The sequence below is a fragment of the Rattus rattus genome, chromosome 6 (genome assembly GCF_011064425.1).
Source record: "Rattus rattus isolate New Zealand chromosome 6, Rrattus_CSIRO_v1, whole genome shotgun sequence".
NCBI classification, from domain to species: Eukaryota; Metazoa; Chordata; class Mammalia; order Rodentia; family Muridae; genus Rattus; species Rattus rattus.
In genome coordinates this window covers 46,717,271-46,789,359 of record NC_046159.1, presented here as the reverse complement: position 1 = coordinate 46,789,359, position 72,089 = coordinate 46,717,271, and the positions used below count along the sequence as shown (strand labels likewise).

General features: G+C 43.2%; 1 protein-coding gene across 1 annotated transcript; it reads right to left on the bottom strand.

The window, feature by feature from the left end:
- Positions 1–17,709: 17,709 nt before the first annotated feature.
- Rybp (RING1 and YY1 binding protein) lies at positions 17,710–68,645 on the bottom strand. The gene is made up of 5 exons (XM_032906016.1): positions 68,509–68,645; positions 67,746–67,871; positions 22,085–22,261; positions 21,879–21,977; positions 17,710–21,571 (listed from the first exon to the last, which is right to left on the bottom strand). The coding sequence occupies exons 1-5, from the start codon at positions 68,538–68,540 to the stop codon at positions 21,319–21,321; spliced, it is 687 nt and encodes a 228-aa protein (XP_032761907.1). The 5' UTR covers positions 68,541–68,645; the 3' UTR covers positions 17,710–21,318.
- Between the last annotated feature and the right edge of the window lie 3,444 nt (positions 68,646–72,089).

Below are 72,089 nucleotides of genomic sequence, written 5' to 3'. Positions count from 1 at the left end.
GGATGTGGGCTCTGTAGGGGAGCTTGCTTTTTCTCCACAATTGGCATTATGAGACCGACCCTTTCTTTCTTCCTTCCTTCCTTCCTACCTTCCTTCCTTCCTTCCTTCCTTCCTTCCTTCCTTCCTTTCTGTCTGTCTTCCTTTCATTGGTGTGTGTGTGTGTGTGTGTGTGTGTGTCTTGATTTTTGGGGGTTTGGGGATGTTTGTTTGTTTGAGATGCTAGCATAGCCCAGGCTAGCCTAGGACCGACACGTGGGAGTTTTTTGTATTCAGGTTTGTGTTGTGTGCTCTAGTGTCACTGGTGACCAACAGGTGTGGACACTGTTTCACAACTTGAACACTAGAAATCATCCTTTCCTCTTTGTAAAAATCTGGTTTTCTTCATTTGGTTAAATTTATTCTTCCTCCTGACAATGTGATTCAAACATTAAAAAAAAAAGCTAAATACCCAGCCGCTTCCTCATCTTGTGTGAGTGATGCCTGCTCCCCCTCCTCCACTCACTTCCTCACACCCTTTCCAGATTTCCTGAGCTCTTCCCAAATAAGCTGTTTGTTATCACACATTTACCTCAGGCACTTCTGAGGACTCCCGTCTAACATATCCAGGCTACCTCTTTGTTATCCACTCCTTCCTTCTATGGTCAGGTTCTCCTTGCAAGTTGCAAAGTAGTTCCCCTGGGTCTCAGCTTCCATCTCTAGCAGACAGAAGTCTCAGTCAGCAGTCACCAGCTACGTCTCAGGGGTCAAAGGCTGTAGATATGAAAAACCCTGGACACCTCTATGCAGGGTTCACAATGGCCCAGTCCCATACAAATGCCTTCGTAGGCATAACTTTAGCACAGCTGACATCCTCAGCTGCCTCCTCCTGACAGAGATCAGCACCCTCAAGGAGGTGAAGTCCTTTTGCATGAAGACACAAGATCCCAAGCCAGGACTGCAGGAATTAAGTCTGCTAACTCTTTACCTACCCTCAGCCACACAGCAGCCCTTGCCAGCTGGTGAAGCGCTAAGAAGGAACCTGCCCCTCCCAGTCAGGAGACTCTTGTCATTATTTCTTCCATGACAGAACAGCCCCAGTGAATGAAGAGCTAAGAGGAAACAGGGCTTGTCACAGAAGCCTGTCCCTGTGACCTGGGGTAAAACAGTTCACCTCCTTTACCCTCAGACTCTTCTTCATTACTGAACTAGGTCATGGAGAGGACTAATGCTTGTATTCTATGACCTGATTTCCCATGACTGCCAGAATCAGGACCTAGACTCAATCTCTCAGAGTGTAGATCCGCCTAACATACCACAACACAGTTACAACAATATAATCCTGCAGATGACATCACTGACACCAGCAATTTACAATTGCATTTCTAGAAGTTTCCAGATGTGTCTAGAAAGCAGTCAAGCCGGATCTGGATACTTTTGCCAAGGAATCAGCTTTCCTGGCTTACCAATCAAGGTCCAGAGTTCTAACTCTCACCACTACCTTCTTTTAGAGATGAATGAGGAGTCTAGTTCTAACTGATTCGGAGAGGTTAAGTGATTGCCCTGGGGTCACTAAGCTGGGAGGCAGCCAAGCCAGATCAAACTCTTGGCAATCCCGCTCCCTTTCACAATCCACATATGACAGACAAGGAACAAAAGGTTCTATGATTTTAAGTGCTGCAAGGTCAAGAATGTGAGTGCTATGGATTGGATTGTGTTTCTTCATAAAATCTACACCCAGGTCTTAACTGCCAGTACCCCGGAACATGACCTTATTAGAGAAAGCACCTTCACAGAGGGAATCAAATCAACATAAGGTCTGAAGGATGGACCCCCATTCAGTATGACTAGGTGTCCTTATAAAAAGGGCAGAGAGTAAAAAAAGATGTGCACGCAGAAGAAACCCCGCCCCTTTGTCCCAGCCAGGGACCCGCTGAGATCATCAGACCCTCTCAACCTCTAGAGACCAGTTGCTCAGCTGAAACCTTACTTCTTGGTGTCCAGCCTCTAAACTGAAAGGCAACATAGGGTCAAAGAGGCAGCAATGGGATATAGTAGTTCCTTCTAGAAGCCTGGTAATAGAAACGCAGGTAGCTGGGTGTGCTGGTGCATGCCTTTAATCTGATCCCAGCACTCTGGAAGCAGAGGCAGGTGGAACTCTGTGAATTTGAGGCCAACCTGGTCTACATAGAGAGTCCAGGACAGCATAATGAGAACTACATAATGAGAACCTGGTTCAAAAAAAAAAAAAACAAAAAACAAAAAAAAAAAACAAAATCCACAGGTGGCAAGTGAGGTTCTAACCTTTCTTGGTTATGTTCTCCCTGGCATCCTGGTGCATTCTGGGAAGGCTTCTTGGAAAAAGGCCATCCTGAGGGTGTAAAGTACAGCGGAAAGATGACAAGGGGGTGTGCTCCACAGAAGGGCACAGTAGGGGGCTAGACCTGCCCAGAGGACCCAGCAACTTAGGTGTCTGGACCGACTCACAGAGGCCAAGGCCTGGCCTGAAGCTGGGGCAGGGCAGAGCAGAGAAGACTTGAGGGTGGCCTCTTCTCAATGCAGCTCAGAGGCCTTTGGATGTCATCCTGGGGGCAGTGGGGAGCCTGCTGCTTTCGGCTCTGATCCCCGTCACCTCAGCAGGAGATCTCTAAGAACGTTTCACACAGTGGCTGGGCCCTCCTCTGCAGGAACCGGGAAGTGCGGAAATGGTGGGTTTGTGCTCAGCAGGAGAGCAACTGTCTTTACAAAGCCCCCTCAGGCCTGTGAATGAAGGGCTTCTGCTGTGACTCCCACCCAGCAGCCCTTAGAAAGTGCCTTTGCTGCCTAGCGCCAAGTATTTTCAAATAAAGACAGGTCCACAGGGCTGGGGACAGGAGGCTGCACACTGGTCCTCCCATGAGCCTCATTCCCATTGGCAGCCTGCATCGCTGGGCCCTCTGACCTGTGTGGGAGGCTCAAGGGAGGCCTCCCTTCAGCCCCTGGTTTATATTTCTAGGTGAGGCAGAGGCTAGAAGGAGTTACTGTTGGCAGGGGAGATGGGGACAAGAATACCCAGAAGTCTTTCCACTTCTACCTCTGCCCTCTCCTCAGAAGAAAGCCAGCTGTTACCTCTGGTTGTGTTGAGGAAAAGTCTCATGCCATGTAGCCCAGGCTTTGAGCTCATCTTGCCTTTGTCCTGTGAGTGCTAGAACTGCAGACATAGCCACTATGCCAGCCCAGAAAGTCTTTGCTACTTTCCTACTGGATTCAAAGCTGTAGTCGCACCACACTTTTTTGCAGAGTCACTGTCCACCCCTATACACACGAAGCCACCCCAACCATCACGCTCCTCTGGAGCGTCTCCCCTGATAGTCACTCACCTACACAAACCAGCCCCAAACCAACAAAGGCCAACAACTCTCACATCAGGAGACCTGTCAAGGAGGGTGACAGGTAAGGGGGGAACACCCCTCTCTGCTCCCCTTTCTCTCCCTTCCCCCTCCACTCCCCTGCTCCAAGACCTGACTGGCTCTTTCTTGGGAGCTTAAACCCTAAGACTCTGCAAGTGCAGGCTGTGGTGAGAGGAGCCCAAGCAGGAAGCCTGGAAGCCTGGGTGACTGTCAGGACAGGAAGGGGCTTGGCTTGTTAGAGGGACCCCCTCAGTCTACAGTGTGCCATCTGGGGACTGACAGAGCAGACCTGCTCAGAAGAGAAAAGGCACATGATGATGCAAGGTAGAGGTTTGTAAGACCAGAAAAGGGAGGGAGTATTTGTGTATTTTGAGAGTGGGACTCTCTCTCACCTCTCTCTCTCTCTCTCTCTCTCTCTCTCTCTCTCTCTCTCTCTCTCTCTCTCTCTCTGTGTGTGTGTGTGTGTGTGTGTGTGTTCAGACAGCTGATTCGAAGAAGAATAATCAGGGAAGCCGTTGGTCGCTGGGTGAGGTATGCCCTTGAGGGGAGCAAAGTCCTTGGGGGTCCTGCCAGAGTCCGAGACAGCCTATCTCAGATACTGTGAAATCTAGATGAGGCTGCTGAGGCTGGGCCTCTAGAGGAAAGCGGCGGATTCCAGAAATGAGCCAGGCCTGAAGGTAAGCAGGACTCCCCTAGGAGATGACTGCTCCATAGTGTCTCTGAGGTGAGGAGGCTCCAGTCCCTGATATCACACACCTGGCTTAGAAGAGAGCCCCTGGGCGACTTAAAAGACGGGTGTTGTCCTCTGAGGCAACTCTCAAGAGGAAGTGCTCTCTGGAAGAGGCTGGAGTCCATCCCACCCTGAGCATGCGTGGACTAAACCGTCTCAGACCCTGTCTCTCCTGGTCAGCAGGCTGAAAACCTGCAGAGTAGCCTGACCCTGACAGACCTGGATTTAGGTCAGCACATTGATAAGGGGAGGAAGAAAGGAAGGAACCCAGTGATAGGAAGCCAGGGACAGAGGGAGAGACAGACAGGCTACCGGAGGGAGAGAGGTGAGGGCAGATGGACCCAAGGGGGAGAGAAAGGAGAGGAAGAGGTGCTGCCTGTGGTGAAAAACAAAAGAAGGTGGCGAGGAGAGGGAGGGGGAGGGGCAGGAGAGGACTGAGCACAGTAGGTGAGCGGACAGGGAGAGAGGGAAGGAATCTGCTAAGGACATTGGTCTGTTCACAGAGTAGGTCTGCAGTCTGAGGCAGAGGCTCCCGCCAGGTTGCAGCTGGCAGCCCGTGGGTGGCCCTGCAGCCTGAAGTACAGGGATTGGCTCTGTGGGGGAAGGGCAGACCCCCATCACTCACTCACTTCTGACAGGGCTGCACCCTTCTCTCTGGAATGCCATTTCCAATGAGCACCGTCCTGCCAGTGAGCTGTACTAGGCCAGATGTGGGCCCGAGAGAAGCAATCGCTGTGTGGAGAATTCTGGCAAACGTTAGAGAGGCTCCAGTTTCACACCCCACCACAGAGGGGAAGGAAGAGGGAGAGGGGTGGGGTGGGTGAGGGTGGCAACCCCGCAACTCCAGCTATTTGGAATTTCATCTCTAAGGAAAAAAGAAAGGTTGAGTGTGAAGTCAGAGCAGAGCCCCAGGCAGCCATGAAGTGAGAGAAGGGACCAGGCAGAAAGAAAGCCATGCGCAGGGCTAGGTATAGGAGCAAGAGGCACTTGGGCCTGTTGTGCCCTACACCACTCTAAGACCAGGAGCCAGTCAGCCCTGGCTTGGCCATCACTGCTTCAACTCCCAGAGCTGTGAGAGAGGAGGTGCTGACTCCAGGAAGATGAAAGGTGACAGTGTCTGAGGCCCTGTGTGGCCAGGGAGATCAAACAGGAAAGGAGGTTAAAGGGCCTTTTGGCCTGAGCCACCAGTGAACACAGGTGTTACAAATTCACCCCAGGTCAGCTGCCATCGATTCTAGGAGCCCCTGCCATAGCCTCTGTTGGTGGGCTCTTCACCTCAACCCCCTCTTCCCCTCCTCCCCACTGGGCATGGAGCAGGTAGCTGTCAGCCTATTGAGGTTGAAGAGGAAGCTTGGAGCTACAGGACTTCTCATACACAGGAGAGAGACACAGTGAGGCGCTCTGCCCTAGTCCAGTAGAAGGAAGGCAGCCCCCATCTCTGAGAGATGGACAGCTGTCCCCTGGGGTGTAGCAGTTCTGGCTTGCATTTGCCCTTCTGACTGGGTGTCAGCCAGGGTTTGGAGAACTAGAACTGAAGACTACCAGCCTTAGGCACAGGAAGGGAGCGAGCAGGGCTCCTCCCAGTCTTCCATGTGATCTTCTGAGAAACTGGAGGATGGAGGAGAGCCTCCAGGAAAACTCAAATGCACAGTGGCTATCGAGGCCAGCCTTCACAGTTGGAGAGTGGAGGAGACTGGGCAGCTTCTAGGGAACAGGTCTTTCTGCCAGGAGGAGACCATCCAAGAAGCAAGGCATGTATGTGTGTGTGTCCGTGTATGTTGCATACACACAGAGTGTGGGTCTGAGGTGAGCATATATGTATGTGGTGTGATGGTTGGGAGGTGTGGAGTAGAAGTACATACAGGAGAGTGGGCCTGTGGGAAGGCAGGCAAGGAAGAAGGCTGAGGAAGAAGGGCCGGAGCTGGGGAGTGGAGCACAGGAAGCAGGAAAGGGAAAGCTACTCGCTACAAGGCCAACGGAGTCCTCACAGAGCTTCCGGGTGGTCTGAGAAAACTGCCCAGGTTTCCCCTGCTCCTTAATGTGGGCATCTGCCTGTGTGGCCCTCTGCCTAATAACAGGCTCCATAGGACTCCAGCGTGCACGTCCTGGCCTCCCCTGCCCTGACTATCCGGATGACTCAGACACAGGGGGCTGGACTGGGACCACTGGTTCTCGATATGTTGAAGGTTCCGGTAAGCCATGTCCTTTTCCGGTTTTATGTTTCTGCCAGAGGTTTGTTCCTGCTTCATATGAATACTGTAAGGAGGTGTCTCAGGGTGACCAGGAGAGATGACAGACGGTGATAGTCAACTGGCAGGTATGTTATGGTGACTACCGGTTAGCTGTGAGTGGGACTAACCCGGCCACTGATAGGGGAAGCTTCTTGAAAATGAGCAAAGCTTGAATGAACCCTCTGGCTTCGCCTAACATCTACGCTTTTATCACAGATGTTGGAGGTGGTGTAGCTGACCAATGTGTTCCTGTCACCATGACACCCTCTGACCCAGATCACAGGGTTACTCTTGGGGGCTGCATAAGTTGCTTTTCAAGAACTCGGAGGCAACTTAAGCTGGCTGCAGCTGGGGGCCTTCCTTTTTGCCTATGCCAGTGGCTGACGAACCTTTCACATCAAAGGTCCAAAAGTCTACTACTTTCAAGCATGTGAATGCCTCTGTTTCTGAACACACATCCTGTTGTTGTGTGTTCACACATCCAGCCACGAAACTCCCGAGCCCAGGTGCCCAGAACTTCACTTTCCTGTCAAGACCTTCCCTACACCTCAGACCTCCCTCCTCTCTGTTCTGCAAATCCAGGGAGACAGTTTAAACCCCATGCTCCTGTTTCCAGACACCAGTCAGCCTCGAGAGTAGATGGCTTTGGGCTGGCAAGGTGGCTCAGAGGGTAAAGGTGTCTATACACAGGCAATAAACAATTTCAAAATGAGACTCAAAAAACAGCTCCATTTTATACCAGACTTAAAAAAAATGAATAAAATGGGCGTCAAGATGTCTCAGCAGGTTACGGTACCAGCTGCCAAGGCTGACCACCCAGGTTATCCTATGACCTCCACATGCATGATGTGGCGTTCATGTACACACACACACACACACACACACACACACACACACACACACACACACAAAACATAATAAAAATTTAAAGGTAAATTATTTCTTATTCCAGTAATTAGCACCCTGCATAGCAAGCAAAACAGGCCTGCGCCAGTGACGAGTGACATGGTGACAACCCTGGCCGGCTGCAGCTGGACCAATGAAGCAAGCCTGTTCAACTACAGGATGAGTCAATCAGGAGGCTGGCTCTGTGTCTACGTGACTGCCTGGGTGGCTGGTTGATGACAGTGTGTCAGTTAGCTTGGTTGCCTGAAAACTCATACGGACTAAATAGCCAGGCAATTGACCAACTGACTGACGGATGACTGACAGGCTGAATTTGATCTCCTGAGAGTGCCGGGTGAGGAACTTGATTGATGACTTGATGGTTGTGACTGGCAGGCTAGCTGGCTGGGGGGTGGCTGTCTTTTTCACACTCATGACCCCCCGAGTCTTGTCTGCCTGCCTTGAGGGTGTGTCTATTCCTTGCCGAGTTACAGATTGGCCGGTAACCCACCAGGCCACAGACAGTGGCTGCCTGTGACGATGTGACTGTTTACCAGACAGAAAGTGACTGTGCCCTTCAGACAGGCCTGACCACTGGAAAATAGTCATGTGGCTGTCCTGCCTAGTCTACCTGGCTGGTACCTTGTTGCGCCCCCCCTCTCCCCGCCCCCGACACCTTGTGGTGTGAATGGTTGTGCCTGACTGGAAACTGAGTCCAGCTGTGAGATATGATCCTAGGGACCAACTAGCCTGAATATAATAAGGTAATAAGGCTGGCTGATTCTTAGCTTATATTAAGCTATCCGGGTGGCTGATGCCTAGTGGCTGGCAGCTGGATGTTGACTGACTGGCTGGCTGGCTGGCTGACTGGCCGACGGATTGAGACTGACTGACTGATTGACTCATAGTGTTAGTGGCTGTCCCAGAATCTGACCCCGAGACGGTGTCTGGCCTATTGATATTGGCTGGGCATCCGACTGACCCTGGACAAGAAGAGCAGCCATGACTGAATGTCCCTGACCATGTGGCCAAGTTTGGCTGTCACGCAGCGGCCAAGGGCTCGCCTGGCTGGGTATGCTAATGAGCAGACTGGTTGATGTTGGCCAGGCAACTGGCTAGCTGGTTGTGACTCACAGTGCAAGCGGCTGAGCCTTGCTGTGTGGGTCTGGCTACGTGTCAGAGTCCGACTGTGAGACAATGGCGGGCTGACTGACTTCCCTGGCTGGCTGGCTGCTTCTATGTTGGCTAGGAAACACAGCCCCTACCCTTCCCAGAACCATTAGAGAACTGAGTGGGAGCTGGCCCAGTCTGACGGGACAGAGTGGCTTCTGTGGAAGGAAGAGGGAGGCAGGAGCTGCCAGGGGGAGAAGAGGAACTGGACCAGCCCTGGAAAGTTCTCTGCATCACCCTGGTAGGGGCCAGGTCACTGGCACACATTCTCTTAGCTCTGTTTTCGACTCGGGTCTTACAAGGCCTCTGTTTGGAGGTAATGTGGGGAGGGTATGCGGGGGAGCCTATAAAAACATCGAGCCAATAACTCACTGACAAGACTCCAATTATAGGGGCTTGGGGTGTTGGGGTGGGAGTAGGCACAGCCCCACCGACTGCCATTTATGGGGCTTGGATTAGAGCCAAACACTGGTCTAGAAAATCCAGGCCTTGTACAAGCAAGGCTGGGAAAATTTTAGGGCAATGCAATGTGTCCGACAGCCACACCTTTGTTACCTATGCCATTTTACAGCTGAGGAAGCAGGCCCTTGTAGTCCTTGGAGGCCCAGGGCAGTGTCTCAAACCCAGGTCATCTGGGGCTGGGCCGACCCTCTGGATCCCTGACAAGGGTCGGCTCCGGCCCTCTCCTCACCCCTGCAAACGTGGACAGTGGGCCTCCAGGAGAGTCACACACCTCAAGGACGTCGCTCCACTTCTCAACCCTCCTCAGGCTCCTCTTTGAAAGGTTTGATGTTGAGATGCTCCTGGCAGAACTCAGAGTGCACAGGGCCTCTTCCTTACTAAATGTGTGCCTCAGTTTCCTCTCCCACAAAAGAAACCTCAGTCCCGGCACTTCTTCTCTGAGCCCGTGGTGAGAGAAAAAACACGCCCAGATGCATAACTTTCCCCTTTGTCCTGGCAGAGTTCCTAGTAACAGCTTAAGAGAGAAGGTTCCTTGTGGCTCCCGGTTCAGATGATAGATCCCGTCACGGTAGGGAGCGAATGGCCATAGGATGGTTAACTGGCTCCTTACTTTGTCTCCAGTCAGGAAGAGGAGAAAGGTAAACGTGAGTAGACTGTTGCCTCCTCCTTTCTCTTTTTAAACTCAGTCCATAGCGTGGGCCACCCATATTTGGGGTGGGTCTTCCTCAGTTAAACCTCCCTAGAAATACCCAGTGGTGTAACGTCTAAGTGATTCCAAACCCTGTCATGTTGACAGAGAGAATTAACTATGGACACCAGAGAAAGCTTCAGTTCAATGCCTGGCCCAGGAAGCCATTACAATGACTTCATTACAGTGACTGTTAAGACTTATCCCTCAGGAGGTCCCTTAGGGTTAATTCCTATGCAAATATCTCTGAGAAGCCATGACTTCTGTCCTCCAAGAGGGGACATTTATAAATCAGTGTGGTACACATACCAGTAATTCCAGCACTCAAAAGGCAGGAAGAGGAGGATCAGGTCAAGGTCATCCCTGACAACATAGTGAGTTCACAAATTCAAAGCCAGCTCGGAATCCAAGAGACTGTCTGAAAAGCAAGACACCAAGCCAATCAGAGGCACAGGGGTGAGTGGACATTTAGACAGGGAGGAGACTATGTGAAGTTACAGGGACAAGCTATCCATCTGGGCCACAGGAGACTGGCCAGGGGCAGCACCTTCCCAGTAGCTTCTTGGGACTCAATCCTTCTGTCAGCCTCTGGCAGGAGGGACAATGGATGACAGCTGTGTTTTTTTAATCACCCAGGTTTCCCAGCGGTCCTGGTTCCCAAAGACAGTGGAAGGTGCAGACTTCAACCTCACACAGGTCAAACGAGACTGGCCTGGGGCTCCCTGGGCCCCAGAGGGCAGGTGGCTGTTCCCACTGCTCACAGGTTCTCAGAGCCCTGTCCACCAGGGACTTCGTTCTAAGGATGGCTGAGGTCAAACGGATCAAATGTGAATTCAATTATGGCTTGGAGAGCATGTGAGGTCACAGGCGAAGACAATGCCAGGACCTCGCTGGTGCAGCTGCCTCCACAGCCGCAGAGCACAAGGCGTAGCCTTGTGGCAAGAGGAGAAAAGTAGAGATGGGGCCAGAGATGGCGGCTCCTGCTTGTAACAACAGCACTAGGAAGGCTGAGGCAGGAGCATCACACTAGTGTGAGGATAGCAGAGGCCACAGAGTAAGTTTGAGCAAAACTGGAGTTACACGGTGAGTTGGAAGCCAGGCTGAACTACATAGCGACTGGCTAGGACCGTGTGGGTGCCTAGTGTTAGGCTGGCTAAGAATACAGCATGATTTCCCAATCAGCTTGGGCTATATAGTATGAGACCCAGTAGAGTATCTACGTGGCTGTCCTCCCATACCAGACCACATGTGGCAAACACAGCTCTGTACAGCACATGGGAACTGAGGCGACCATGAATCTGTTCACTATTAAAACTGGTCTAGCTTCCCCCCTCCATTTAGCTGAGAAAGCTCATGTTACACCAAAAGGTTAATTACCCCCGACTTCCAAAGGTTCTCTGTTGCAAGCTTCACATTCATTTTCTGCAGGAGGATCCGTGAATTCCACATTTTAAGGGTGTAGGCTTAACAAAATTGCTCTCCGGTTCTGACAGATCCCAGATGTAGCCACCACCCAGATAGGCCGTGCGACTGAGTCTACCCAGACACCACTTCAAACCAACTCAAGCATCTAGAGTGTGGGCTTGGTGTTCCGTACCATGTATGCGTGTGCGTGTGTGTGTGCGCACGCGTGCGCGTGTGCCCGTGTGTGCGTGCGTGTCTGTGTGTATGTGCATGCACACCAGAGAGAGGACAGCCTCTACTGTTTTTCCTCAACAGCTATCCACTTCTTTTTTGTTTTTGATAAGGTCTCATTGTCTTGCACAGCACCTCACCAAATAGGCTATGCTGGCTGGCCAGCAACACTCCTCCCACAGGGAAGCTCCTGTCTCTGCCTCCCCAGCACTGGGATTGCAAATGTGTGCCACGACACATAGCATTCTTCATTAGTCTTTCTGCACTTCATTTCCAGTGTGTTCACTGCAAATGTATGGATGGTAACCTTGATTTGTGTGCACCGTTCTTCTACTGTGCACTCTCTCTGAACTCGTTCTCATGTTCGTTTGTGTATCAGGGCTGGTTTTGGGGTTTTTTGTTGTTGTTGTTGTTGTTTTTGTTTTTTCAAGAGTGCTCTGGACTTTGGATGTAAAAGATGATGTCATGCGTAAGGACAGACAATTTTACTTCTTCCTTTCGAATCTGGATGCCGTTTATTGCAGCTTCTTACCTAACTCCTGGCAGGACTCCCAGTAGAGATGAAGTTGTGAAAACAGACATCCTTGTTGCAGGGATCCTGAGTCTTACATCCTGGGGTGATGTTCCCTATACATTTTCACACGGACACTCTTTGTCACGTTGTAAAAGTTCCTTACCGTGTCTAGCTTGTTACCACTATCATTGGGAAAGTAAATACTAGGTTTTTTTTTTTTTTTAACGAAAAAACCAGACTTAATAGTTGCCAGTAAAGATGGATTTTCTGTTGTTTGTTTCATGCCTAGTGCCCACGGAGGCCTGAGAAGGGCATCGGATCCCCTAGAACTGGAGTTACAGATAACGGTTGTGAGCTGCCGTGTGGGTGTTAGGAATTGAAGCATGGTCCTCTGGAAGAGCAGCCAGGGCTCTTAACTGCTGAGCCATCTCTCCAGACCCTGTTTATTTTTAAAGTAAAACAGCAGCAAAAGAAAACCACAGGCCAGGAGAGAAGGAAAGGGAAAAACAGAGAAAATACTTGAAGCTGGAAAATAGATGGATGGCCCACCACCTTGAGAATGCCAAATTCCAAGCCAGGTTGCAAAAATCAAAAAACCAACCAAAATCTCCATGCGGCCAGGGACTTGTGGATCTGCGAATCTTGTAATTCTGGAAAGAGAGGAGAAAGCCAGAGAGAATTGATTAAAATCATTAAACGGATAATTTTCAGATCTGATTCTTGGGCTCGTGCCTCCCCTATAGCCCTCCTGGCAACAGGAGTTGGAAACTCACTGTTTGTTACTAGAAACACGTATGTCAATGTAAGGTGCATGCATCTACCCGTGTGCGGAGCTGGCCGGATGAGAGCCAGGGTGTCTAGCACATTCTTGTGCTTGGTCAGAATACCCAGTGGGCCTCGCTGGTCCAAGGAAATGTATCCAGCTCAGGGAGGCCTTTTTCTAAGCCGGCCTCATTCACCTATTCTTAAGACCTAAGAATAAACACGAACAAAAGCAACTTGAGGAAGGGAAGGCTCGTTTTGTGGCTCATGGTTTGGGAAGTCCATCCTGGTGGAGGAGTCGTGACGGCAGGAGCCTGAGGCAGCTGGTCACGTGCATCAGCCGCCAGGAAGCAGAAGCAGAGGGATACCTTTTGTGTTCATCCAAGATTGCAGACACAGGATGACAGCACCGCCCAAGTACGGGGCAGATCATCCCCTCCTCAGTTAAACGAATCCACACTCTCCCTTACAGACAAGCCTAGTATAGTGTTTCCATGGTGATTCTGATTTTTTTTTTTCATTTCATGTGCATTGGTGTTTTGCATGTATGTCTGTGTGAGGGTGTCAGATCCTCTGGAACTAGGCTTACAGACAGTTGCAAGCTGCCATATGGGTGCTGGGGATTGAACCCAGGACCCCGTACTCTTAACCATCTTTCCAGCCTCTGTGATTCTAAATCTTAACAGGTTGACAATCAAGATTAACTAACACCATACCCATGGAGAATCTGTAAAACAGGCCAGACTGTCAAAGAGTTCCGCCTGGGAACCTTTTCCACCAGGTCAGAGGAACAACTGTAAGGGAAAGTCTCAAGGTCCACACCACAGATGGCAGTCATGGCCTGCCACTCCTCCACAGGACTTGCTTTGTTTTGTAGACAGGGATTCACATGGCCCAGACTGGCCTAGAATTTAAGTCTACAGTTGAGGCTGGCCTTGAACTCCTGATCCTCATGCTTCCAACTCCCAAGTACTGGGATTACTGGAACACACCAGCACTCCTGGTTCTACGGGACAACCTTCTACATGACTGGACTGACTCTATCCACATAAAGAGGACCCTGCTCATTGTTTCTCCCTCATTGTCCTACAGTGTTCTCCAGTAACTCCCAAAAGTTCCTGGCCTGTTCCTTATGGCTACGTAAGTCAGTCATGAGGCCCTTCTTTGAATGTGAGTTTGCTATGGCGTTCCTGTTCATAAGCATGAAATTAAAATGGATTTTCCTTTGTTAGACTGGCTATTGAGTTTGTTTTCTGAACTCACTCCATGATCAAGGGAAGAAAGGAAGATTTTTCTTCTCCCCGACTTTGTGGGTTAGCAAATTTTTGTTTGTTTGTTTTTCTAGATAGGGCTTCTCTGTGTAGCCGTGACTGACCTGGAACTTGCTCTGTAGATCAGGCTGGCCTTATGTCCTCCCAAGTGCTGGGACTAAAGGCAAGCAATACCCGAGATAAAGCAAGTCCCACTGAGCCACCTGGCTTGGGCAAGCGTGATCGATGATGGGGCCCCCCAAGCCTAAGGTGTCTTTCCTGCAGCAGTCTTCAAAAGTTAGGTCAGGAGGGAGGGCAGGGGGTTTTCACAGGCACTGAGGTGGATGGTCATGGCCTACTGCTTGCTTCTCATGTGCTGTCAGAAGAAAGGCGTGTAGAGTGGGGCTAGGACTCACTTAAGCTGCAGTGCAACCAAAATGAGAGCATCCAAGGGGCCTTGTTGACAGCTAAGGCGGTCAATTAGCATATTCTGAAGCTCTGCCAGGAGGCAGGAATTCTTCAGGTCATAATGCCTGACCACCCTACAGAGCAAGGATAATGGAGGCAGGATGCTTTTCTCCAAACAACAGAAGCAGATTGTATCTAGTACTTGGGCTCCACAAGTTTGCCCCTGCTGTTTACTAAAGCCTTCCCCAGCATATTAATTGGTGTTTTTTTTATTTTTTATATTTTTATTTTTTAAGGATGAAGAAAGGGGAATGGTTCTCTTCCTCAGTAGTACTTCTCAGAGTTTTTGCTATTCAAGCAGCTAACAAAATCTGACTGGTGGGCTGGGCGGTGGCTTGGTGGTATAGTGCTTGCCTAGCATGCATGAAGCCCTAGGCTCAGTCCTCAGGATTCCTGTGGGTTAAACTTCCAGGATTCATGTTGGTGAGTACTTAGATTGCTAATTCTCCCTCTTAAAAATTAAATGTGTGTGGGGGGGGGTTGTTTGGGGGGGGGTGTAACAGAGTAGAGTGATGTTTACTCCCAAGAATGAAATGATATCACCTGCAAGAAAATGAATGGAAATTGTTAAGCAATATAAACTGTACCCAGAAAGACAATCAGTTCTCTCATGTGAAGTGAAATATGTTAAATTTGTGGAATGTAGGTTGTGTGTATAAACCTGTATGTGTGTGTGTGTGTGTATATTTGTATATATGACATGAGAGTAGAAGAGGGACTGGGTCTTAGCGCAGGAGCTCTTCAAACAGAAACACAACCTGGTGACATCAGAGGCCAGGGGTCATGGAGGTTGAGGCAGACAGAAAATGAGAGTCCAAGAATAAAGTACTATAAAATGCTGTCCTTTATACCAGACCTAGCTGTTGCAATCACAAAAGCACAGCTGCAGTGACCACCTGAACAGGAAAAGGGATGGGGTGGCTAATAGGGCAGAAGGGGTAAGCAGGAATGGGAGGGGATAAAAGTGGAGGGGGTACCACAACAGACTATATACAAAAACTTCAAAACTAATTTTTCAAAATGACCAAAAAAAAAAAAAAAAAGTCATCACAAAACCCGTTGTTTGGTTCAACAAGTATATACCAATAAAAACAAAACAAAAAAACTTAAAATAAAACCAATAGCAACATTGAGGACCAAACAAAACATTAATAGGACAATGAACATCACTAAAAACTTGAATCTTTTAATGGGAAGCCACACTGGGTACAACACTGTAGCCACAGAAATACAGCAGCTGTCTAAGCCATCTCTGGATTTCATTTATTTATTTATACATGGCCTTTAACCAAAGGCTCCTGCCTCTGGGCCAGGAAAAATAGTACCAACTAAAAAACACAATAAACCAATCATAAAATAACTCTTCTATCAGTGAGGTTATCAGTGAAAATGAGAATGCAAATTCGGGAAAAGAAATCCCCAGGTTAACAGCCACTTCTCCAGGCATCAGCTACTGACCTGGCCAACAACCAAGGCCAGATGCATGTTCCCTCTCCTTAGCAAGGACACGCCTGTGAGGCTGACCTGCCCAAGATCACCCCATCTCTGCAAGTGAGTCTCTCTCAGCTCCATCTACGCCACAAGGGTATCCTTCACTTCCAGGAGTGACATCCAGTGACCTGGCCTGTGATTTGTGACTGAGACTGACAGAACTGAGGTGACACAGCCTGCGTAGGTCCTGGTGAGGACTACATCTTAGCACTCAGGACTAAAAGATCCTGGGGTCAGGAGTCTGCGGCTGTTTCACTCAGTCCTGGCAGTACTAGGAATCTTCCAATCTGGCTCTGTTCTACAGGGAGCCTGGTTCCTGGGTAGTTTCTTTCTTCTTGAATCTGCCAAGTCTCTTGGCTGGCCCCCTTGGATTCCTAGCTTCAGTGACTCAAAAATGTTGGCTCAAAAGTTTTAAGTGAGTTCTGTCCAGGTTGGGAATTACAAACCGGTATATGGGCATGAGTTTTCAATGTCTTGTGTTCTTGATTCAACTTTAAAAAGAAAAAAAAAAAAAAAAAAAGATTGACCATCAGTGAGAAGCTGGAGCAGCCTGTGTGACTGCCTGCAGGTCTGGGTCAAAGGCACCTGTATAGCTGGGTTTAATAGTGCAGGCCCGAAGCTAGAAGCCAAGGTAGAACCAAGGTTCAAATCTTGCCTGGGAAACTTGGGGAAGTCATCTCAAAAGTTAGTAGAGCTTGCCAGGTATGTGCAAGGCCCCGTTTATGTTCAACCCCAAACACAGGACTACGAAAGCAGCTGCACAGTAGGCCTTCCTCAAGTCCTCTCCACCTCCAGCATGTTCATGTCCAGCAACCTGTGAATGTAGGATCAAAACTAAAGACCAAGGGCCCTGATGCCTTGGAGAGCCACCCAGACTCCCCAGCCGCACTGGATTCATTAATGGCAGGCAGCTCGCATACCTTTCACTACACCGTCTGCCTAGGCCGCACAGTGGTTTGTATTCCCAGGTATGGCCTTCCCCCATCCACTGGGCAGTCAGAGGCAGTGACTTCCCTCGTGACTAACACAGTACTTGGCTACTCCAGAAAGGCTCTGCATCTGACCTGCTTTCATTCCCAAGGGACAAGAGGCTTCTCCTGCTCCAGGCACAAGATGGCTGCTCAGGCAGTGCTTGTGACTTTTAACACCATTCTGGCCTCGCACATTTCCCTCGGCAAGTGACTCTTACCACACCGTGCTCAACTGGCAAGCAGTTCTCAGGTCCTTGGTGTCCAGGAAAGCTTGGCTGAGCAGCAGCTTCAGCCTCTCAGGCCACGAGGTCAGTGATATACTCTCCCTGATGCCCAGCGCTCAAACATGTTACATGAGAGTCCATTCACCCAAGAGTTCCCCCACCAAGGGCCTGCAAAGTTACCACGAAAAGCACGGGAGAACAGGATACTTCGACACCTGAGTCTTGGAGCAAACATCAGCAACGCTACCCCACGCCATGCCCCGAGATCTTCCCAACTATTTCAGAAGAGCCAAACAGTGATGGAAATGCAGACAGGAACCTTTGGGCAAGCGTTCTCTTCAACAAGGCAAGACTTCCTCCAAATGCACTCTTCCCTTCAGTGCCAGCTCAAAGCACAGAACCAGACAGAGTCCCTCAGGATGAATTCTCAAGGCAGGCAGGCCACAAGCAGCAGCAGGTTAAAAGCCAGCCTCGCAGCTGGGGCTTGTGGGCTAGACATGCTGTTTCACTCCTCTGGGCACAGCAGGCTTAGTGAGCTGTCCAGACCGAGGGCTGTCTGAGGGCTTTCAAACACTTGAAGACTTCTCCAGTTCCTTCTTCAGATCATCACAGCCTATCTTAAGGGAGCACAGACACAATTGCTTTCTTCCAAATTCTGATTCTTTAGCTCAATTCTTTCTTGTACCATGTGACCTGCACGCTAAGACACTCAAAATAACTTTAGCTGTGGTAACTGGAATACTGAAGCAAATATGAGCTTTCTTTTCTGTTGGAAGCATCCCACAAGTGTGGGGGGGAGGGAGGAAGGAACTAGGCTTTTCTAAGAGCAAAAACCTATGGAACAAGAATAATCATCTCCGATGTAAATTTTACTATTTTATTTGTGAAAAAACTACAAGCAGAATTCATAAATAGACATTTCTATTTAAAGCAGGAAAATGATAAAGTGGCTTCTAATAACATAGTCGTGCACATGCCAATAACAGGAATATATTAACATCTTTTATTTGCTAGACAAAGAGCAGTGTCCAATATAAATTTCCCCCAAAACATTTAAGACCTGTGAATTTCTGACCAGTTCACAAAACCACCGACACTTTAGCATGAAGAGAAAACAAACCTAACAGACTGTCAGCTCTAAGACGGACGGAGCAGAAACTTCCAAAGTGTTATACAAGCCATCTGTCTGGGCAAATGGAAAATAGAGCTTGTGTAAGACATTAACAAGGGAAGGTCGTGTTCTGACATATTTACCAAGCATTCCCTATCTGTCTCCAACAAACAAAGCTAAGGAAATAATGTAACCATCTTTACACAGTAAATTAAGGTTACAAGTCATACACAAGAACAGAACTGCTTGCGCGTTAGAAACTGTTCAGCTCCATTGTCACACTCTAAATGTTGGCTCTTAAACCATTTTCGGTAACATACAAGCAAAGGTTATTATATATTCAGCAATTAATAAATTCTCAATAATTTAAGATACGGCAGCTTAAAAATGTAGACTGAGAATGGTCGTAATAAGGCAGGCGAGACATCTTAGTGGAGCTAAACTCACAGAAGCGTCTGCCAATGTTTTGAAGTATCCAGATCCAAACGGAAAGGTTTTGATTAAAATATTCTTGTGGGTGTCAAGATGTCTTCCCCCCTCCCAACTGCATGACTTGGGCAGAGCATGTCAGCTTGGCTCTGTGTGTGCACACGAGTGTGAAAGATTATGTACTAAACAAACGGGAAACTTGCAAGCCTTAACACTGTGCTTTTTGTTTTCATCTGCTTTCTGTGCCACTGAATACCAAGTATTTCTGGTCCTCTTAATGTCTCTTTGTAAGCTACACTAGTGTTTTTACCTACTGAGTACTATAGTAGGGCAAACTGTAAATGCAGGAAGCTAATAGGAATTCCATTTCCAGAATGCATGCCTGAGGATGTCGTCGTGTAGCACCTATCAGCTCTCTATCCCGATGCAGCCCTTGACAGCTGAGACAGGGCAGCCAGGAACATCTGATTGCTTAGACTCCACCACTGCAGTTTCTACCTCAAGGCAAGTTTACTCCACTCGTTCTGAAGTGGTCCTTCCTTCCCATCACCTCTCCTTATTCTTTAATTTATCATGGAGGCAAAACTGAAAAACCAAGACACCGGCGATGAATGAATTAGTAGCCTATGAGGAGCTGGTAAATCAGCCTTTTCCACTAATCTAGGGGATCCAATCACTTTACATGAAACTCATTTTGAAAAAGTACACAGTGTTTCTGAACAAAGTGCATACCAACACTTATTGGTTCAAAGAGCAGTGCAATCCACATGAATTTGGTGGCATTTAATTTTTTTAAAAAGTTAATTAAAAAACTTAGCAATTCCTTACACCTCTGGAAAATAAATATGGCTGACTAATTAACCCTCCCTGAGACCCTTAATAAAAGGAATATTAAAACTTTAGAAGGAATGTCTTTGCAATACCCCACTAATATTAAAATGTGGATTTAAAATTCATAGTCAAATCACTATGTATTATATATTCTGATGCTTACAGAAAGCACCTGATTTCCTTTGGTTCATTAATAAATACTTTAAAAAGGTATTTAAAAAGTTAAGTACAGCTTGCATCCCAGACGCAAGCACTGTTTTAAAAAGAGGGGAGCATTGTCCATGCGTTGAGAACAGGAGCCCATTGACAAATAGCACTGCCTTTGCGGACAGACTCCGGCGCATCAAATGACTGGTTTTAATGTAAATGTGAATGGAACCATTCCTGTTGGCTACTCAATTCAAGCTGTTAATATGTTCTTAACTTGTTGCCTCCACAGATAGAAATTCTTTTATTAAGAAAACCCGGTTCTTTTAACACCAAGATGTGGTGTTTTCCTTACACGATCTCCTATGAGTCCTTGAGTGTGATAAACTAAAGGAAGGTTAACACCACGTTCTCATGCTTAAGATGACTTAAGCACTACAAACTCAGTGGCTATGAAGGTAAAGTCAGATAGAAGAGATACCCTGAATCTAAGAGCAAAGCAGAGTCACCCAGACTTGGGATGAGATGGGGTGATAAAACTGTTGTCAGTGGTCTTTGATTATCTCCCAACCCCAAAATGGTAAAAATGGAAAAAAAACGTCCAGGGTTCAGTTAACAAAGAGCACCTACCATTCATTAACTTTCCTGGGAAGTGAGCTCTCCCTGTAGCTCACCAGTGCAACCCTGCAATCCTTTTCCCACACAAGGAACTGAGAAAGAAATGACTCCAGAGACTGGAAGATCTCTGTGTCAGGTCTGGATGTGTGGTGGACTACCTTGTTTATTAACTGAACCATAGTAGGGTCTAAGAAGACTGACGACCACATTGGTAGGTGAGGATTTGGAGGTTGGAGGTAGGGGGAGAAGCAAACAGGTCATGATCACAAAATCCACCACTGCAACATCACAGAGTAGACCCGGGACTGCTTCCCCAGGCGGTGTGGGTTAAAAATGCAGTACTGCAACCATAGAACTAAGACAGCTGCTAGGTACACCTCAGGCATGAACAGAGGTCTGGGAAAAGGCCGGAATTCGAGATACAGAACACCATATTTTCATGAGTGCTTAATAAAAACAGCAATGTTAACATGTAACCATAATTTACACGAATACTTGGCATTCTGGAGCTAGTCTTGTTACTTCTGAATGGTCAAAGCCCTCCAACTGAACCACTTGTCATTTGTCAATTAGCCCATTGCAAATGCAGGCTATCTGGAGCAGTCTTTAAATTTGAGATCACATTGTTTAAAAAATATATTTTTTATATTATCCAGTACTCTTAAAAGACAGATGAGAGAGTCAAGTTCCCACGCAGGTTGGAACATACTTCATGTAAGACTGATTTTAATTATATTTCAGCACTTTCATAGAAGGGACTGTCCCAGATCTGTGTCAACTGTTCAATGTTGTATTCACTTCACAGTGTATCAAGCACCAGCGTTGCCATGGATTGGTTTCAAATAACCCTTTATATATAATTTTATATTTATATATATAGTTATATCAAAACTGATAGTACAGAGTATAGCTGGAAGAAAGAACTAAATTTAAGCGGATATGCTGACAGGATGGAGTCTGTGAACACAATAAATAAAAGTTCCCTCCCCCCTCCCAACCCCCATCAACAAAACAGAAAACAAAACCAGTTGTAATGTACATGGAAAATTGTGCACAGCAGATTTTTTTATATATAAAAAGTAGATTCAGGAGCACATCCAATTATAAATGATTGTTAGGAAAATCATATAAAACAATGGAATACATAAAAGTGTCAAGAGTAACTGTCAGGGTACGAAGTTCCTTGGTAGCCAGATGCCCACGCAAGCAGAACCTCTCCTGGTAGCATCACTACAAGGTCGTCCACAGAAGACTCTCCAGGGTGCAAGCAGCATGGGCAGGTGGACGGTTTGAATCTCATACCCTGATTCATAGTTTCACAATTCCGTGTGCAATTTCAGAAAGATTCATCATTTACTGCTGACATGTCGCCCTTTGGCGTGGAGGAGCGGGAGGAGCCTTTGTCTGTACTCTCTGAGCCCGAGCTGCTCTGGTTCTGCTGTTCTGACCCTGCACTGGAGGTCACTGTGGAGGAGGATGTAGAGGAGGAGCGAGTCTTTTCCTTAAAGTCTGTGATAATGACGGTGACGTTGCCCACAGTTACTGCCAACTGCTGTGCAGTGCTCCTGTCCACATTCTTCAGCCGGGGCCTGCAATGTGTCAAGGGAAGCATTTAAGAAGTGACAACATCAACATAAGCCTTCCTAGTCCTGTGCCCACAGACTTAAAGCTGCCCATTAACTGTGCTGACCATGTTTAGCAGTAAGAGAAATGATCATCAGCTGGCAGAACTTTTGACCGTGGGTCAAAATCATTTCAAGATGATCTTAATAGGTCAGCAGCTTTACCTCTAGCTCCGCCTTCCACTTTCCTTAATCTAAAATTTCTAAGTTATCTAAGTATGCAGTAACCCTCCCTGGTCTTCTAACTTAGTATTTCCCTCCAGTTTCATTGTACCTTGAGGTGTGGTTCGTTTCGCTGGTCTTTGTTGTGGCATTAGCAGACTGTATGCTGTTAGCTTCACTAGGAGGATCTTTCAGAATATCAGACTTTGGTCTAAGGGGCAAAGCAAAGACCCAAAAAAATAAAAATAAATCCATCATTTAAAATGTCTGATTCAAGTGCAAAAAATAATGCATTGTTTGTAGTACCCAGAAACTTACTTTGTTTTCTTGTTGGTGTTTTTCTTGGTGACACTGGGGCTAATGTCCTTGTCTTTCTCTGGCTTTTCTTTGTCGGGCTTTTCAACCTTCTCCTTCTTCTCCTTCTTAGGGGGAGGTGGAGTGGCATACTGCTGTGCCACCTGCTGTGCCACCAGCTGAGAATTGATGCGAGGTTTCCTACAACATTCAACACAAGATAGAGCATTAACCACTGTGTGAGTACTTTAATGATTGTATTATGGCAACTGTCCAATATTCCACAGTCTCAATGTTCTATCTTCAAAGGGAGGTATCATATGCACTTATGGTACACAAGCACACACTCCTATGCAACCATCTAATATAACAAGTTTATAGGAGTGCTAAAAATGCTTATTTTGAGCTGTCACAATTATACTGACAGCTTTCAAATACGCCCGCTGCAGAGGGCTAATCTCGTTTTATTAAATGGACACTGGTAATCCCTTGAAAAGAGAATGAAATTAGAAGTGTGACATTCACTCCTCAATCTAATTATTCCAACTGGCCTGCTCCCTCCCCTGCAGCTGTGATTGGCATGGACAACGATGAAGTCACTGAAAAGGAAAAAGAAAAAAAGAGAAAACCTCAGACAAGTGATACATTGACTGTGCTGTAACAGTTATGTCTACACCAATCCCCAGCTGACACGGGCTCTCTCACAGCTATTGTGCATAGCTTCTAAGTGGTGCCAAACACTTTCACAATGCAGCACCATTCACAGATCCAAACTTGGAGAAAAGAATGCTAGCCAATGTGTCTACACATTGCAGCTTTTCTTCTGCAGCCATATAACAGATAAGTTATGTAGTCCCAAATATTATTACAAGGCATGGGAATACTGAGGGAGAGGGGAGGATGTGTGGAGAGAATAGGTTGTGTTCAGGTAGAAGTGGTTGGGATGAAACGTTACTATTTCTGACCACTGTTAAGAAGAAACTGCAAGTTTGGATGCCTGTAATATTCAAGGAGAATTCAAGTTCCAAACACCAAATGGCATTCAAATTGATGCACAATATGGCCAAACTGATCAAAGAAAGGTTCCAAGCAGAGGAAGGACCTGGAACAGCACAGTCAGGACATTCTGAGTATTAAGCAAAGGCACCCAAGGGGGCCTCAAGCTAGAACTTCAGTCAAGATTTGTGGTGTCATTTGTCCAGGCTACGCTTTACACGACAATGCCAAGTAAAAAGCAAATAAATAACTACTGCATGTGAAGGCAAAGGGGGTGGGGTGGATATGTACCTATGCTCTCCACTTGGACTTTTAAGCCAGGCACTCCCACAGATCAAGGCTGCAGGAAAGATGAAGAATCTGCAGGCTGTCTGTCAGTAATGGCAGTGGTGATAAGAGCCCAGGTGAGGATAGGGTTGCATGCAGAAGTTGAAGAATCAGAACAGTTGTTAGTATCATGGAGATCAGAAATGGTAACTGTTTTGGTACAAGCCATGTGCACTAATGTAGTCTTACAGATGAAGGAGATGAATAGAGAAAGAAAAGGGGAGCTCCTGAACCTTCACCCTGGGAAGGCCAGGCAGTGGCATATAACAGCACAATCTCCAGCTACCTACTGTATGTAACTCCCTGGCTTCTCCAGGACACATGACTCTAAACAAGGTCAGCTTGCTGAACTACTCACAAGCTTTGGTTAACACGTAAGAGGCCTAAATACTTGAGCCAATGTTGGGCAATGAATGAACAGATCAGCAAATATGCTCAGGCGACAAGCTTGATTACGGACAGGACAAAATCCATATATACAGAGAATAAATGATGGTCCATCCATCCTAGCATAGGCACAACAGTGTGTGGGCAGGTAGTGTGGTGTGCTGTATTATACAAGTCAAAAGGAATTAAGACTAGTTAGCATCACACTGGAGTATTAACTATGAAAATTGACCCAGCTTCTAAAAGCACTATTTGAAAATTAGAACTGCTGTGTTCTAAATATGTGTATGGCTCTATAATCTAATTGACAGTTACCATATAAGCAACCCACCACATTCTATCCTACTCCAGTGACAATTTACTACTTTCAACTAATACTTGCTACAAACTAGCCACTCCACCTCCACACCATGCGCCCCCACCTCCAGCATTTCTGGTGTTAAGAGAGCAATTTCCTGACCTAGGTAAAGTGAAAGCCTAGAATGTTCTCTAATATTAAGGTATCTCTATGGGAAGCACTAATTCTTTTCCCCCTGATCCCAAAGACATATATATGCCCAGTCTGAATACACCAAAGCACTTATTTGCAGCTAATTTTTCCTGTAGACTTTTCTTTATATAAAGCAAATATTTTTCTTTGCAAAAGTGCCTGGTTATACTGAACTAAATAACTGATCTTTGAATTGGTTTATGTAAAAGAATTTAAATTCTAAGTTGTGAACAGTGAAGACATTTCAGGGTGATTCTTGCATTTGTCTGAAGCAATGTGATAAGCTAGTTGTCCACCCCTGCAGCAGCACCCACCACACCAGAATGGCCCTGGCTCTTAGCCAGTACAACTTTCCTGTTGATTTAATTCTGATCCTTGACCCACTGTACCTTAAATACCAAGGAATCTATATGACTCATGACCTCATATTAAAACCAGCTACCTTCACACAAGGGTAATTAAAAACCTTCACCATATTTTGATTGTAGCCATGCCTTGTAGGGCATCACTAATTTCTTTGCTTTTCCCCTTTTCTGTAGAGTTCCCTTTGCAATTAAATAGCAGCTGTTTCTCCCAAAAATCCTTTTCATTCAATCCTTCAAATTCTTTGGCTTCCTGAATGGGCCACTGGGCAGCCTCAAGAAGTTGTATTTCCATTCTAGGCTATTCTTTCCCACCAGTACATGCCAGACTCAAGAAAGCCACTGGTCTCTGTTAAATCTGTCTCCCACTACTAAATTAACTCTTTTCTTGACAGGCAATGGTGGTGCAGCCCTTTATTCCCAGCACTTGGAAGGCTGAGGCAGGCAGATCTCTGAGTGAGATCAGCCTGGTTTACAGAGAGAGTTCTATAACAGCTAAGGTACACAGAGAAACTATGTCACAGAAAGTCAAGAAACACAACCAAACTATAAAGCCCTTTTCTACCAGATATTTCTCCTGCTGTCTGACAGGTAATATGGGACATCTTTTACACTTAAAAGAGCACAACTGGGTGTCCTAGCACTAAGGAAGCAGAGGCAGAAGGATCTCAGTGAATGGAGGCCAGCAAGTTCCAAGGACAGCCAGGGCTATATAAAGTCAACCATGTACAAAAACCCAGAGTACAGACTGGAGTTGAGACAGCTTTTGGGCTCCTCAGGATCTCTTACAAAGCCTCAATAAATTACTTCAGAGCAGAGTAGTTAAGTTATCTAAGTTAATCTGGCTACAGTCATAATAAAATAAGATCAAGCAAGGGGGAGAAAGGTTTGTTTAGCTCTAGCCTCAACACATATACATATGCAGCAAAATAAAAATAACTGCTCCTGAAAATGCATGCAGCCAAAGCCCCACCATCTGAGCTACAGAGTGTGCTCAATACTAGGAATCAACAGGAAACTACGCACCTGCAGCAAAAAAACTAGTTCCCAACAGCAGCACCAAAGAGCCTCTCATCAACTTTCACTTGAGGATCTGGGATTTTCAGACATTCAGTGGCTTCAAGGGAGGCCAGGCCATTGAACTTCATCTATACCACACACACCAATATTACATACATATCAGGTACAGATGGTCAGCCACAACAGGCTCCCACACAAACTTTCTTGGCTAATTAATAAAAAGTAGATGAATGGTCAATTCAAAGTTGTTGTTCTGAACAATATAGAAACGTGTTCTAGGCTCTAAAACACTGTTTGAATACCACAAAGTAGAACTAACTTTTCTACAACCAAAGAATTAAAATTTTAGAAAAGCTACAAGTAGTTCAAACTCTGGGAAACAAACAAAACACCAGCCAATTGATTCACTGATCCAAGGATTCCTGAGGACCAAGACCTTCTCAGGAGGGTCTAGAAGGACTAGAAGCCCTGTTAACTCTTTTCACTTTCTATCATGTCCTTTCTAGTTTACAATGGAGCATTGCCAAAGGCTGCATGGCTTGTAGCATCATTACTGACAGCCTATGTGTTATTCTGGTACTATAAACATTTTTTTTCAACTTTAAATTCTGATCCGAAGCTGAGAGACAGTGGTGCACACCTTTAATTTCAGCACTCAGGAGGCAGAAGCAGGTGGATCTTTAAGTTCAGGGACAGCCTGGTCTACAGAATGAACACCAACGAAGTCAGGGTTATACAGGGAAACCCTGTCTCAACAAACAAAACCACACAAAAAAGTAAATTTTGATATGAAAGTTTTCTATTGATATAACCAAGATAAGCAAAAGCTTCTGGGATGGGGGAACTCTAATTTTGAAGAGTGCAGGACTGCTCTGGCCGAGTATTTTATATGTAAGCATGGTGTGCCACAGGCGCGTCCCACTGCCAAAAAGGCAGCCCGAAGAACCATTCAGATGGACTTCAAAAAGGAAACATGCAAAGTAATAATTATCAGTCTAAAAACAAAGACTCCAAACTTACTAAACACTAGCACAGCTTTCCAACAGTGATTGAAATATTTCTGTCATGTATAAGAATATTTCACTTGTCTCTTCCCTGTAGTACCTGCAGTGCCAGGAAAAATTGTGGTTATGCCAATGATTTTTTAGCAAATGTCCCATAAAGTATACTCTCTAGGTTCCCATAGTATGTCTTCAAAAGTCCTTGGCAAAATACATTTTTTAAAAAAATTGTGTTTTTGTGGTTTGTACTATGGCATGAATAGTACATGTATGGTAGTTGTCAGGACAACTTGAGGGCACTAGTTCTCTCCTCCCACCATGTGGGTCTTGGGAATTGCCTTCAAGTTGTTAGGGTTGGTGGCAAAGTGTCCTTACCCACTGAGCCACCCCACTAGCCACCTAGACCTTTCTCTGAAGATTAATAGGTTTCTTTGGCGTTTCATTCTGGTAGGAGTGGTGTCAAGGTTATGCCACTGGTTATGTTAGCCTAAGTACCCTAAAAACAGCCCAAACTGCAACTCCAGGACAGGACGACAGTCTTCCACCTGTCCAACCTAACAGAGGGAAGGAAGGCCTGCAGCAGCATCAAAGTCCTGTTTCAGTGTACTCCGTGGTTCTGGGTTAAGTTACATCATCTGGCCTGACTTATGTGTCCTTGGTGATGAAAACACTGACATGGAGTAAGTGGTCACTGAAGTTTTTTTTAGCTTAGCATTCAATAAACACATCTAAGTGAAGTGCCCGTTCTTTACGTGTAGGCATGCTTGCAGCTTTACATGTTTAGCAAACAAAACAATTTAGCCTGGTTTTACAGTCAGCTATATAACATGTTACAAATATTATACAGTAGTTGGATGTGACCTGAATCTTTTTTCTTCCAAAAGGCATGCAAAACTATATTATAAACCACAAGGACAACTCCTCTCTGGGCAAATACAGTTTCAGATGCAAATAAATTTGATAAATCAAGTCTCCCTCCAAGAAACAAGACATTAAAGCAATCCAATCTGCTGTGCAAATTACTTCATAGCTGTCAAAGACCCTATTTAAAAATCTATGTAACCATTTTGAAATTATAGTTCATTTCGCTAAAATAAATACTTATAAAACACAAAGGATCTGTAATTCTTTAAACAAAGCTATTAGGCAATTTAAGGTCTAGTACTCATCCAACTATCTTTTGCAGGTGATGGTTAAATTAAATTAAGTGCTAAATTAGATTAAGGTATCTATCTTTTCAAATGTTTCCCTCAAACCTAACCCTTAAAATTACCCCAAAACTTAAGTACAAGCAAACAAAAGCTGTAAAAGGTAATTTATGATTTAATGTTCATGCTGTAATGGCTTTTAAATCTCTGGTGATTAACACACCCTGCTACACTTGGATGCTTACAGAAGGGAATCTTAAGTCCTGGACTTGACACTCTCACAACTTTGCTAAACTCTTCGAACTGCCCATCCACACAAGCCCAAACTACACTGGACTTTGTATTTTCTTCCACCATCTGTTTGCTTGCCTCAGCTTCTGAGATACCTTCTTCAAAGCTTTATACCCAAACTCAAAGACATGTGTTTCCTTATCTCTCTGGACATGTAATCGGAGGTAGGTTTTAGGAAGCTTCAATCCACCCTGGTTATCTGCTGCTTAATTGTAATTGTTTTACTTTTTCTCTATTAAATTATGAATAGCTACTGTAAGACATTACCTACCTTTTCAATTTTGCACTATACCCCCAAATCTGCTTTGAAATAATTGTTTCCTGACAGGAGCTCAGTACTCAATACAAAAATATGTGTTTCTTCTAAAGTGGGGCAGTAGATGCTACATGAGCATGGAGCTTACCTCTGCGTTACAATGCATACTTAACGGTTTTGTCTCAGGACAGACCCCTTTAGAGACCTGTGCATCTACAACATATCTTCTATATTGCTATCACCTCAAATATACCAACTACTCAAGCACAGTTCTATCTACTTTTGCTTGCTCACAGGACCAGACAGACTTGGGCAATCTGCATCATACTTTTTAAGTATCTATAACCAAGGGACAAAGAAGCTGAAGCCCTTCAGAACTGCTGATTCTTCTGTTTCTCTGGCAAAATAAAACAGATCTACTGATTTAAAAAAAAAAAAAAAAAGGGCTGGAGAGATGGCTCAGTGGTTAGGAGCGCTGACTGCTCTTCCACAGGTCCTGAGTTCAATTCCCAGCAACCACATGGTGGCTCACAACCATCTGTAATGGGATCTGATGCCCTCTTCTGGTGTGTCTGAAGACAGCTACAGTGTACAGTGTAAAATAAATCTTAAAAAAAAAAAAAAAAAAAAAAAAACCAAAGCATGGTACAACGAGTAAGTCTGCTTAGAGAAACCACACCATCACAAATAACCCTGGCTTCAAAGTGGGATTCCTACATGACCAGCAAGATCTCCAACTGCACCATGTTGGCTAAACCCTTTCTAGATCTATTTCAACTCAATATTTACTTCAAATCCAGTGCCTTCTTCAAAGCAAGCCCTCTTTCACTCTTGAACTAATGTCTAGCAGGCTTTGGAGTCTCCATACTTTACAAATTCACCGAGTATCCACATATGGACTCCCCTAAATTTGCTGCCCAGACCCATTTAACTTGGTATTTGTGAGCTTTCTGCCTTGTCTGCCTGACCTGGCTACTCTTCCACTTTATCCACTGGAATTTTCCCCATTACTTATTATTCTATTATTTCTATTAGTATGAATCTGTTCATTTTATCACACGAGATATATTTTGTTTTTAAAATCTCATGTTATCATTACAAGTTTCTTCCTTGTAACTTTTCTAAGCTTTTGCCTTGTCTCCTGAGTGTGTTCCAAAGTCTAACGTTAATAAATAACAAATGGCGCTTTTAAGCAGTACACTATCTAGAGAAATGAGACCATACTAGTTAAATTTGGGGGTACAAAGTGATAAATGAGCCTTCCACCCAGTAGCATGAGCATGGACAGAGACAGAAAAGAGACTGTTGTTTGTGTAACAAAGAGCCTGAATATCACGTCACAGGCACTGGTCAAATGCCTATAATACACAAGAATACTGTGTTTACAAGGCCATACTTAATTATCGATAATACACAAGAATACTGTGTTTACAAGGCCATACTTAATTATCGAACATTATGTGGCCAAAAGTAGAAATGTCAAAGGATAGATTTTAGTTGTATGAACTGCTCTCTGAATATAAAATGCTTTCTAGAATCCTGTGTATAGAAAGGAGTACGGGGGGAGGGGGGAGCTCTCAGAAACTAAAGCTATTCCCTTAGGAATAAGGGCTCAGAGGCCATGTGTCTAGAAAAGCAAGCAGCCTGCTGGGGGAAGAAACAGAGAACCCAGGGCCCTCTTGAGTCCCTCTACACCTCAGGGCTAAAGGATAGCAATAACTCCAAAACTATTCATTCTTAAACAGCCATCATTCACTCAAAAGCAGTAAAAGGACAGTGGGTATTGCAGCTTGCTTGACTTGGTCAACCATTCTCATAGTTTTAAGAGAAAGGCATCTTTCTATGTTGCCCAGGGTGGCCATGAACTCTTATTTTCCTCCTGCTAGTACTTGGGAGTACAGATCATGCCAACTAGCCCTTAACACCTCAAAGGTACAGTCTAAGAAGTTGTGTCACATATACATGGCAGATTACCACCTCTCATCTGTTATTTTATCTCTCCCACCACCTACCCTGGAGCTGAGGATCGAACCACCCAGGGTTCCTTAGCAAGGATAGCTTAGCAAGGGTACCTAAGCAAACACTCTACCACTGAGCTAAACCCCCAACCCCACATATCTTCTGAACCTCTCTCCCAGACAATTCTCTCCCCAGTTTCAGGAAGCCACAGATCTGGTGTACAGATCAGATCCACCTGTCTTCCAGTTTGATGTACATGAATGACCCACAGCATATACTTTTCAAATGCATTATTTACTTGCACTGAGCTTGGTCTCTGAGGTTCATCAACATTGTGTGCCTGTTGTTTGCCCAATCTCCTTTGATAGACATTTTGCCTTTTCCCTGTATCAGCTAAAACGAAGAAAGCTGAAATGAGCACCAAGTACAAATCTTTGTGGACATATGTTTTCATTTCTCCTAGCTAGATGTAGATGTTAAGTCTACATCCAGTTTTTGAGAAGCTGCCAATTTTTTTTCAACATGATTATGCCATTTCACACACTCTCCAGCACAGCCTGAACACTGTTCTCCACACTGGGTACTACCCATCTTTTTCATGAGCCATATTCATATGAGTGTACAGTAGGGTTTGTTTTCCAAGTAGGGTTTGTTTTAGTTTTGGAGACATGGTCTCATGTAGCCCAGCTCAGCCCTGAACTCCTAATCTTGTCTTCATAGGCAGCTTCAAACTGGCTTTAACATGTAATCCTCTGATAGCTACTGTGTTTCTGAGCACTATAGCTCTACTGGAACAGCATGGAACTTGTAAAGATCTAGATGACTAACGTTTAAAGCTGAGTGAAGAGCAACTACAATGCTACTTCTACTTTTGTTTCAATTACATCATGTACAATAGATGGAGACACAATCATGTGGAGACTGACCATGTGCAAGGTCACCTATTGCTTTCTTTCCTCCACCTCATTTTCTGACACAGTCAGGCTCTCTTACTGATTTGAGTTGGCCAGCACACCCCATGGATCTTCCTGTTTCTGCTTCCTAGGACTGAGATTACAGGCATGCATGCTGAGTCGGGCTTTTTGTAAGTTAAAGTAAACCAGAAGCCTACTGAATTGCAGGCCTAGAGAATTTAAGTGAAATACAGATATTCAGAAAACAGAGTAAAAGTTCCTTTTAAAAAGCAGGAAAAAAGGACACTTTGCTAGTTGTGGTGAGCACACTTTTAATCCCAGCACTTGGGGGGCCAGAGGCAAGCAGGATCTCTATTACGTTTGAGGCCAAGAAAGCCAGGGAAAAGACAACTAACTTGAAAGTTAAGCAGCCGTCTGCAATGAAGATGTTTGTATTTTATACAGAGATTTGCAAAACTGGTGAAATAAATGGAGACAACTACTGGCAAGACAAGATGACAAAAGATAGACGGCATTTCGAATGACTGACAACTTCCATAGAGGTTCAGGAACTTAACAATGGGTTCAAGACCTAACAATAAGATGCAAAAAAGGGACAGCATCTCCACAGTTCTACCTCATGCCCAACTGGCATGCTAGGATTACAGAAGGCAACCCATCAGCTTTAGCTCTAAGTGTTCAGATGGGAACAATAACAGTTACTAGGAAAAACAACGTGTGTGTAAGCCCTAGCCTATCAGTTTAGTTTACACATGAATTATAAGAAACTACAGTCCCTCCGTCTCAGTTTCTCTGTTAAAAGAAAACGTACTTGTCCTACATTACTCAGGACTACAATACAGCTGAGAATACAGGGCTGAAACAAGTAAGCAGAAGTACCCCATGTTTTACATGTTTATTCATAAAGCACTATTATGCTTTAAAACTTTTCCTTCAAGTCCCAGACAAATGCCTAAGAGGGTTGACATCATAGAAAATATTTCAATTATGCAAAAGAGAAGCTTAATTGCCACAACATTTACTGCACACCTGTCATTCTACCACTGAGGAAGAGCTCAAACAAGACTGCCACAGCAGGCATGAGGCATTAAGGTCTGGTCTATATGGCAAGATCCAGATTAGCTAGCTAGCGAAGAATACAAACCAAGACCTACTCTCCCAACAAAACAAAACATATGAAATGTTACATGGAAAATAATTTCTCCCTTTTTGACTATTTCAGGATGATCAGTAGTAAGGTTATTGCATAGCTGTCCTGCCCAGTGGGGGCCAGCACTGTCTGCACAAGACAGTAAGACACTGCCCCCTAAAGCGTGTCTGTCACCTGTTATGCCAGCAGCTGTCATGATTGTTGCTATTAATTTTAAGTTGTATGCACTGGTATTCGGCCTTCTTTCTTGAAGACAGTGTATTAAACTATCTTTAAAACAATACTAGGATTTAAATACAATTCTTTCAGAAGCAGATCACAGTTGTGAATTCCATTGTTAGCCATCTCCTCAGATCCTTTCCCCTCCCTTCCCTTGCCTGATGGTGATCAAGCCCTACACCCTTTTAAAAGTTACTTTGTTAGCTCTTTCAGTAATTAAAAATTTTAATTAACTATCATTAATAAACAAGTCACAATCATCTTACTTCAATGTGTATCCATGCTCCAAAAAAATTAAAGATGACATATGTCTGCCTAGCCTTGTTTCTCTATTATATGAAGTCTTATCTTGTGGAAATCATAACATAAAACCCTTACCTTCAAATAGCTAGGAAATATATTTTGACTGGCAGGAATGAGTGGGGGTATTAAGACTAATCATTAAAATCTTAACTTATAAGCAAGCATTGTTCACCCAACAAATTGAAGTCCCTAGCTTTTTAGGCACTAAGGGGTTTCATTCAGAAGGATCATGAAAACAGAGTAGGCAAGTTAAAAGAAGAGATCAGTGAGCTCTGAGTAGGACTCAATGATGATGTCCAAAATGCAAAGTAAGCTTTCTGGTAAAAATTACCACCTCACCTACCCCTCCCAATAAGTGTTTTTCTTTCTATTTTCTTTCCATAGTGAGGGTCTCACTAGGTAGCCCTAGCTGGTATAGAACTCACTATGTAGATCAGGTTGGCCTCAAACTACTCACAGAGATCTGCCTGTCTCTGCCTCACAAATGCTGGAATTAAAAGCGTGTACCACTACTCTCGGCTTCAACCAAACTTTCTTTTGCAAAGGAATTCACCTTTCTCAGGTACTATAGATTGGCAACCCCACCACCATCCCAATGAATAAGGTTTTGGTGAAACTGAGCCAACTCTCTCAAAGACTTTAGGAACTATGGATGTGTATGCTTACAAGGGAAGCAATAAGGACAGCCAGTGGTCTGACCTGAGGAGGAAGGAACAAATATCAATACTGACCCCATCTGATACTTGAGTTGCAACACACAAATAAATTGCAATCGCTTGACTGGATAGGAAGCCCAACCCTCTGGTCTCTAGGTCAACTACTAGATCCTGTCTGGAGATCCAAGATGTCCATAAGGACAAGCACCTCAAAGCATAAACAAAACTTCCTGCAGAGGTAAAAATGGATCCAGTTGATGGTGTGAAATATATCTTTAGGGGAGGTTAATTAATTCAATGCAATTCTAAGAAATAAACACACTTTACAAATTTTCCAAGCTTGGCTTGGGGTTGGTAATTATAATCTGATCTACTAGCGATTCCTAGTAGTGTTTGGGTGAGATGAAAAACTTTAAAGCATGTGTATTTTAAAGAATGTTATAAATGTGAATACACTATGTATGGGGAGTATGCATATGTGAGTGCAGATAGATCCCTGCAGAATCCAGAAGAGACATCAGATCCCCAGGAGTGGGAGTTAGACAGTTGTGATCCAGATGTGGATGCAGGGAGCCAAACGCAGTCTGCCCTCTGAACCTCATTTTAAAGTCCAACAGCTTTGTTTGCAACCAATGACTCTCACTTATTTGACCCCAGAACCTCTTGCTTTACTTGTTGTTTTCTCACTCAGTATCAAAATTCTATATTGTTCTTTTATTTCTGCATGTGTGTTTGTCAAACTAACAAAGCCTGAAGATGAGCCTTTGGGGGAAAAGGCAGTTAAGGACAATGCTGCCCTAAATAGTTCAGTTTTTCTCTTTTCCTAGTCACGAGTATCCATCAAAAGGTGCCATCATAGAGTCTGGTGATATATATCTGCCCCCAGCATTCTGGAACCTGAGGCAAGAGGGTATACCTGAGTTACCTAGTGAGACTCTTGTCTCAAAAACTTTCAAATGGATCTTCCTTTAGGATGACTTGAGTGTGTGAAGACCTGTGACTTCAAAACTGAAGGCTGGTTCAACAACCTTAAGCTTTGGCAGTCTCAGCTCTCACTCAAGCAAACAACCAATGGAGCCCCCACCCCCACCCCACGAACCAATCCAACAGCAAAGTCCTCGCCTAAATCGAGGAGGTGAGTGGATCCTAAGCGACCAACAGATAGTAGGCACACAACTTTGTACAGCAGCACCCCAGATGGAAGGACCCTGTTCCTAGTGGTTTCTACAATGGAGATTCTGGTTCCCCTTAGCTGATACTTTCTAATGATTATGAGAAGGCAATGTGGGAGATAGAATGGCAGAAGAAAGTAGAAGAAAAAAAGGGTATAAAGCCACTGAATGTTTTTTCAGGCAACCAGAGCCAGATTCTGATGATGACTATAAGGGGGGTGGGGAGGGAGAGGCAGTATGGAAAGAGCTGGCATCTTCCCACCACTTCCCTTGTGGAGAAAGACAAAGAGTTGCCCCCAAGTTTTTCCTTATGAAGAGGAATCAAGACCTTGATCACAGTCTACACCAAGATCTCCATCCAGCTCCAGTAACTCCCTTCCTTCCTAACATGGGCAGCAAGGTGACAGGGAGGCAAGGCTTCCATAAAGGCCGGGGGCTAGGGAGATAAAAACAAATGCTGCATTGTCAGTGGAAGACCAACAAGGCGTGGGGTGTGTGTGTGTGTGTGTGTGTGTGTGTGTGTGTGTGTGTGTGTGTGTGTGTGTGTGTGTGTGTGTCAAGATTGTTGTGGGTGACACGAAGGGGAAGGGTTAGTCTCAGGGTGCGAAGATTCAAATCCATTAACTGAAATGCTTGTGTCTTACACTAACAGTATTGATGAAGACTTGGAAGCTGAAACCAAAAAGAATGTAAAAAATAAGGCATAAGTTGGAAAATGTGTAATATCTGAGATTCCTGGTACCCTTGATCGTCATCATATCAGAATAGATATTTTTAAAATTTGAGAGTTGAATCAGCAATTAAAGCTGTTGTTGGCCAGAATGGGAGGTATTTTGGTGAACAGGTGATTAAAAAGAAAAAAAAAAAAAAGCATGTTTTTCACATATTAGACAAATCCAGGGTCTTGGATCTATTAGAACTGTGGAGCTAAAAGGTCACTTCTATGATCCTTACTTTAAACTCTTCTCCAGGCCAGATGTGATGGTGCACAACTGAAATTAAAGTGCTTGTGAGGCTGAAGCAAAGAACCTTAAGTCCCAGGCTTGTTTCATAGTAAGAGAACTTGTCCAACACTTGGAAGAACATATGAACTCTGCAAGTTCTAAGTTAAGCAAGGATATACCATAGTGGAACCCTGTCTCAAAAACAAAAACAAGCAAGCAAACAAGAAGCCAAAATACTACACTGCAGTCTTCTTTAACCTTAAATTTTTGTTGCAATGCATTAGCTACAATCTAAAATATTAATGATAAGTTATAGAAATAATCATTTCACAAGTTTTAAGTAATGTTTACTATGGTATACTGTTTTGATTTGTATCACTAATTTTATTATGCCTAACCTAAAAACTTCATCCAAACTATATATACATAAAACTAAATGGTTAAGTTTAGTGCCATGAGTGTTTTTGGACAGATGAAGTTGCACATATCCCATAAAGAGGGTATTAAATTTTGAACTCGACTTTGTTAACCCCTACTTGATTTAAAACAAGTGCTATTTTTACTGATTAGCCTAAGACTCCAGGAATGTGCCTGAAGTTATGAACAAGTTTATGAACTATCAAAAGGGCTCTTATTAAGCATCTCAGTCATCTTGGAAACACATTCTTCCAAATGCTATGCTGTGCTGGACCTACTCATGGAAATAAATAGGAGGTAAACACATGAGTTACTGGAGAAAAACAGAAATCTACATTTATTTTCCCATCCTTGGAACACCATTATTCACTGAGCTATATGTTAAGCAAACAGGGAGAAAGGAATACTGTATCACAAATCAAATCTGCTATTCCTAAATTGGCTAAGGGAGGTCTGTCTCTACTGGAAACCTAAACACAGAGTCCAACTATTAACTGAGACAAGAACCAAACAGAAGGTGTCATTTGTGGATCTTCCTATGTTGTTCAGGCTGGGTCTAGCAGTCACCCACTTTCATAAAACAAGAACAGGATGACTGACTAAAACTCTGTGTGTGGGAGTGAGGCAGACACATCACAAAAAGCCTTATGGGCAGGCTTTCCTGGTAAGCAACTGAGATCTGTACATGCTAACAGACATCAAGTGTCCAAGGTCTTCAGCAACCCAATACTTTGTCCAGCCCCTACCACGCCTTCAAATAAGCAGAAGTTGACACTGTTAGAACTTTATCAGGAGTAAGCCTAGATCCCTTAACCAAGGGGAAAAAAGTACTTATCTTACAATTACTGCTTTGGGGATAATACATCAAACCATTAGAGACACAATATACAAAAACACCTATTATTTCCAAAATGTACAATAATTATCTAACTTATACATTATGATCAAATCTACTCTAGAGAGAATAATGGTAAATCTGAGTAAACCCAGATGTGAATCCTAACGATGATGTCCCCATGTTCTAAGAAATGTGTTAGGCAATTCATTGCATTTACACAAACCTGAATGATCTGAGTACTACTACAAACCTATACTGTACAGTGGTGGTGGTAGTATTATATGTAGCCTAATCCTTACAGGCCCATGAGGAACAGAGTAAAAGCATTAAATTCAGCACAAAGAAATGGCACAATCAAGGTCTACTGAAGAGATGTATGAGGCTCATGTTGGCATAACACAGTGACCTGCTTTACAGTGAATGTATAAGCTTACATGAAAACAATAAACAGTGTGTCAAACAAGATGTGTTGGCACAAACTGATAATACCAATGTCAGAGGTGGTGACCAACTGGCAACACACACCTCAGTCCTTCATTATCAAGTATACTGTATCCAGTATGGTGTGAACACTTATACAACCAGCCACACAGTAGGATTACTTACACTAGTGTGGTATCTAGGATGTTACCAGGTTAAAGAGGACTGTTCCTTGATAATATCATGGGATCACCACTGAACAACTTTCCAGTAACTGACCAAAATGTCATGTGACACCTAACTTAGTAACCTAGCTAGCTCTAGTTCACATCTCTGCACAAATATTCATTAAAATGTCAGTATTAGTTACTTTTTTTCTTTAGATCAGGAAACCTTTTCTGCAGTGAACCAGGCAAAATTCTCAAATATAGCAATGACATAAAAATCAAGACTTAGAGACAACTGCTACTAAATGTAAAAGCCACACATGGGTTCTTAGGCCCTACAAAGGCTGTGGCTTGTCTACTAGAATCTAGAGAATCTCTCCTACTAAAGCAGCCCTCCCCAAACTTTCCCATTTCAAAATACTAACTCAGAAGTTGTCCTACAAGCAAATCTTAATTAAACAAAACAAAACCCAGCAATAAAACTAAGTAGAATCACTACTTTTTCAGAGAAAAGGTTTTGCCATTCATTCCAAAACTAATATTCGTTATACACCCAGCAAACCCACATAGAACAAAGGCACAATTCTGTCAAAGAAAAAGAAATGTTAATCTGATTCAATCAGAGGCAGAGGTCTGAATGCCCCACCCCCCAATTAAAAGTTTTATCCCTAAGGTAACTGTCAAAGGGACAGAAGCCCTCATGAAGGAGGTGAGATCTCTATCTTACTTAGGACAGTTCCAAAAAGCCAGTGAAATATTTTCTAAAGGAAACTCCAATCTTCCTTATTTAATTTGCCTTTAAGACAGTATTTTGTCTCTGTCTCTAAAATTACAGATCCATTAATCTCGGTAGAATTCTTTCCCCCAATAAAAGCTCCCCGTTAAATGTCTTTTCTCAGTGAAAATATCACTGTGGGCACTTGAAATCAGTCTGGTGGGCCAATCAATGACCCTGAACACCCACACAGGAAAAATAACAGAATCAAGCTACATCAGCCACAAATGGAGAGGCAGGCGCTCACTGTAAAACCAGATCACCAAGCTCTCTACAAAGTCTCCTGCTTGGTGGCTGAGGACATTTAAGGAAAACCTTATTTCCCTTTAATGAGTCAGTCATCTGCTGGAGGTAAGGTGTCAAGCTAAAGATCCTGGTAGTTCAAAGTCATAAGTATTTCAGCCATACTTACAATCAATCTGCAAGTACATCAGAGGATCTGTTGACATAAAACTAAAAACTGAATGAGATGTATGTCTCAAGAAAAGTCATATAATCAGAAACTTTTATTTTCACATAACTGTAGTTATTACAACTTCTTATAAAACTTTCCTATATAGCACTGTAAAGTGTATTAAAAGGGATAGAATAAAGACTAAGGGGTTCAAAACAGTTCAAGAAAGGAGACTTATTAAGTTTATTTCATAATTAAACTCCATTTTCTTTTCTGCAAAGGGTAAAATGGCACATATGTGTGTGCACACACACACACAGAGGTCGACAGGATTCAATATTTAAAAATCATAACCAGGGTAATGAAATGGCTCAGTAAGGTGTTTGCCACTGAGACTGACCTGAGTTTGATCCCCAGGACCTTAACTAGTGTAAGGAAAAAAGGGATTCTGCAAATTCTTCTCTGCTCTCAAAACATAAGCAATGGCACACAACCGTACACCAAGTGAATAAACTATAGTAAGTCATTACTGGAAAGACAATGAGTTAGGGGTTGGCACAGGGTGGGAGATTTCAGAACATCAACTGAGATCCTTGAGGAAGAAGATTTATCTCTCCACATGCTTGAAACATGCTCTCCACATGCTTGAAACACTCCTCATAGCCCCACCTGTTGCCTAAAGAACACGAGCTGTGCAATGGTCAAACAAGTGTATATTGGAGCCATTTTTTAGTGAATTTGGGAAAACCACTGAATATAAGACAGAATAGAAGACATTTTCCAAGAGCCTAGATAACAGAAACCAGATATGGTGGTAGATGTTCAGGTATGACCAAATATTCCCAGAGGGTGAAGAGGAGAAAGCTGTAGGGAAAACTGCCACTTTGATGATTTGGACAGCTACCATTAACACAAGTAACTAAATCTTATCCTCAAAATTCTCAACCACAGGTCACTTAATACTGCACTGGCAAGGATCAGGCAACACTGCTACAGAGACCTCAGCATAGGCAATGCTTTCTGGAACGTACCTACTAAACATACTTAGGCTTCCTGCAAAGCACTCAGCAAAAACCACCGCATTCCCACAACAGTTAGAAAAGACCAACTATCTTCTCCTATGTTTACTAGAATGCTTTTTTTAAACTGTGAGATTAACCATGTTTTGGTTTTCCCTTTCTGCCAAAAATATTCAGTCCACTCCCATATTATACAACAAAGAAAGAAGTTTCTAAGGTCTGGCCTTTTGGGAGGAGTTCAAAATCTTGCTCTGGACTCCAGGTTGGTCTGGAGCTCAGTCTACCTGTCTCAAACTCCAGGATACTGGCTTTAAAGTAGAGTGTGCTACCATGCCCAGAGAACTTTGAGTTTTGTCAAAATCCTTAATTTTAGTGTTTTTAATTTTTAGATATAATGCCCTTGCTCTAATTCCTTAAGATTAGCTAACTTCCTTTAATGTTCACTTACTTGACTTTCTTAGAAGTTCTTGATAAAAACACTACAGAAGTCTAGAGACAATCCTGAGATTCATCCGTTATTAATAAGCAAACATCAGAAAACAAACAAGTGGTCTGCCAAGCAATTTAATATTTTAAAGGTTTAGATGCTTAACTATCCTACTCAAGTCAATAAAATGGCTGCAGTAAGCATTAGTGATCATTTGGTAACAACTGATCTGAAAAATAAACACTTCACATAAATACTGGTTATTTCCTCTCCAGGTTTCCCATTTGGCCTGCCATTTAGCCAGTAGGATTTTTCAACTAAGCCTAAATGCCACAATGTCATATTCATCTAATGTCATTCTTCCTCAAGTATGAAAGACACGGTTGGGGAGAGGTTAACACAGATGTGATTACTGTTCCTTTTAGCCACGGCTCCTTCTCACTTCTACCTCCAACTCCACACAGCTCCTGACTGTTCCTGATCAAAGGCTCTGTATCTTAGCTCTCGGATTTATGTGGTACTGCACATGCACTTGTAGAATTTCTATCCTGTTACAGTGTCCTTTCCATAATTCATCCATCTAGTCAATGTTCAGTGTTACTCAAGCACCAGGCAGAAGTTGGAAATACAATGGCAGATGAAAAGAGGCACATCAGGGTTTTTAAGTACAAAAATACAATGGAAGTTAGCATTTCAAATAGTTGTCTGAAGAAGAAACATGACCCTGTAAGGAGGGAAGAAAATCATCCAGCCCCGCTGAACAGTAAAAAGTCAGGGGTAGCTGAATGCAGAGCCTAGACACACAGGATGAGGAATGACAGGCAGAGGGCCTGATTTCCTGACATTTAAGGACTATGCACTCATCTATTGTGAGTTCCTTATACTAACACTATAGTTGGAAATTCAAATTTTCTTTTGGGTAAATTAAATGTTTAATAGCCATGACTAGCCAGCATAAGCACAAGCTCCTTGCTTACCCCAACCCCCAGGTGACTTGGTAGGGCAACCACTAGATCATGAGTGATTCTCAACCATGCTTTCCCTTCCATATCTGTGGGATGCAGTATTGAACACTGCATTTCTCAGAGATGGGGAGTCTTTAAAGAACAATCATCTGCCCTCAACAACAGATACTGACTTAAGGTGCATAAGTTTGAAGATCCTTAGAAGGTAGCTCTCACTCAAAGGATCCTAACAGGGAGCCAGGAACTTCTGTAGCAAAGTCTGGTAGGGAACCAAGTCTCAAAAACAGCCTACTGTTTCTCTCACTCTTCCCGAAATACCACATATTATTCGCTATTGAGAAACCACACTTAACTTTCTTCAGACCCTTTCAAACAGTAAAACCGGGCCTGCCCTGTTGGGTTGGGAAAAACTACCAAAAAAGTAAGCAGCCAAGAACACATCTACTCAGTGGATAGAGGCACAAAAAATCTAGCAAGATGGCAGGCCAAACGACAATGACTTCTGAAACAGAAGCTCTTGCCATTCTCCTCAAAATACAAACAGAAAATGCAAATTACTGAATCTATATTTGCTTGCTGTGTCCTAGGCAAAACAAAACACTCGAGAATGTATTAGAAAAGGACGGCAAAGTCGCAAGAAGTTAAGAGGCGTTCATTCAAAAGTGCTCAAGGACTGGGGTCAGTGGTTAAAAGCACTGGATGATTCTCAGCACCTACAAGATTGCTCACAATGTTCTAAACTCCAGCTCCAGGGAATCTGAAGACCTCTTGGCTTCTCCAGGCACCAGGCATAGACACACAGTTTATAGATATATATGCAAGCCAAGCAAACATGTGTATCAGTAAGTATTTTTAGAGCTCTCTTCAAACTACTGTCATGGCAGTTTTAAGTGCTATAAATGAAGGGTTGGGGAGATGGCTCAGGAATACACCAACCTCACAAGCAGTAGTTCAAATGTCCCATGAATGTACTTGAAAAATGATGATAAGATGGAAAACAGAGAAAGCTCACTTGTCTGCTAGTGCCCTAGCACAACTTTAAAGTTTGAAGTCAACAGAGGCTGTACTTCAAACATGGTACCTAAGGAAGAAAGCCACTCCGGGTTGTCTTCTGATCTCTACACACCCGACCACACAAGGGAACATACATACCTATACACAGGAACACTCATCCACCCATAAACATCTTCCCACCCACCCACCCCCACACACGAATACACACTCATCCACCCATAAACATTCATATTCCCTACCTGACATTTTCTCAGCTCTCTCCAGACCCATCTGGAATGGGTTTTGCCGCCATAGAGACAGACCACTACAATTAACAGGTTAAGAAAGGTTTCTGGGGAATAAGCAGTGTCCTTTCAGCCACCCCAATGGTGAGCCTACTGCTTCAGTATCAACTTAAGTGCTTTTACACAAAAAGCTAGAGAGAAAAGCTTTCGTCACTTTCCTCTTAGAGGTTAGGAGGGGAAATAAATGTACTATTTTCCACAATCTGTATGACTAGATGCCTATCACTGCAATACACTAGTTGATGCAGTTATCCTTAGGTATTTATGTGGGGGACTTTGCATCAGAACTCCTCAAAATTCATAGGTGTTTAAATCCTTTTTATAGAGGACACAGAATCTATATATAATCCACATACCCCCCCCTCCTTCAAAACCATCTCCAAATTGGACAATTGTAATACTGCATTGTTTGGGGGATAAAAACTGCCTGAGTTCCCTGCAGGTGTGATTTTACTGGATTTTCTCAATCTAACACTTAATTGAATAAAAATATGCAAACAAATCTCACAGCTGTAGAAGATCAGCTACACACACAACAAAGTTTTCTTTAAATCTCAAGACATAAAGTAAGTTTGGTGCTGAGAAGCAATTGTGTAATAGGGTAAGCTTGGGTCCTTTGTCTTGAAAGCAAAAGGTGTTAAGTACCTTGCCCTGGGTATACAGAATGATGGAGCAAAGGCAAAGAGACCCAGAATTTCCAAGAGTAATAATACCTATTTTCAAGCATTAGACAAGATGGAAGTTTCTTTGAGCAATATTAAGCAATTAGCAATGACTAGGAAGAAAAGGTTTTACCAGACTAGGGATGTAGATCAGTGGCACCCATTCCCCAACCCCTCCAAAAGAGAAAGATAGGGAAGAGTCTCTGCACGCTTCCTTCCCAACCATACACTTCTAAATACTGGAACACATGCAGCAGTTTAGCTGTTTGCAATCATAGTTTTAAGATTTATTTATTGTGAGCTAGAGAGATGGCTCGGAGGTTAAGAGCAATGTCTACTCTTCCAGAGGACCTAAGTTCAATTCCCAGCAACCACAGAGTGGCTTACAACCTTCTGTAATGGGATCTGGTGCCCTCTTCCGGCCTGCAGACATACGTGCAGGCAGAATGCTGTATACGTAATAAATAAATCTTTTTAAAAAGTAAATGAGGTGGGGAGATAGCTAAGAACACTGGCTACTCTTCTAGAGGATCTAGGTTCAATTCCCAGCACCTACATGGCAGCTCCCAACTATCTGTAACTCCAGTTCCTGGGAAATCTGACATCCTCGCACCAATGTACATTAAAAAAAAAAAAAAAAGATTTAGTTATTTTATATTTGTGAGTATACTGTCACTGTCTTCAGGGTACCAGATCCCATTATAGACAGTTGAGAGCCACCATATGGTTACTGGAAATTGAACTCAGGATCTCTGGAAGAGCAGTCAGTGTTCTGAGCAGCCATTTCTCCAACCCATTTGTAATTATTTTAAAGTCTGAGCATATCTCGTGATAGTTTGTTCTAGTCAGTGGGAAACTGGTTAACAGCAGAATGACTCTTCAACATGTCAAAAAAGTATATTAAGGATAGTTTGAGAATTTCATACACATTTATTCTACCAACATTTCCCAGGTCTCCATAATCCACTTCATGTTTCAATGAAAATGAGGAAACCTGTCCGTGCTGGCTGGCTTCTCCTAGGTATGGAACCAAAACAAATTTTTTTAGAATTTTTAATAGTTAAATAAAGTATGATTTCTACCTATGGCTTCTGCCAGAAACATTTTGTAAACTTGTTTTTAAAAGATTTGGGGGGTGTGTGTGTGTGTGTGTGTGTGTGTGTGTGTGTGTGTGTGTGTGTGTGATGTCTGTGACTACACGCATCACTTGAGTGCCTGTATCTGATCCCCCTGGAACTGGAGTTACAGGCACTCCTTATTTGGGTGCTAAGAACTGAAGTCTGGTTCTCTACAAAAGCAGTGAGCACCAGGGAGCCATCTTTCCAGTTTTGTTTTGTTTTTTTTTTTAAATGCAGCTTTTCCAAGTAAAAATATATGTAGATAACAGAAAAAGAACATTTGTGTATAGCTTAAAAACTTATGTTCCCTCAAACCCTGTTCATATCCATCTTAAGAATTCCCACTGAGGGGTTGGGGATTTAGCTCAGTGGTAGAGCACTTGCCTAGCAAGCGCAAGGCCCTGGGTTCGGTCCCCAGCTCCAAAAAAAAAAGAAAAGGGGGGGAAAAAAAAAGAATTCCCACTGAACAGGCTCTGTCCTGTGAATGAACAAATGGCTTGCCAAGGGTGGGAGAAAAAGGTACCTGGATCACTCAGCTTTTTGCTTTCTGCAGCAAACAAACAGCAACAAAGACGGAAGCAAAGAACAAACAGTGCTCACTAAATATCAAGGGCAAGGAACCACAGTCTAGTCTCCAGAACTCATTCTTATCTCTTCCAAATTCCCTCACCTTGTGGTATTTCATAATAAAAGCTAAATTAACTTCAGCAGTCCATATTACCATGTCCTAGCCAAGTGACCTGAGGCCTCTAGAGCAACATCATTCCTGTGGCATGATCCAGACACATGCACAAGGTGCCCAGAGATTAGAACACTGCAAAGGTGAGATTCAAAGAAGACTGGAGATATACCTAAGCCATAAGGATTTGAAATCTGAGTGACCTGAACTTGCATCCATTCTATAATCTAGATTAACTTTCCATTAAATCATCATTCTGCTGGGCAAACAAGTCAGCAGATAAAGTAGTAGTCACCTAAGCCTGATAACCTGAATTTGACTTCCATAATACATGTGTACACACAACCCCCCCAAAAAATAGCCACTTATGTGGTAGTCCATGTGTAACCCAACTTCTCATAGTTAAGACAAGAAATACAGGAAAAAGAATCACTCTGGAAATTCAAGGGCCAGGGACCCTAGAATAAAGTATGCAGTGCAGAAAAAGAAACAAGGTCCCAGGGAAATTCAAATGCTAAAAGCTGTCCTCTGATCTTCACAGATGCAAGTGGGTGGGAGTGGGGCAGTGCAGAGCTAGAGGATGGATGGGCAGACAGAGGACAGATACATAGACACACACTTGTTATCACTATGCTGTCTTCTACAGTGTGTAGAATAAAAAGCACATATGAAGTCCAATTCTAGTACTGTGAATTTCCTATTTAATTTTTGGTCTCCTTTTAAACATTTTTATTCAAGACTTATTTTTGCAATTTGGTAATTGTTATGGTTTGAATATGAAGTGTCCTCTTGACTTACGGTAGACTTGTTCCCCAGATGATGATGATGATGATGATGTTGACAGGTGATTGCACCATAGGAATTAATTCATGATGAATTCATGACCGTATACACTATGCTGTGACACACGTCTCCCCCACAAACAAAGGTTTAAAAAAGCACAACTATTTATCAAATAAGTATTAATGTATGCCTATGTATACTTCTTTGGAAAAACTGGGTGGGCCTCAGTTCGTGTGAGCTACCATGACAAAATATCTGAGATATGAGTTATAAACACAAGTTATCTCAATTATTTCTGACGGTTTAAGGCCCTATATCAAAAAAAAATTACAGATCTGCTGTCTGATGAAAGCCCATTTCTCAAAGACAATGTATTCTGCATGCCCTCGTATGGGGAAAGGAGGAGAAAGAAAAGGACATGAAATCCCATTGAGAGTATCCTCCCAAGCCACCAACATACTGGACATTAGATAGCAACACTTGGATTTTGAGGGACATAAACACTCACAGCAACAATAATGACTTTTTCTCTTCAAAATACACCAAGAACTTGGAAAAAAACCAACGTAATAGACATATATCCAAAATACAGAAGGAACATTTTACGGTTCAATAAAAACAATCCTAATTCTTAATTGAGCTAAAAACCTGAATAGAAACTTGACCAAGGGCTACAAGAAGGCAGCAAGCTCAAGATGCTAATCATTAGTCATTCAAGAAATAAAAATTCAAACCACAAGGAGGTTTCACAACCTTCACTCACTCATAGGACTACAATATCAAAAGTCAATAAATACACCAAGTCCTGCTGAAGATAAGGAACTGTAACCCTGATGTGTTGGTTAACAGTAATGTGAAAATAGCACTACTTCAGAAAAGAGTTTGTAAGCAATTAAAGAAGCTTCTTTAAAGTCTGCTAACTGCCCATAGGTATCTACTACTAAAGAAATCTAAAAACATATATACCCATGGACCTACTGTTAAGCAATAAAATTAGACTTACTCTCAAATCTACTACCTACATATGAACACAGAAAATGTAGTTTATCCAGGTAACAAATTACAAAACATTAAAAGAAATGAAATGTACTATTGATATGTCAAAGAAATAACCCTCAGCAACATGTTGAGCAAAAATTGCACGTTTGATTCCAATGGGTTCTCAGTTGCCCTGAGACAAGAGGATGGGCACCAGAGAACTTTGGGGGTGATGTTTCAGAACAAAACAGGCCTAAGGTGAACATTGCACAGCTAAGTAAAATCACTAAATATGGAGCTGGTTAACACACAATTAATTTACATGTACTGTAAATTATTCTATTTAAAAAATCTGTTAAATAGAAATTATAACAACCCAATTCTAGATTTTAATGCACAAAAATTTTCAAATATTCTTGCATCTCATTCTCTACTTGTATACAATAGGCTACATTTTAAGCATACAAATTACAGATAGGATTAAAGGATTCACAGAATAGCTGCTCTTGTGTAAACCATGTTTAGAACATTTTCACATATCATGCATATTTCAGTCTTTTAGTAAGGTCCAAGAAAATGTTTTAAAACTCATGCACTGGTGACCATGGAGATGGCTCAGCAGATAAGAACAACTTGCTTCAAAAGCCTGATGGCCTGAGTTTTATTCCCAGAACCCATATAGTGGTAGAAAGAGACGATTGACTCCAGAGCCATGGCACACACGTGTCCCCTTTATAATAAACAAGCCTGTTTTCTGCTCAAAGAGGCTGCACTGCAACTTTCTTCAGTTGTCAGGAATCTGGGTTCATCCAACACCAGCTGCTTCCACCATGCTGCCCAAGTTCAGCCCCAGCAAGAACAAAGTCATGTACCTGAGGTGCAGCAGAGGCAAGACTGGCACCACATTTGCCTTGGCCAAAAAACTGTTTCCAAAAAAGGTTGGTGATACTATCACCAAGGCAAAGGAAAAGGCATGAGGATTACAGTGAAAGTGACCACTCAGAACTGACAGGCTCACATTGAGGTGGTGGTACATCCTGCCTCTATCATCGGAGCCACCAAGAGGCAAAAGAAGCACATCAATAAAAAATGTCATTTTTGATGAGACTGACAACATTGCACATGTCTTCTAAAAAAACTTCTGAAATTAAGGAAATTCTGGGTAATAGGAGTCTTGGGGACTACAAGGTAGATGGCTATCACTCTGATGCCATCAACACTGGTGAAGTAGAAACAATCAGACAGACAGACACACAGACACACACATGTGCGCGTGTGCAATTGACACAGGACAAAGACAATCTCACCAATCAGGAACTTATTGTCCATATATTAACTTTCAAGACAGAAATATACTCTTCCTTTTGAATTCTAGGTTTACGAAGTTCCTCTGGTGATTAACTGAACTTCTTAAAACCTTGACTGACATCTGAACAACCACTTCTAGTTAAGTTTGTTGGTGGCCCAATTTCAGCTCAGTCCATTATTTCCATCCAATGGTTTATCTTAAAGTTCAGTCCCCTTGAGCCTGGTGACTGACCAGACAACTAGAAAAAGGAAAACCAAGGGTGGGAAAACCATCCTTCCTCCAAGAAGGGAGTAGCTAGCTATAAAAGAGCAATACACTGACAGCACAATAGAGGTTTTCTTTCTCCCTCAAGTGCAGGGTGTTGAACTGTAAAAAAAAACACAGGGCTAGGAGCTCAGAGACAGACTACGGAAGACTTACTAACAAAGTCAGTTAGGAAAGTATAGTCTACAAGACTAGAAGTTCTTTCTAGGCTCAAGTTCTCAGTAATTTAGTTAATAAACGAGACGATTGAGGTTGGGGATTTAGATCAGTGGTAGAGCGCTTGCCTAGCAAGCACAAGGCCCTGGGTTCGGTCCCCAGCTCCAAAAAAAAAAAGAAGAAAAAAAAAATCCAGAGCCGAGTTTAGTGGTGTATGCCTTTACTCTTAGCACTCAGGAGGCAGAGGCAGGAGGATATGTGAGTTCAGGGTCAAGCTGGTCTACATAGTGAGGACTAGGACAGCTAAAGCTACATATAGTGAGACCTGGTATTAAAAACAAAAAGGTGAGGGGTTTGGGAGGAAGAGCACGGATAAACTACTAAGGCCAACCTCCACCAAGTGGGGGGAAAAACACAATGGAGGGATTAAAAATACTTAACAAGGACAGGAAATTAGAAGCTCCACAGACTATTATCAATATAAGACAGAACAGAAAGTTTGGAGAAACAAACTGCGGTAGTTTCTTCAGAGTTTAAGCAAAGACCCTCTCTGACCTAGCAATTTCATTTCTTGTTATGTCTCCAAGAGACATGAAAGCATATCTCCACACAAAACTATGCATAAAATGTTAACTATAGCATCTTTCCTAAGTCAAAAGGGTAACTTACAAATGTGTATTACCTAATGAATGGATAAAGAAAGTCTTACTGTATCATTTAGTTGGGAACTGAAGCACTAAAGAGACATGTATGGGATGTGAACTGTTTAATAATGCTACTGCCAAAAAAAGTATTTAAGTAAAAAAGGTAAATAAGCCTGGAGACAAAATTAGGCAGTTAACTATGCTGGGTGGTAGTGATGCATGCCTTTAATCCCAGGAAGTAGAGGAAGGCATGCCTCTGAGTTTGAGGGCAACCTGGTCTGTAGAGTGAGTTTGAGGGCAACCTGGTCTGTAGAGTGAGTTTGAGGGCAGCCAGAACTATACAGAGAAACCCCATCTTGAAAAAGCAAAAAACAAAACTAACCAAACAAAAAAAGAACACTTAATTGCTCTTGGACAAGAGTTCTGGTCTCAGTATCCCCTGCCCCCTGGCAGTTCATAACTGCCTGTTATCTCCCAGTTCCAGGGGATGTGGTAGCCTCAGAAGACTGCACACATGTGGTACACATGAACTCATAAAAGCATGCACACATAATATAGACAAAACTTTAAAAAATAAAATCAGTCACCACTAGACCTATCTGAAGGAGTATAAGGAAGCCATTCAGGCAGGATGAAGATATTACCAGATAAAGCTGAACAAAGGAAAGGAGAAAACTGGACACAATAAATGTGGGGAAATGACTTATTTTTGTTAAATACTGGAAATATTTTCTAAAATAATTGACTAGTCACAGCAAAGTTTAAAAGCTTGTTTTTGGTGATTAAAGTGACATACAAGTAAATGCATGACATGACAAAGAGCACAAGGCCAGGAGAATGAAGTAGTGAACTATAAAATCTTCAAGTACATGTAAAAAAGGTACAGTATCACTTGAAGACGGAGGAAAAAAAAACACACTAATATGTCAACAATTTAAACAATAAAAGTCACAGCTAGAAAAGTTAACAAGGGGGGGGGTGAGGAAAGTGGCATGGGGATGATGAATGGGCGCGCATACGCACACAGACACACAATGATGACTGGGTATGGCCGACCATACCTGTAATCCAGCACTAGGAAGGCAAAGGCAGAAGTTCAAGGCCAACCTAAATATAAATGAAAAGATAAACTATGTCCATGGACTAGACAGTAAAATGCCCGCTTTCTTCCATTCTGTGCATATATATTCAAAGTCCTAGTGTGTCCTTTCACAGGATTTTGAGAGCTGATTCTAAAATTTATTATAATGGAATTACAAAGGGTGAAACATAAACTGTGAATAAACCAAATTAACTGAAAATGAACCAAGATAGAGGGTCACATTGCTTAATTTCAAGATATTATGAAGCTACATGAATTAAAACTATAGAATCAATATAAAGACAGACCAATCACTGAAACCACAAAAAATCATTCAAAAGGAATTAACAATATAAACAGGTATTTGTACTATTTATCATCTTTAAAATCTCAAGCTTAAGTAAATTAGACATGATGACTCACATTGTGATCCCAGTATTTGGGAGGCCAGATTGGGCTACACAGTGAGTTGTACATTAGCCTAGGCTATCATGTAAGACACTAGCAAACAAGAAATTAATGAACACATTACAATAAAAACTACAAAATTAAAGTCTACTTGTTTAACACAATTTGAAGATACATACTAAAAACACTAATAAATCATATTTTTGTAGAGCAAAATATTTTCTCACAAGCTTGCTAAATACTTTTAAATGTATTTTCATTCTTGATTAATTTGGTTGGCAACAGATTCTAACATTTTTGAGCTGTCAATTTAGTGTCAAAACCACCATTACACATACACCCCACACTCAAACACACCCCATATACTGTAGCACCCATCTTTTCAAAGCTTTTGTGCAGCATAAACTCAATGATGGCTGAAGAGGACCTTCCTGTCTAGCAACACTGAAGCTCTGTGTATTTGGGGGTCACTACTGAACTTACACTATTCGAATGGTTTTCGAAGCACAAGAAAACGAAAGGCAAACAAATACAACCATTATGAAGCTTATTCAAACAACAACCATTGGGCATAAAGTGCATGCCTGTAATCCCAGTGCTAGGGAAAAGTATGGGGCAGGAGACAGAGGTGGAGATCAGTCTGTTAGTCAGTTAGTAACTGACTTTTTAAAATGCAGCTCTTTACCAAAACACTATAATGCATTGGGAGAAATGTCATTTCCACTCATGAAACTCACATTAGGCCAAATAATTCTGAAAGCATTAATAAACAATTTAGGGACTTCGTTTATCAAACAGTACCAAAGATCTGAAAGGAAGACAAAGAATACGCCCAGTTGGCCAAAAATGATAGTACCTGGTTCAAGAGTTCTATCTAGTTCATCTCTTGAAAAATCCCTTAGTAAAAGAACTACAACCATTCAGAGTGCTATTCAACTGCAAAATCCCTGAAGACAAGTACAGATTTCAAGTTTGTTGAATTTAATCTACCTTTACCATCACCCTAAGCCATTTCAGGATACAGACTACCCACCCTGTCCCTATTTGTACAGTCTGTACCCAGCAGCTTGAATAGAGAATGAGAAGCCCACCTGTGAGGAGCTTGTCTTCTTAAAGCAACTGGCTTCACCAGAAGCCTATTTTATTTATATTTTACATCAACTATATGTCAGTTGTGAGTAGAAAAGCAGATATACACTTGAAACTATGATCACAGAAACCATCATAAAATTAATATAGTCTATGTGAAAAGTAAATAAAACCAGAAATAGATAGCAGCCCAGACTAGTGGTCACACCTTCAATTCCAGCACAGGCTAACAAAGGCAGGAGGATCTGAGTTCAAAGACAGTTTCAGGATAGCCAGGGCTACACAGTATGGTAATATTTCCAAGCCATCCACCTAGTTTGTTTGTATTGCAGGATGAAGGTGTGCTGTGCTAATGTGTGTTTGCTAGATAGAGATTAAACTCAGACTGTACACAAGTAACATATAGGCAAGCACTGTGCGGCACACTCCACCTTTGGTTTGTCACACCAGTGGCCCAGACTGGCCTCCCAACTCTATCTTGTCTCAACTTTATGAGTGCTAGGATCACAGGAGTGAGGGACCATACCGAGCTCATTTTTTTCAACTGGAAATATCAATTTACATAGAAATTTACCCAACATATGACATAATTATCCCTAAGGGATAATTAAACAAGAAATGAGTATAATGGATTATGCTCTGAAATGTACAGTGAAGAATACAAAAGCCTGTTGTGGAAAATAACAATTTTCTACCCTGAGTGCTTCGAAACAAATGTGAAGGGAAAAAAAATCCAGTACAAAATAATTTCATGTTCTTCTGGAGACCTAATACAACACTGCTTTAATGATCAGACATCACACAAGAATCAAGAATGGTTTCCCTAAAGGGTTATCGTTAGCTGGACCTTGTACCAGAAGTTGGAGTTTACCAGATACGAATAAAGAGTAAAGTTTTTAATAATTATCCAACTGGGCCAGGGATGTCCCTCTGTGATGGAGTCTGCCCTAAACCACAAAGTGTATGCGGCTGGGCAGGCAACAAAGTGGCATAAAAAATATGTTCAATGAGCACTGATTAGTGTCGCCAGAAAATGCATTCCAAGGGCAAGAGAGCCTTGCAGAGAGAAAATCATCAACTAATTATCGAATAGACAAATTACATGCTCTCTGTATTTCTGATCTCCAAGATAGTAGACATGAATTGATACAGGTACAGAGATTCTGGCAAAAACTAATAAAAGAATGCAGTGAAGAATAGCATTAAAGCAGCAAAATATTAGAGGAATGAGATTTTACTACGTTAACCGTCATGGTGAATGGGCATCTAATGTTTTAAACTGTGGTTTTAAATAAATAGGCTATTTCTATGTAGCAACAAAGATCAAGTGAGATTCTACTAAAACAAAACAAAACAAAACAAAACAGGAATGTTAAAACTCTAAGCCTCACTTCCTTATCTGTTTAAGAGCCATATACCTTTCTCTGCATACCATTGCCTTGTAAGGATTGCGGGAAATCAACTTAGCATAACTCCTGCCATATGTTAAATCCCCATTAAATGCTGGGCCTTATCAGCACTGAGTGGACAAGGTCATTAGTGAAGATTTAAAAACAAAACAAGGTCACACCAAGCTTCCCAGATATAGGATGGCTTGTCAAGCTAGTCACAGAAACCTCCCAATGTAGATGGCATCTGTCAGAACTTTGCTACAGGGTGTTTCCTTATTTTAACTGGCACCATAAAACAAAAGTATAAGTATGACCAACCCAGGACTGCAGTACATCATATAATGTACACTTGTCTTCTGCACTGGGTGTTCTGTAGTGATTCCAAATGACATTCTTCTTTTTGGGGTCCTTTGTTTTGTTGTTGAGACAAGGTCTCTATGTAGCCCTGGGCACTCTAGGACTATGTAGACCTGACTTGGTCGTGAAACTTACATAGATCCCCAGCCTCAGCCTCCCAAGTGCTGGATTAAAGGCATGTACCACCTACCTTCAAGAACTTCAGACATTCGAATACCATTGTCTCCTCCCTCACTTTCCACCAGTCTACACTGAATAGGGTGTGTAAGAGCTTAGTTAAAAAAAAAAAAAAACAGAAAAAAAAAAAAGAGAGAGAACAGTTCAGTTACATACACTGAACACTCCAACATTTGTATCAGATAAAACTTCAAGCAAGAGATAAGAGTACTTATCATCATTGGAGTAGCACATCACAAACACATCTTCCCTACAAATTTCTAGACAAATAATTTGGCATTAATTAAGTTAAAGTTTAAGCCCTGTCTTAGAAAACAAAATAAATCAGAAAACACAGTCACACAATATCCCGTGTGTGCAGTCTCAGGATCCCTTCAAAAAGAGAAACTAAACAAACCCCAAACCCATCAGGAAGGGTGTGTTCAAAGTTTTCAGAGGGGAGGGGAGGAGCAAAATGATGGCAAAATTTCACAAACAGGTATCAGGGAAATCAGTAGCAGTGAGTTCTTTGTATATAATGTGATGTGTGCCATGCTTAAGGAAGGTTCACAGTCCTCTGTATCTAGAATAAGAGAGGTAGACAGGAAGGAGGTATTTGCCAACCCATGTGCTGATTGTTTACTGACATATACTATATCCTAGAATAACTAAGGACACGCTGGATATCACTTGACTTCCACAGTAATTGAAAGAACTGGGCACAGAGCCAGTGTAATGTGAAAGCAGAACTTATAAGGTCCCAAGCGTATATTCACCTGATTCTGGTCAGGCGGCAAGTACTTCCCACTGTGTCACATACAGAGTTCACAACTCATTGCTTTGCGCTGGTCATTTTAATAATAAAAAGTTCTTTCCAGGAATTGTGTGATTTTCTAAGTCAAGTAATGAACAACCCCTTTGATTTCAAGGCAGAAAATACTATGCACTGTCTATATTTAAAGGCATTCTTTCTCGAGAAGTCAGGATGAGAAGAATAAGAAACACAAAGAAAAAGAAACATAGGAATAAGTAAAATGAATCTCTTTAATCTATACAGTGTTAACTACACATTACAGGCTCTGCGACTAGGCTTTTTTCCAGGATTCTGAACAAGCATTGTAATATTGCTCTCTTTGAATGGAAATAGCCCTAGAAAAGATGGAATGTTGTGAAGATGCTGGGTAAAGGTTACTACAAATATTTTGTACACCTAGCTGGTTCTTAAGTTCATCGCCTTTCCTATCCTACTAAACTACTGAACTATTCCTACTGAATCTAGTAGCAGCTACCTCCCAAAACTGCTTCAAATATTAATACTAGGGAAAAAGACATAAAAGTGATGTGGGAAGTATAGAGCACTATTCAAATAACTGATCCAGAATACCATGCTAATGGGCTATGTTCAGGGGTCTGCAACAGTAGTTGTACAATCAATCAAACCACAATTTACATTTTTATAAAGATTAATTTATTTGTTTTTTGTTAAGTACACTATCTTCAGACCTACCAGAAGAGGGTATCAGATCTCATTACAGATGGTTGTGAGCCACCATGTGGTTGCTGGGAATTGAACTCAGGACTTCTGTTAAGAGTTGTCATTGCTCTTAATCGCTGAGCCATTTCTCCAGCTCCATTTTTCTTTTTTTAAAAAAGTACATGTTCCACCACATACATGCCTAGTATCCATGGAAGTCAGAAAAGGGTTTCTGCCCCCCTGGAACTGGAGTTACAGATGGTTGTTGAGCTGAACCTGGGTCCTCTGCAAAAGCAGTCTTTGCTCTTAACCACCAAGCCATCTCTCCTGCCCCTTACATATCCTTTCCTAAGCATTTTCTAGACTCATTTACAGACTCACAGAAAATTGCAAGAAGTATACTGTGATCCTGTCTAATCATCACCTTTCAGCCTCCATGTAATACACATGGTAATTATAATGGTATCAGAACTAATAAAAGACCATTAGCATAGGCATACTCAAGGAGTTAAATGCCAATCTTTATGCTTTATAATTTCCAAAATTATTTTGAATTTTTAAGTTTTTGACCCTTGGAATAATCATGAGGCATAATGTTATGCATGTATGTAATGTTTAAATGACCAAATGACCCAAACAATTCAAACTTTTAAAATAACAATTCTTTGTGCTGAGAAATAAACTCTTCCCTTTTTATGTTTTGAGTAACTAACTGTGCCACAGCATACACACCCCAAGCTTTATTTGGGGATATTATGCCTCTTGATCCCCGCTACCAAGTCACTTCACACAAAATAACACATCACATCAAAAGATCTTTTTTAAAGGATTTATTTATAAGTACACTGTAGTTGCCTTCAGACACACCAGAAGACAGCATAGCAGATCTCATAGATGATTATAAGCCATCATGTGGTTGCTGGGATTTGAACTCAGGACCTCTGGAAGAGCAGTCATAGTGCTCTTTAACCACTGAGCCATCTCTCCAGCCCTGAAATCTTTTTTTTAAGATCAGTGTTTCAGTCTTCCTTGACTGCTAGCTCTTGAGGCAGAGGCAGGAGGACCTCTGTGTTTCCTTTAATGTTAACTTAAAAATTGGGTTCCTCAAGAGAACTCGTACTGCTTTTGTAGAGGACCAGAGTTTGGCTCACAGTACCCACAGATGAGCAGCGTATGACAAAATACTCCAGGTCCAGAGGATCCAATGCCCTCTTGTCTGGTTTCTGTGGGTACCTGCACTCGTGTAAACATACAGTTCTTTTTCTTTTTAATTTAAAATATTTTAAAACTTAGTTTGACCCAAAATGAAGTAAAAAGGTACAAAGCTGGTAGTGGTGGCACACACCTTTAGTCGCAGCACTCAGGAGGCAGAGGCAGTTGAAGATCTGAGTTCAAGGCCAGCCTGTTCTACAGAGCTAGCTACAGCAAATGAACCCTGACTGGGAAAATACAAATACAAACTGAGTTCATTTGAATTTCATTTTTTAAAAAAGGCTCAATAAATTTTGGTTTTGGAATAAGAAAGACATGACAACTTCTGAGATGGCCCTAAACATCTTTCTGCCATTCTGTGCTACACATTTGTGATACAGCATTCTCAGAATTGATTATTTAAAAAAAAAAAAAAAATCACAATTCTGAAAACAAAAGTATTTTTTATGTTTCACATATCCAATATTGTTTTATATTTATTATATATATATATATATATATATATATATATATAAACTAAGTACATCTACCTGGTTATAGTATACAAATTAGCTTGTCTCTAATAGTAAAATCAATATACAAAGAATTTTAAGATAAATTTATAGTATTATCCTCAAGTATTTGATTTCTATGCCTAGTTTACATGCCTTTATACTGAGGTCCTAAGTAGGAAAAGCTGTAGAAACAACAATGTGAACCAGCAATTCTAAGATGAGTTCCACAGACCAGCAGCATGACACTGCCTGAAAACCCACTCTAAGTTCTGGGTCCTACTTCACATTTGCTTACTGAAGACTCTTGGGATTAAGATCCAGCAATGCGTTTACACAATCCAACAGGTGTTTCCACGGGATAACTTTTGAGAGCCATGAACCTATATAAATCTGTTCTTCAGTGGAGGATTTGAGTAAGGTGTTGATAAAAAATTAAAAAAAAAATCTTAGTTCTTCTATAATACACTCTACAACAAAGCAGATTTTCAACTTTACTCTTACAAATAAGAAATTTGTAAGCACAAAGTGTTCACAAAACTTATTTCTTAAATGCATCCTAAGTGAGCTATATCAAAGTTTTGAAATCTTTCATACAGCTCACCTCCCATTCCCATGTGTTACTACCGTATTTTGTCACTTTTAACAAAACCTCCTATTTTTTACATAGCACCAGGGAAAATGTACAAGTATTTCTGGTCCAATAACTAAATTCCTCAAAAACATTTTAGTTGCTGACAAACAAGAAGTGTCTCTATTTTTGTTTAGTCTCTAAATAGTCTTTTTTCCCCTCCCCCACTTTAGAGACAAAGTTTCTCTGTGTAGCTGACTATCCTGGAACTCACATCAGCCTGTCTCTGTCTCCCAAGTGCTGGAATTAAAGACATGCACCACCACTGGTTAGTTTATCATCAATCTTTACTGACATTTTCTTTACTCATACAGTCAGTAAAAACTAATGGGCTATGGAAATGGCTCAGCTGTGATGAACACTAGATGGTCTTCCTAAGAACCAAAGTTGAGTCACCTAATGTTTGGCCAATCTACCACATGTGTAAGACAACAAGACTCAGGAACTGGTCAAAAAATCTGAATCCTGCAGTCAGTCTAAATGGCACCCTTTTCCTTACAGGTTATGTAAACCACTAAAGGGTTCTGGATTGCTAGAGCCAAGCAAGAGTATCTAACTTGCCATATTCTTTCAGTACCTGCGGTAGCTGAGTTTTAGTAAAAAAGAGCTAGTAAACCTCACACCCTACATGCAACATCTGAGCTGTTCTTAGAAAGCAGTCACCAAGTTTGTTTTCTCTCTATGACTAACCACCACATTAAGATTCGTCATGTTGAGGAAACTAGCATTCCCTCAATCTTGTGTCCTTCCAAAGGTCACTATATGCTGCATGCTCTAATTGTATAGAAAAATACATTAAGTTTTGACTCAGATGCTTTATTACATATCCCTGTATACCTTCCACTGTTTTTCTTTTTCTCGTCCAATCACAAGATAAAACAGATATTGTAAATTGGCTAAGAGGAAAAGAGAAAGCTTTATCTAACCCTGCTTAAAATGCCACCTGTTTACCTTATGATTCTAACTCTAAATTTCTGAGTAACCCTATAGCATATCCACAACTGCCATAATTTACTGGGTTCATTTTTGCCACTATAGTGTCAACACTGCATGGAAATCAAAGTATAGCTAAGTAAATGAAGTGAATGTATCAAGAATTCAACAAAACATAATTACTCCACATTATCTAACACAAAAGTGAACAACGGGTACAAAGATGAGGCTACCTACCCTATGTATGTAGGAGGTATAACATCAAGTTATAGACACACTGTAATGGCAGAATGGACAGAGGGCTTCGAATATTGGTCAGTGTTCTCTGACCATCTGTAAGCAGCAATAAGTGCCAGTTTAGAAACAAGCAATCTGCCTCTTCAAAATCGGTTTATCCCATACACTCAACCCCTTGCTTCATTTCCAGACTTCCCAACGACTTCTGGCAGCTAAAACCACCACCTGGACTACTAAGATAATACTTATTGACAGTTGATATTCAAGTTTGCCACAAAGCACCACAACTCAAAAAAAGCACTCCAGGAACTACTTTAAATGCACTACTGCCTGCCTCCAATACTTTTTAATCTTATATTTAAGTCTCAGTATTTGTTTAGAAAACAAAACCAAAAATAGGAATGTTATTACTCTTAGGGGCACACTTCAGCAAGACAATGTTCACCTAACCCAGTAACACTAAAAACAAGCCCTCATATATGAAAAGAACATTAAGAACTCAAAACTGGTGAGGGTGTTGCTCTAGCACAAACGAGGTAATGGCTTTTGAACCCCAACAAAAGAACTATATATTTCTCCGACTCTTTATTTACTCTATACAGCAAACATCTGTGAACCCCTAGAAGTGCCAGGGTATATTATAAGACAGGAAAACAAAACTGTTTTAAAAAAGGGGGGAAAAAAAAACCCTGTTCTCCAAAAGATGAAAAAAGGCACACTGGCAATCAAATAAAAATACAGCTGATACATGCATGACAGAATGGGTGCAAAAAGGTTTCATGGAAGGCCATCTGGAAGGACAGACACATCAGCCGAACACACAAAAAAGAAAAACCCTTAAAAAGAAAACAGAAGGGGGCAGAGATGGCACACACCTTTAATCCCAGCACTCTGGAGTCAGAGACAGGTAAATTCTTGTGTCTGAGGCCAGACTGGTCCAGGACAATCAGGGCTAAGACAAGAAACCCTGTCTTTAAAAAACAAAACAAAACAAAAAAAGAAAACCGAGGGAGGGGAAAAAGCCTGGAGAGATGGCCCGGCAGTTAAGAACACCTGATGCTCTTCCAGGGGGCCCAAGTTCAATTCTCAGCACCCACATGGTAGCTTACAAGTGTGTAACTCTAGTTCCAGAGATCACCCTCACACAGACCCACATACATGCAAAGCACCAACTCACATAGAATAATAAATTTTTAAAAAGGAAGAGAAGAAAGAAAGAAAGAAAGAAAGGGAGGGAGGGAGGGAGGAAACAGGAAGGATAAATGGATGTAAGAAGTGAGACATCACAGTCCACACTCAGAAGACAGTGTGGTATGGAACAAACACACTCTGTATAGAGGGCAAATGGAGTACTGGTTGCACGCTGCTTGCAGAAGTCTGAAGACATAGGAAAAGACCAAACTACAAAAGTCTTGAGATATTCAGGATTTAGATTCCCTCCTAAAAGCAATGCAAGCCAGGAAACAATTTGAAGCAGGATTTGTGAGTGGTCTGTGTGGCAGGATTTGTGAGGTCCCTTTGGAAAACACTCTCAGAACTCAGCCTTTAAGCTGTTAAAGTGGAGAAGCAGGTATATTTGTCATATGTACACAAGCATGGAGACAATGAGGTAGTAATAATGAGGAGGAGGAAGATGACCATTATGACTCTAACTATGAACAATCGTCTCTGGGAACTCAAAGCATTTGAATCCTAAGCAAGCACCTGAAGAGTTAAAAAGAGGTGAAAGAAACTATTATATATAGTAGTACAGACCAGTTGTGGTCCATTAGTCCAGGGAAGGAGGCTGACAAGCATGAGTTTGAGCCCAGCATGAACCAGTCTATACAACCAATCTTACATTCAAAAACAATGATGAGTCCTTCTCTTCAAGGAAGAGACTGTTTCCACTTTAATCACACCATGACCAGCATTACAGTCACCTCACTTGGTCTTTCCCATCATTGGGTACTACATGATGCTCTGATCTTTTTCAATCCAAGTTCTTAAAAGAGTTCTCCTGAAAGCTTTGGGAGGCTGAGGCAAGAGAACTATTCAAGGCTAGCCTGGGCTACATACTGAGTACCAGGGTCAACCCTAGCTAGTCAAGACTCCAGCTCAAAAACACAAACAAAAAGAAAAATTGCTAAACAAAAAACAGTGAGATGAGAATAAACTCCCTTTTATGACCTAGAAGTGTCATACCTTAAATCTCATTCACAAAGTTAAGACTATTTCCCCTTGCACCTTGATGCCTGAAGCAGAGCTGACCCTAAAGCCATGAGAAAGCAGGAGAGCTAGCTCTGCCCCTCACCTAGGCAGCACCTGGTGGTGGGGTGCTGGTGAGCCTGCCCCCCTGAGGACATGAAAATGGGAGAACTTGGGCTGGAGAGATGGCTCAGTGGTTAAGAGCTTGGACTGCTCTTCCAGAGGTCCTGAGTTTAACTCCCAGCAACCACATGGTGGCTCACAACCACCTGTAATGGGATCTGATGCCCTCTTCTGGTGTGTCTGAAGACGGCTACAGTGCACTCATATATAGTAAATAAAAAAAGAAAATGGAAGAACTGCCCCTGCCTCTTGCTGGTAGCAACTTTAGATGAGATAACAGGCTGACCAACTCAGCTACCTCCCAGGCCCAGATCAGGGGTCTGAGTTTAGTATCTCTTGAGATACTGGTCTACATCATAAATAGATTCTGTCAGAAAGAAGGAGGGGAAGTGAGGGGAGGGGAAGGGAGAGGAGGGGAAGGGAGGGAGAGGAGGGGAGGGTCTGAGGGCAGCTGCTTAGAGCACTCAGATGGCCTGAGAGTAAAACAGCACGGGTAAAATAAATGAACTCTTCACAGCAACAGGACAATGAGTAGATGATGAAGGACTCCTCTCACAGAACTTAAAATATTAAGGGAAACTAATTACCAATGATAGAACATGAGCCAGTAATGGGAGTTTCTGGGAATGTTCTCCAAACAATTTCATGAAGAATCTGGAACAGCAAGTTACAAACATGCACCCACTTTGTAGCAATTCATCAAGCCTTTAAACTTGTACACTACAAACAGGTGACACAGTCACTACATCAAAGGAGCAAAGACAACACCACCAAGGAGAAAAGCAAAGCAACAACAACAAAAGAAAAAACAGGCCAGAAAGACATCAGAATGTTATCAGCTCAAGAGCCCTACTACTACTCTGAGAACTTAGGAAAGGAGCTAGTTCTGGTAGTCTTTTGGTAGCTACTGAAACTGAAGGTTTGGTTTCTAAGCCCTGAAGCACATAATTAATGTGCAGTAATACAGTGATATATTTCCTATCCTGGTGATTAAAAAACATTGCAAGGTATTAACAGGCCTGTGTATATAGTATATAACATACAACTAAGGAAAATTGAATACCCTAAGTAAGACCCCAAAGCCAGCAATGCAAACATCTGAACTTTAAAAAAAAACACACATAAACTGGCAGAACTCTCTCCTGACTCCAAAAGCAAACAGCATCACCACACCTGAACAGGGAGGGAAATCACACAGCAGCATGTCTGTCTATATGTAGAACAGCCTCTACCAGTCCAGCCCTCATTCCTCTGTGCTTCTCATTACCACACTCTTCACAGGGCTCATGTCACTAGTTGAAATGATCTGTTTTCTGTTTATATTTTCTCTTCCCTCTCCATAGGAGTTCAAGCTCAAAGAGAATAGAAGTTCACCTGTCTTTGCATCACTGTGCATACACAGAGCCCAGACAGTTAGGTACACAATAAAAACTTGTCAAATGGCCACAACTACCCAAGTAATTTATTTTAAGGACACCAAGCACACGAAGTAAACAGTAAGTTCAATGCAATAACAAAATAATTAGCCAATTTTGTTTTAAGAGTGATCTTGTAAACCCCCAGCTCTGAAAGGCACATCAGTTTGAGAGGCTGGGTAAGGTTTGATGATCTCAAATACAGGGAATTTTCTTAATGTACTTTACAGATTGTTTTTATTAAAGAAAAACACTACAATGAAGTCAATGTGACTCAAGGTGCAAAACCACAGTTGTGGATTCTCAGGAAATATGGGTAAGAGGCCTGGAAATCTTGCTGTCTGAAATGTACCGCCAGAAAGATGCCCTTTAAAGGGTTCCAACAAACATCATAACTATATTGTGGCTTTCCCAACAAGCTTCTGCAGTAATTAGTGATTTTCAGAAGACTGAGTTGTCAAGGCATCTTTATAAGGGAAGTCCAAAGTTGCAAAGCGAAAAATTCTGAAGCTCTCAAACACAATTTTATACTAACAGTCACTTCTCTGACTTCCAATTCAATACCCTGAATATCTCTATAAAGCTAATTATTTCTCTACAACTGTTATAAGTCAGCTTAAAATTTTTCCTTCTTTCTGCAGTCTACAAAGGTCTAAAAACAATGTAATCTTTTCACAGTGGCAGTATTTTAAATAATCAGGGATTAAATAAGACTTTTCAATTCAACACAAAATATGCAGATCAGGATTACTGGGACATGTACAAACTCTGCAGATACAAGGAATGACCAGGTACGGTGGAAGAGCCCAATGTGCCATGTAGTGAATGTGCACACATAAAAAGAATGTTTAAAAAAAAAAAAAAAGTAAAATCTGGAAAACAAAAACAACCAAGTTGAACCTATAGTGATTTATTCCCAATTTCTCAAAGTAGTGCAATTTAAGTAACAGCTGGAGGAAAAGATGTACCACTACTAGCAAAGTTAACAATCACGGACAAGAATATATAGCAGTGTTCCAATAAATTCTATTTTAAAAGAGAACATTTCATTCAGAGAAAAAAACAAGGTCACAAAACCAGTCTACCATCATGTCTAGGAAGTTATTCTGTCCAACAATTTAAAAACATCAGTAGCACAAAGTTATATTAGTTCATGCATTTATTTTTTTTAAAAGATTTTATTTTATGTGAGTACCCTGTCCAAACACACCAGAAGAGAGCATTTGGTTCCATTACAGATGGTTGTGAGCCATTATGGTTGCTGAGAATTGAACTCAGGACTTCTGGAAGAAGAGCAGTCAAGTGTTCATAGCCACTGAGTCATCTCTCCAGCACAGTTCATGCATTTACAATGCTTTACTTTTCCTTCCCTCTTCATTAAGAGGGTAAGAAATACTACTTCAAGCTACCTAGGAAAGGGATCCTGTTTCTCTCCCACCCACCTGCTATCTTGCACATACAAAAAAAAGCTCCTTTATTTCTCCCTCTTGCAAAGCTGGGTGTAACACCATGGTAGGGAGGCAACCTCCTGGCAGTCTATTACTGCTTTAGAGTTAACTTTACTATGTATCACCACATAGGAAATCAACTTACATTATGGCAATGTTCTAAAACCTGGAATGCGTTGACAGCTGTACTCTTTCAAATGACTAAGAAAAATCACTTAATTGCACTCATGATGACTGATTGGTATATATGTAAAGTACATCCCCAATCTCCAATAAAGCTCTTAAAAAAATAGTAATAATAATTTTTTAAAAAACAGGAGAGGGGGGTTGGGGATTTAGCTCAGTGGTAGAGTGCTTGCCTAGCAAGCGCAAGGCCCTGGTTCAGTCCTCAGCTGGGGAACACACACACACACACACACACACACACACACACACACACACACACACACACACACACACGAGGGACAGGAGAGATGGCTCAGACAAGAGTTGAGTCCTAGGATCTAAATCAGGCAGCTAACAATCCAGCTGGTCCAGGGAATGTGATGCCTTTGCTCACCTGCACATACATACCTATATACCTAACACATAACTAAAAAATATTTTTAAATATCAGCTAAGGATTAAAGAATGGGAAAATATGGTTAGGAAAGGAATTATAAACTAGGGAAGGCCAGAGTTAATGGCACATAATCTATAATACCAGAACTATCGAGACTAACAAGGGAGCAAGCCAGGAGTTCAAAGCCAGCCTAAGCTATATAGCCAATTACAGGCAATTCAAGACCCCATCTCAAAAAATAAATAAATAAATAAATAAATAATATATATATACATATATATACACACACACAACATATATGTAGTAATTACCTCTAAAATACAGACCTTAGCCCAGCAGGATCATTCATAAATAATGAACAAATGTATAAAGATATCTTTTGCCCTCAGACAATCCCACTAGATAAATGTCTATTCCTATTCCCTTGGGATTTCTGACTGTCCTTTTCGCTCTGCTTCATGTTATTCCAAAGTCCCTATTCTAGAATAATTCAGTTCTAACTGTAGATTTAGAATTACTACTGCACATCCTAATAGAAGTAAAAAGCTAGCAGCTGATTGTCTAGAAATCAGTTTTTCTTTCCCTAAAGGAAAGGGGCCGAGGGTTCCTTTTAATTGATTTCCAAGCCAGACTATTCTAACCTCATGTTATACAACACACACACACACACACACACACACACACACACACACACACACCCCCTTCTCAGCAGCATCTTTCATATCCTAGGAATTTTACAGACACTCTTTAGATGATGGGCAGTATTTTCCCACTTAAATTGAGGAACATCAATGCCACCCACAAAGGGCAAATAGCTGTGTCCTAGGTGACTATTACTAACTTAAAGCTGTTTTCCTGGATTGACTGACTGGTGCCAGCAGCAATAAAGGCAAAAGTAACCAACAACTCCACAGTAACTACTGGCCAGCCAACCAGGTAAGACTGTTTAAACACTAGCTTGGAGCAACAAAACTATGTGTGTCAGCAAACACACTACTTCAAAATTGCCAATTTTCATCTATTACCCACCATCCAACCCTAACCATCAGGCTGGCTTTAAGTTCTTATAGACCAAACTTTAATGGCCACTGCTGCAAAAACAAACCAAAAACCAAACTAAGCTTCCCACAAGCACAAGTGCAGCTTGGTCTTCATGTAGTCCCTTAACAATTTGTGGAGTGGGGGCTGTCTCTGCTGCCTGCCATGGACCTCCTTCCCTACCTGGACTGCCTGGTTGGACTTAAATGAAGGGGGTGTTTAGTCCTAACTAGATGGGGGGTGGCGTTCCAGTGGGGAGGACTTCCCTGTCTCTGAGAAGAGGAGGGGTTAACAGGGAAATGAATTTGTAAGGACAAGACTGGAAGGAGGGCTGAGACTGGGACGAAAACTGTGAACAAAATTATGGATAGAAAAAAAAATAACATTTTTAAAAACTCAAATGTAAATTTACTTTAAAAGGTTCAAGAGAAAATACTGTAATGGCCAACATCCCAGAAAAATTAAGTGAAGCAATGCACTGGCTAGGACAGCATGGACACTGGTCATGTTCACGTCTTTATATGAAACCCACAAGTTACACAGAACTCAAAATGTCACTTGCATTCCACTTAGTGACGACTTCCGAACTTAAGTATTGATAACAAACAAATCCAAGCAAGATTGTTTTAAAAAGAGTATCATGAACTGGTGAAGGTTTCCCACCTGCATACTGCGCTCAAAGCCTACTCACTCAACTGTATGAAAAATCCCTAAAAGATGGTACTTCATTTTCGGAATGGACAGACTCAAATATCCTAGCATGCCAATCCAGTTAAAATTTCATTGCTGTCTGTCATTTGTGTGTGGCTCTGAAAACGTTAAACAAAATCTTTAATCAATACCTTTCACATGCTTCCAAAGTTGGTGAATCAGACTTTTCAATAAAAGCAAAAGTTGAAAAGCATTTCAATGTGATATAATTATTACCAGCAACACATAAGACGAAAACTTTTGAATCTGGCTGTAGTTTCTCTTCACCAGCAAAGTTCTCAAGTTCTTACTAGTTTCCTGGTCATTTCCTCGAACATCAACTACACCAACACTCAAGGCAAAACCACAATAAAGAGCTTTGGCCTCAGCGGGATTCTACATGTAAAAAACATTACTCATAAATAATATACAGTCACTATTGATTTAAAGTAACAAATACATTTCTAAACTTTCATGCTGTGTGATGGAATCTCCGATTTTAGACAGCAGAACAAATCCTAAGAAATGGGTTTTCCACTTAACAAAATCTATCTAGTATGATACAAAAAACTAATGTGAATTTACTTATATATATAAAAAAAATCCTACTAGCTGGGTGCAGTGAGGCTGAGTAACAGGATTGTGGTTCCAGATTAGCTCTAAATATAGTGAGATGCCATCTTAGTAGAAAAACAAAACTACTTACAGGGAAATAAACTTCAGTTCTTGAGTTTTGATTCAAAGGTCTCATTTCTTAAGAGTTAGTGAAATTCACAAAATTCCCCAGTAACTGGAGCAATTCATTCCAGTTAAGACTTACAGCTGAAGCCTCCTTAATCCCAGATGTAAGTAAAGCAACTAGATCCTGACAAGGCACCTCACTCAGAACATCCAGGTGGAACTAGTCACAATGGGATGCTGCCTATTCAAAAGCAAGCACCTGCTGTAATGAAACATTTAGCCTTCAACCTGGATGCCTGATGAGTCCCAAGCTAACTCTCACTTTCTTATGTGCTCTAAATACAGTCCCTTTAAATGGGAGCAAGAACGCCATAACGTTAACTCTTCGCAACAGAAATTCTAAATGAAAGTTTAAAACAGCTGCAGGACTATAAAACTAGTTTTAATGTTACTCTACAAATAGTTTGAACTCATTTGCTACCACATGCAGTTAACCACTCTCATCTTAATATAAATGAATCCCTTTCAATGTTTTAACACAAAGCCATTAACACTAACTTAAGTCTATTCACCTCAACATCTCACACCATTCTACATAAGCTACTAACAAAAGACACATCAGCAGGCCCCTTGCCCCACAAATACACTTTTTCCAACCCTCCAGTATGTATCTTCAAGTGCAAAAAAGAGATATTTGCAACCCAAGACAGACAAAAGGCATGACCCAGTCTTATTGTACCACCATACCACCATTAAACTCAGGAAAAAACTAATTCTGGACAAATTAAAACTACTCTGCACACAACAAATACCAAAATGTCCAATGTCCTATGATCCATCACTATTCCCTTCCTCTCTCTCCCCTGTGGGAGCCAATAGCAACAAGCCAAAGGATGCAAATGTCAAATAAATCCAATGTCTGAAACAAGAGGAAAACCTGGGGAAAATCCCTCCCATAAATCCTTTATTTTAGCACGAGGCACTGAACGCAACTTGAAATGGCACGCAACCCCAACCACATCGCCCATCCCCAAATGCTAAGAAAGGGTCGTAATCAACAAGTTGGCAAGAGGGCGATCAATAATAATGAAAGTACGACTCACTCCCCTCTCCGCGCAATAAATAAAGCCAAAACAAGTATTTCAACAAAAGCTAGCACAGGTCTTCCAGTACCTGGTGGAGGTGCCTTTCCGCACATCGCAGATGCTGCATTTAAAGGCTTCGGCGCTGTTCCTAAAGGTGCAGACGCTACAATCCCAAAAGCCTTCGTCTGCAGCCGGTTTCGCTTGTCTTTTTGGCCTTCCGAGGAGTGGAGAACCGAGGAGAGAATAGAGAAGAGAAAACAAACGCTGGTAAGCCGTCGTCAATTCACAGGAATCCGACGCTGGAAACTTCTCGCAGCGACCACCCATCCACCCCACTGGCGGGCACTGGGGCGAGAGGCCGACCCGCAACGCGGAGCCGGGCGCCCCCTCCGGCCCCGGGCACCGAGCGCCTGACGGCGGCGACGGCTCACGCGGGCCGCGCCGAGCGCAGGAAGCGGGCCGACTCGTGGGCGCGAGCGCGGGGCGGGGGGCGCGGCGCGGGCCGCGGGCCGGATCCCGAAGGCGGCGAGCAGCCGGGACGGCCGGGCGGCGGCGCGGAGGGGGCCGGCGCCGCGCGCTGCCCGCCCCTGCTCGCGCCCCTCCCGCCCGCCCCACCTGGTTAAATCTCCCTTTGTCTGGGCGGAGCGGCGACGGCGGAGGGCGGCTGAGGAGGAGCCGCCATGGCTGCGGCGCGCACGGCCGCCGGCCCGAGAGGAGCGACACCGCCTCCCTCCGCCCCCGGGTCTCCATCTTAGCGCGCCTCCCCCGCGCGGCCGCTCCGGCCTAGTCGCCGGTGTCCCCGCCCGCCGCGGCCGCCCTCCCCTTCCGCCCCTTCGGCGCCCGGCAGGTACCTGGTCGGGCTCTTCTTGTCGCCCATGGTCATGGACGGCTGGCCCCGGCGCCCCACAGCTGCGCGCGCCTCCGCTCAGAGGAGAAGCGCGGTCCGCAGCGTCGCGGAGCGGCCCCGCCCTCCCGCGCCGCCCGCCCGCCCTCCGCCGCTGGGCTCGAGCTCCAGCCGCCGCCGCCGCCGCCGCCGCTGCCGCCGCCGCCAGTCTCCGGACGAGACTAGTCCCCGCCAGCGCCGCCTCCGCCGAGTGACTGACGAGGGCGGGGCCGGGCGCCGCGCGTCATACACCGGGCAACCAATAAGAGGACGACGACCGGCGCCGCGGGGGCGTGGCGTAGCGCGCGGGAGGGCGTGGCGCCGCGGGGGGCGGGGCGGCCGGCGTGCGTGCCGGGGGGGTGTGTGCGCGCGGGGGCGCGCGTGCCTGCCGGTGGCCCCGCGGCCCCGGCGCGTCTGAGCGTGCGAGCCCGGCAGGGAGCACGTGGCCGTGCCCGCGGGCCCCCGTGGCTCTGTGGCGGCCCCCACTCGCTGCGGAGCCCTGTGCGGCCGACGCTGGGACTCTGGCCCCGCAGCGGCTCCGCTGAAGTAGTTCCGCGCAGTTTGCGCGCGCCGCGGGGGGCTGCGCCTCGAGGCCCGCGTCTCCCGCACTGCCGCTTCTGCCACGAGGGGCTTTGTGGCTGTCTTCCCCAAGCGGCCCTCTCGGGCGGCAGCCAGACCTGCACCCTCCTGAGCCGGGGCGCCGGAGGGAACTCTGGAGAGGGTGTGGCGCAGCCTCGGGCCCCCGCAGCCGAAATAGGGCGTTTCCCCGGGGAAGTTGCTGTTCAGATCCAAGCGACCACATGCCCGCTTTCCAACCTCGTGTCGCGGTTCCTGCCTCTGCGAAATGAGGCTCCTAACGCTCCTCCCAGGAAGGGCACGGTGGATGAAAAGCACTCTAACCTGTACCCCGCACTTAGGAAGTACCAGGGCCCGACTCTGTTCCCTCCGGCGTCTGAGATTGGGAGAAAATTGGTACCCCTCACTTTCTGCCTTGCTCCAAGCGTGCTCTTGCTACAGGGTTTTGTGACTCAGGACCCTCTACCCCCAGGCACTACAAGGAACCAAGTGGGGGAATGTCTTAAGATTAAAGGAAGCCCCAGGTCGGGGGCGGAGGGGCGAGAAACAGGACCAATAGGTGATGCTAAAAGGTGGGGGGCAGAGATGGGGTGTGGGGGACCGATAAGAGCAAGAGCTCTCTGGTTGACTTGCAAACTCAAAGTAGGTAGTTATCAGGACTGGCTCTTGGGAGAGGAGCAAAGCGGGAGACCCGCAGAAGTTCCAGGAGAGCCAGAAAGCAGGAAGTCCTGGGATCTGAAGGGAGAGAATAAAAGAGGGAGGCTCTGTGACTAAGATAAACTTGATCAGCACTAGATGTCCTCCAGGCAGGCACACCCAGGAGGGCCAGCTACAGTGTTCAGCAAGGGTCAGCAACCTCCGAGACCTGGGCCACTTACTTCTTACGAGTGAAGGAGGAAGAGGAGGAAGGATGAAGTCCCAGGGGCAAAGGGGCCAGAGATAGCCAAGGAATGTGCAAGTCAAGGCATGGCCCTGGGCCAGCAGCCTTGGCCCCTAGGGTCGGCTTGGAGTATTTCCAGCATTCTGCCCCTGGTGCATTTAAAAAAAAAAAAAATCTCTTTGGAGGGGGAGGCAGGGAACCACTGAAGGAACTGATGCAGCTTAGTTCCTGCCTAGCAAGCAGGAGGTCCTGGGTTTGATTCCCAAGCACTGGGTAAATGCAAAGAATAAGTAAAAAGAATAAATGATCTCCCCGAAGTCAAGAGAGGGTAGGTAGGATCCACAGGTCATAGGAAGGAGACTGACTTTATTTTTTATGTAGAAGTAAAATACAAACTTCAGTCTTGCACCTCAGTGCAGATTAGTCATGGCCTTGTCTACACCATGTAGGTAAGGGTGTTCTTTTCACCATCCTCCAACCTGCCCAGCCTCCAACCAAGGCAATCACTCTACTTCAACTTTGGTCAGCCAACATCAGTTTTGTCTCTTCATGAACTATCCCTAGGGTCATTTGGTATGCCTGGGCGGGACGTTTTCCTCCCTGTGGTAGAGATGGAATCATGGTAGGTAAGCTCTGCCGCTGACTTACACTCTCAGCCCCTGGCTGACACTTCTGAGTAGGCAGACTTTCTTTGATATTCTTCCATTCTGTTGCCTGCATCCAAGTTCACACACCTTTCTTTGCTTAATCTGGTAGCATCCCATAGCAACCACACCATCCTTTATCTTTAGGACACCTTTTCCAGGATGTCTTTTGTGGGGGGTGTGTGTGTGTGTGTGTGTGTGCGCGCGCGCGCGCGTGTGTGTGTGTGTGTGTGTGTGTGTGTGTGTGTGCATTCGTCTTGTGTTACCTTTTCAAAAGAGCTCATTTATTTCTAGGAACTTACTAAGAGACAGCAGATTCTTATTCCACTATTGTCTCAGGAATTCTGATTTTATTCAGTTGTGGGAAATGAGATTCCATCAGAAGTGTCTTTCTAGTTCCAGGAACACCCCACCCCTAGATTTGGGGGCTCATGCTCCATGACTTGAGCTGGGTAGCCTGCAGATCTTCCTTCACACATTGGTGAAAGCCCTCCCTCGTCCTCTGGCTCCTACTCTTGAGCTCAGGAAAGAAAGGACAGCAAGTGTGGTGCGGCCCCACTTTAATCCCAACACCCAGCAGCAGAGTCGTGTGGACTCTGAATTAGAAGCTAGTCTGGCCTGAACTTGAAGCCAGCCAGGGCTGAATGGACCCTGACTCAGATAGATAGATAGATAGATAGATAGATAGATAGATAGATAGATAGATAGATAGATAGATAGATAGATAGAGATAGGATAAATAGATAGACAGACAGGCGGATGGAGACCACTGGTATATTCCAAAGAAAGGGTCTTGAAAATTGTCAATGTACCTTGCTCTTCTCTCAAAATTTTCTACTGCTACCCTCAAACTGGGCTAGCCTGAATACTCAGAGACTCTGAACCTGAAAGTACCCAATGAAGGCATGATAAACAAATGGGAGAAGCAAGCCTGTCTCCAAGTACCTCAGGGTTTGCCCCAGGCCCTCCCATGTCGCCCTAATGGTTTGAGTCTCCAGTGGCAGTCTAGGCTGAGGTTTACAGTGAACTGAGGCCAGTGAAGGCTAGACATGAAAATGTTTCCCTATGCCCAAAGAAACTACCGCCAACAGATGGGTCTTAGAAGAACTATTTTTTAAAGATTTTTTTAATTTTATTTTATGTGGATGGGTGCCTTGCCTGCATGCATGCAGGTGCACCACATAATTGCCTGGTGCCCACAGAGGCACTGATCTTCTGGTACTGTGAGTGAACAACTCTGTGGGTACTGGGATCTGAACCCAGGTCCTCTGGAAGAGCTAGCAACCAGCGCTCCCAGCCACTCAGCCTTCTCTCCAGCCCCAGGAAGATCTATTTTTCACTTGGGATTATTTTCTTGACATTTTTTTTCTTCTCTTAAATGATTGGCTCGTTTCAGTATTCCTTCTTTGTTGTTTTGTCTTTGTTTTTTTTGGGGGGGGCTGTTTTTCA

What these genes read in the sequence shown, in the direction of transcription:
- Rybp (XM_032906016.1), bottom strand. Translation starts at nt 68,540, where the DNA reads ATGACCATGGGCGACAAGAAGAGCCCGACCAG. An exon ending in CGGAAAGGCACCTCCACCAG is followed by an intron (nt 22,262 to 67,745) that starts GTACTGGAAGAC and finishes TGAATGTTGTAG; the next exon opens with GAAACCTCGCATCAATTCTC. An exon ending in GAAACGAACCACACCTCAAG is followed by an intron (nt 21,572 to 21,878) that starts GTACAATGAAAC and finishes GACACATTGCAG; the next exon opens with GCCCCGGCTGAAGAATGTGG.